This window comes from Pistacia vera, unplaced genomic scaffold (assembly GCF_008641045.1).
Source record: "Pistacia vera cultivar Batoury unplaced genomic scaffold, PisVer_v2 Contig525, whole genome shotgun sequence".
Lineage (NCBI taxonomy): Eukaryota > Viridiplantae > Streptophyta > Magnoliopsida > Sapindales > Anacardiaceae > Pistacia > Pistacia vera.
Window position 1 is genome coordinate 893866 of NW_022196363.1, and position 72089 is coordinate 965954.

The 72089-nt window shown below is 36.3% G+C and overlaps 7 protein-coding genes and 4 pseudogenes across 7 annotated transcripts; 6 read left to right on the forward strand and 5 right to left on the reverse strand.

Moving 5' to 3' along the window:
- Positions 1 to 5895: 5895 nt before the first annotated feature.
- On the forward strand, positions 5896 to 8303 carry LOC116107010 (calcium-transporting ATPase 12, plasma membrane-type-like). Its single transcript, XM_031393325.1, has one exon. The coding sequence runs from the start codon at positions 5959 to 5961 to the stop codon at positions 8275 to 8277; it is 2319 nt and encodes a 772-aa protein (XP_031249185.1). The 5' UTR covers positions 5896 to 5958; the 3' UTR covers positions 8278 to 8303.
- Positions 8304 to 9659: 1356 nt separating this feature from the next.
- Positions 9660 to 14961, forward strand: LOC116106974 (annotated as a pseudogene).
- A 71-nt stretch (positions 14962 to 15032) lies between these two features.
- LOC116106975 (pentatricopeptide repeat-containing protein At1g05600-like) lies at positions 15033 to 16607 on the reverse strand. Its single transcript, XM_031393286.1, has one exon. It carries the CDS (start codon positions 16605 to 16607, stop codon positions 15033 to 15035), a length of 1575 nt encoding a protein of 524 aa, XP_031249146.1.
- Positions 16608 to 23549: 6942 nt separating this feature from the next.
- Positions 23550 to 25359, forward strand: LOC116106976 (annotated as a pseudogene).
- A 10496-nt stretch (positions 25360 to 35855) lies between these two features.
- Positions 35856 to 36484, reverse strand: LOC116106977 (pentatricopeptide repeat-containing protein At1g05600-like). Its single transcript, XM_031393288.1, has 2 exons — positions 36121 to 36484; positions 35856 to 36034 (listed from the first exon to the last, which is right to left on the reverse strand). The coding sequence occupies exons 1-2, from the start codon at positions 36482 to 36484 to the stop codon at positions 35856 to 35858; spliced, it is 543 nt and encodes a 180-aa protein (XP_031249148.1).
- A 4368-nt stretch (positions 36485 to 40852) lies between these two features.
- Positions 40853 to 43545, forward strand: LOC116106978 (calcium-transporting ATPase 12, plasma membrane-type-like). The gene is made up of 2 exons (XM_031393289.1): positions 40853 to 43224; positions 43362 to 43545. The coding sequence occupies exons 1-2, from the start codon at positions 40853 to 40855 to the stop codon at positions 43543 to 43545; spliced, it is 2556 nt and encodes an 851-aa protein (XP_031249149.1).
- Positions 43546 to 43806: 261 nt separating this feature from the next.
- LOC116106979 lies at positions 43807 to 49442 on the forward strand (annotated as a pseudogene).
- A 1051-nt stretch (positions 49443 to 50493) lies between these two features.
- On the reverse strand, positions 50494 to 53630 carry LOC116106947 (pentatricopeptide repeat-containing protein At1g05600-like). The gene is made up of 2 exons (XM_031393255.1): positions 53224 to 53630; positions 50494 to 52987 (listed from the first exon to the last, which is right to left on the reverse strand). The coding sequence occupies exon 2, from the start codon at positions 52860 to 52862 to the stop codon at positions 51288 to 51290; it is 1575 nt and encodes a 524-aa protein (XP_031249115.1). The 5' UTR covers positions 52863 to 52987; positions 53224 to 53630; the 3' UTR covers positions 50494 to 51287.
- Positions 53631 to 55406: 1776 nt separating this feature from the next.
- LOC116106948 lies at positions 55407 to 56024 on the reverse strand (annotated as a pseudogene).
- Positions 56025 to 63645: 7621 nt separating this feature from the next.
- Positions 63646 to 66066, forward strand: LOC116106980 (calcium-transporting ATPase 12, plasma membrane-type-like). The gene has a single exon (XM_031393290.1). It carries the CDS (start codon positions 63646 to 63648, stop codon positions 66064 to 66066), a length of 2421 nt encoding a protein of 806 aa, XP_031249150.1.
- A 2145-nt stretch (positions 66067 to 68211) lies between these two features.
- Positions 68212 to 71326, reverse strand: LOC116107012 (pentatricopeptide repeat-containing protein At1g05600-like). The gene is made up of 2 exons (XM_031393326.1): positions 70920 to 71326; positions 68212 to 70683 (listed from the first exon to the last, which is right to left on the reverse strand). Exon 2 carries the CDS (start codon positions 70556 to 70558, stop codon positions 68984 to 68986), a length of 1575 nt encoding a protein of 524 aa, XP_031249186.1. The 5' UTR covers positions 70559 to 70683; positions 70920 to 71326; the 3' UTR covers positions 68212 to 68983.
- Positions 71327 to 72089: the final 763 nt, after the last annotated feature.

The following is a 72089-nucleotide window of genomic DNA, read 5'->3' on the forward strand; positions in this document are numbered from 1 at the left end:
TTTTTAATGATTTTTCTAAGATTAAACTTTTGAAAATCGTAAAAAATCAAATACTACGCATTTTGGGTCGAGGTCTGTTGTGTTGTGCTCCTAAAATCCCCATTTGAATTATGGTGCGCAGAGTTTGGGTGCACGTTTTTGGTGTCCAGTGACAACCTTGCTTTCGCGCATGGCTGAGGCGTTCGGCACACCGAGGGACGATTTTTTTAGAGATTGTCATTTTGATCTAATTGTTTTCATGGTGGTGGAGAAAACTACAAGGAACAAAACACAATAAGAACGAAGCAATTTGGACGAACGGATTATTTTTAATGATTTTTCGAAGATTAAAACTTTGGAAAATCGTAAAAAATCAAATACTACGCATTTTGGGTCGGAGTCTGTTGCGTTGTGCTCCTAAAATCTCTATTTGAATTATGGTGTGCAGAGTTTGGGTGCACGCTTTCGGTGTCCAGTGACAACCTTGCTTTTGCGCATGGCAAGGGCGTTCGGCACACCGAAGGATGATCTTTTCAGAGATTTTCATTTTGATCTAATTGTTTTCATAGTGGTGGAGAAAAATACAAGGAACAAAACGCAATAAGAACGAAGCAATTCGGACGAGCGGACTATTTTTAATGATTTTTCAAAGATTAAAAATTTGGAAAATCGTAAAAAATCAATACTACGCATTTTGGAGCGAGGTCTGTTGCGTTGTGCTCCTAAAATCCCCATTTGAATTGTGGTGTGTAGAGTTTGGGTGCACACTTTCGGTGTGCAACAACAACCCTGCTTTCGCGCATGACAGGGGCGTTTGGCATACTGAGAGACGATCTTTTTAGAGGTTTTCGTTTTGATCTGACTTTTTGTATGGCGGTGGAGAAAAATTCAAGGAAAAAAACGTAATAAGAACAGAGCGATTCGGATGAGCGGATATTTTTTAATGGTTTTTTGAAGATTAAAACTTTGGAAAATCGTAAAAAATCAAATACTACGTATTTTAGGACGGGGTCTGTTCTGTTGTGCTCCTAAAATCCGCATTTGAATTGTGGTGTGCAAATTTTGGGTGCACGATTTCGGTGTGCAGCGACAACCTTGCTTTCGCGCACGGTGGGGGCGTTCGACACACTGAGGGATGATCTTTTCGAAGGTTTTCGTTTTGATCTGATTTTCTGTATAGTGGTGGAGAAAAATGGAAGGAAGGAAATGCAATAAGAATAGAGCGATTCGGAAGAGTGAATTTTTTTTAATGATTTTTCGAAGATTAAAACTTTGAAAAATCGTAAAATATCAAATGCTACGTATTTTGGTCGGGGTCTATTGCGTTGTGCTTCTAAAATCCCCATTTGAATTGTGGTGTACAGAGTTTGGGTGCACACTTTCGGTGTGCAGCGACAATCTTGCTTTCGCGCATGGCAGGGGTGTTCGACACACCGAGGGACGATTTGTTCGGAGGTTTTCATTTTGATCTAATGCATGGTGGTGGAGAAAAATACAAGGAACGAAACGCAATAAGAACGGAGTGATTCGGACTAGCGGATTTTTTTTAATTATTTTTCGAAGATTAAAACTTTGAAAAATCGTAAAAAAATCAAATACTACGCATTTTGGGTCAAGGTCTGTTGCGTTGCACTCAAAATCCCCATTTGAATTTTGTGTGCATAGTTTGGATGCATGCTTTCGGTGTGTAGCGACAACCTTGCTTTCACGCATGGCAGGGGCGTTCGGCACACCGAGGGACGATCTTTTTGGAGCTTGTCGTTTTGATCTGATTTTTTTTTCATGATGGTGGAAAAACATGAATGGAACAAAACACAATAAGAAAGGAGCAATTTGGAGGAGCGGATTTTTTTTAATGATTTTTCGAAGATTAAAACTTTAGAAAATCGTAAAAAATCAAATACTACGCATTTTGGGTCAGAGTCTGTTGCATTGTGCTCCTAAAATCCCCATTTGAATTTTGGTGTGCAGAGTTTGGATGCACGCTTTCGGTGTGTAGCGACAACCTTGCTTTCGTGCACGATAGTGGCGTTTGGCACACCGAGGGACGATTTTTTCAGATGTTGTCGTTTTGATCTGATTTTTTGCATGGTGGTGGAGAAAAATGCAAGGAATGAAACGCAATAAGAACGGAGCGATTCGGACTAGCGGATTTTTTTTAATGATTTCTCGAAAATTAAAACTTTGGAAAATCGTAAAAAATCAAATACTACCCATTTTGGATCGGGGTCTGTTGCGTTGCGCGCCTAAAATCCCCATTTGAATTGTGGTATGCAGAGTGGGGTGTACACTTTCGGTGTGCAACGACAACTTTGCTTTCGTGCACAGTAAGGGCGTTCGACATATTCAGGGGCTATCTTTTCGGAGGTTGTCGTTTTGATCTAATTTTTTGCATGGTGATGGAGAAAAATGCAAGGAACAAAACACAGTAAGAACGGAGCAATTCGAACAAGCTGATTTTTTCTAATGATTTTTCGAAGATTAAAACTTTGGAAAATCCTAAAAAATTAAATACTACGCATTTTGGGTCGGGGTTTATTGCTTTGTGCTCTTGAAATCCCCATTTGAATTGTGGTGTGCAGAGTTTGGGTGCACGCTTTCGGTGTGCAGTGACAACCTTGCTTTCGCGCATTACAGGGGCGTTCGGCACACCGAGGGACGATCTTTTCAGAGGTTGTCATTTTGATCTGATTTTTCGCATGGTGGTGGGGAAAAATGCAAGGAACGAAACTCAATAAGAATGGAGTGATTCGAACGAGCGGATTTATTTTAATGATTTTTAAAAAATTAAAACTTTGGAGATGCTGGTTGTAGTGGTGGTGTCCAATTGGATTTTGGCCATGTAATCAACGAAGAATAGTGAAACCCTAACCCTAACGATGCAACGATTGGAGGGGTCAATGAGTCGAGAAACATGGGGTTTTTGGAGTATAGACTATGGGGAAGATGATGGAGGTGACAGGGGTTCAACGCCATCAAAAACAACCCAGATCAGGCAAAAACGGAGAGGGTGCACAGTCGTTGAGGGTGTTATTAAAATTAATTTTAAAGTAAACTGGTTAATTTTATAATTCAAAAAATTTGATAGTTAAAAAATAATTTATTAATTTATTTGTTAAGAGTATTATAATTATAACACTTTTTGTAACCTAAAAAATTATCAACAAAACTGTTAACAGATATTTTAAAGATGAGAATTTAGAATAAATATGGAGACTTAAGGCAAACCTCGTGAGAATATGTCATTTCTCGAAAATATATGCCGACCACATTGTGGTTCTGCAGCTTTTGCTTGTGTGAAATGTGAATATCCAACAGAACCGAGGAGAAAGTAACTGATTCCTATGACTTTGGCAGCAAGTGAATTGATATATCTACTTCATTAATATGAGAAATGGGGATTAAAGTATCCAATTTTGTATTAAAGCAAGGCATCCGTCTTTTGATTGTAAATTCCTTTTTACAAGTAAAAAAATTAAGATAAAAAATTAATTATATAATATATAATTTTCTTAATCTTGAAGAAAGTATATATTAAAATAAGTTACCATATCAAAGTTGAAGAGGACAAGTCTTCATAGTTTTTCACTTTCTTAATTGTATGTAAATGAAGAATAATATTATGTTTATAATTAAGTTATACAAACAGATAAAAAATAGATAATAGGATAATAATTTTTATTTGTTTGAATGATTTACTTGTAAATAAAATATTATTTTTATTATAAATGTCAAATTCAAAGAATTATGCAAGCATTATAATAAGTAAAAAAAAAAAAAAAAAAACACGTGATGTCAAATTCAAAATCAAAATGAATAGTGTTGGTTGACCATAGACCTAGGAGCCGCTTAAGGACAAGGTGGGGCCACTATTAGCACACAATATTGGTCGAAAATATGAAGCAAACAACATATTCACACGTGATGTTGACGAAATCCTAAATTTTTATCCATTATGGTTACCGTTAAAGTAATAGAAAATTATTTAATATAATAGTTAGAGGATATAGTGATCATTTTGTAGGAGGCAATGCATGTTAGCAAACATCACCTCCTACATTTTTGTCCTTTTTCGATGATTCTACCACCCAAAATCACATTTGTTATCACCATTTGAACCTTTATCTTTCCTTCTACAAAACCTTACCCTTCATCCCTCCTTATCACTTACCGATTATTGATCACGGCAAACACAACATGCGATTGTTTTTTGTCGATTTTTGATAGTTTTGAGCTGCGATAACCCCAACTACCACCACGATTTGACTCCTTGTCGCTCCCCTTACAAAACCCCCAACCTTCTCGGCCATGATAGCTCACTGTTTTTCGTCCACTACTTCACCAAAAAACGCGATGAACACTAACGTCTCGGTTGACGAATGACGACTAACAGTTGCTAGGGACAGAGGGGATTTATAGAGTTGGAAACTTGATTGCAGTGGTGGTGTCCAATTGGATTTTGACCGTCGGAATCGGCGAAGAATAGCAAAACCCTAACCCTAACGATGCTGATGATTGAAGGGGTCAATGAGTTGAGAAACATGGGGTTTTTGGAGTATAGACTATGGGGAAGATGATGGAGGTGTCAGGGGGTTCAACGCCTTCAGAAATAGCCCAGATCGGGCAAAAATTGAGAGGGTGCACAATCATTGAGGGTGGTCTTAAAATAAATTTTAAACTAAACTGGTTAATTTAATAATTCAAAGAACTTGATGGTTAAAAAGTAAGTTATTAATTTATTTGTCAAGAGCATTATAATTATAACACCCTCTTTAACTTAAAAATCACCAACGGTACTGTTACATTGTAGTTTCGCAGCTTTCGCTTGTGTGAAATGCGAATATCCAACAGAACCGAGGAGAAAGACAAGTAACTGATTCCTTTTGACTTTGGCAGCAAGTTGAATTGACATATCTACTTCATTAATATGAGAAATGGGGATTAAAGTATTCAATTTTGTATTAAAGCAAGGCATCCGTCTTTTGATTGTAAATTCCCTTTAACAAGTAAAAAAAATTAAGATAAAAAATTAATTATATCCAAAATATATACTTTACCTAATCTTAAAGAAAGTATATATTAAAATAAGTTACCGTATCAAAGTTGAAGACGACAAGTCTTCATAGTTCTTCATCTTCTTAATTGTATGTAAATAAAGAATAATATTATGTTTATGACTGAGTTATATTAACAGATAAAAAATAAATGATAAAATAGTGATTTTTGTTTGTTTGAATGACTTAATTGTAAACAAAATATTATTTTTATTATAAATGTCAAATTCAAAGAATTATGCAAGCATTATAATAAGTAAAAAAAAAGCAGTGAGACTTCATGGTTGAAGAAGAAGTCAAGAACAAACAAGTTAAAGAATGATCCAATAATCTTTCTAGCTCGTTATGTAAAAGTTATAAGATGTTGAATGAATTTAAAAAATTAGTTGAAGTTTTCACAAACTAAATCAGACACCCTGTTACTAGAAAAAAAAAAAAAAAGAAAAGGAGGAGAAAAGGTGGGCATGGTGTTTGTGTACAGTGTGGAATATGGATGCATGGGTTTGTACCCTCTGCTAGGGCTGTATCTTTTATTCTTTCTCTTAAAAAAAAAAAAAATAATAATAATAATAATATTGCCGACTGGTCCGACTCTTTCTTAATTAGGTTGTCTTCCTCTTTGACCAAGTCTTTCTTTCTCTCTCTTCAGTTTTTTTTTGTTATTTATACCACACTTCCCATGCATCTCTCCAACCAGTAACATCTCATTCTCAACCCAAATCCCCTACTGTCAGCTAGCTATACTACTTCTGTCTCTGCAACTGTTAGGTGTACGTACTTCCTCAGGACACCACCCGACTCATCCCTTTTGTGCGACATGGTGCTGCCAAATGGCTTGGAATATGCCTTGGCCAGCGGCAACAACCAAGATATTAGCCGGAGGTCTCAGTCTCAGCTACCGCCGAAAGGGTTTTTACGTTTCATTATGGAGGCTTTCAAAGACGCCACCGTAGTTTGCCTTCTCGTATGGTCTGCAGCGTCTCTTGGTTTTGGGATCAAAAAACACGGGTTGGAAGAAGGATGGTATGAAGGTGGAAGTATTTTTATAGCTCTCCTTTTGACAGTAACGGTTTTTGCGCTTAGCAATTTTATTATAGGCGCTGAATCCAACGAAGGAACTCCATTACAAGCTCGGGTTGACAAACGAAGCTCCTGCATTGGAAGAGTAGGTCTCGCAGCGGCTTTCTTGGTTTTTTTATATCTTTTGGTTCATTTTTTCACTCGGAAATCAAAAGATGTGAATGGAAAGAAGGAGTCCAATGGTAGCAAAACTGATTTCGATGATGTTTTGAGGTCAACTGCGTGCCTTGCTAAAGCTTCAGTCGCCATTTGGTTAGCTGGAAGTCCAAAAGGTTTACCATTGGTGGTAAATCTCACACTTGCTCATACCAGCAAACAAATGATGGGTGATAATGCAATCGTAAGGAAACTCTCGGCTTACGAGACAATGGGCTCAGCCACAGTTATTTGTACCGATGGACGGGGCATATTGACATCAAAGCAGATGAAAGTGACTGAATTTTGGTTTGATCAAGAATCAATCGAAGAAGACTACAATAATAAGATTCCCTCGACTCTTCGTGAACTACTCCACCAACAAGCTGTTTTGAAAACAACTGGTAGTCCAACCGAAGAAGCAATTCTTCAGTGGGCTGCTGAAGAATTGAGTATGAACTTGGAAGAAGTGAAGCAAAAATTCACCGCCGTTGGAACCTTCATCGCTGAGGAAAAAGAAAGTGCGGTTTCAGTTAGGAAAAAAGCTGATAATACTGTTCATGTACACTGTAAAGGAGATGCTGAGATGATCCTAGCTATGTGTTCACATTATTATAGGAAGGATGGGACCATAAACGCCATGGATGAAAATGAAAAGGGAAAAATGAAAAGTATAATAGATAGCATGGCAGCTGGTCGCCTTAGATGCATTGCTTTTGCGCACAAGCAAATTCAGGATGGAGCTACCCTTACGAAAGAAGATGACTTAACCTTGCTGGGAATTGTTGTCCTCAAGTATCCATGTCGACCAGGGATAAGAGCAGCCGTGGAAAGTTGCCGATCCGCCGAAGTGGGCATCAAAATGATCACTGAGGATAATGTTTTCTTAGCAAAAGCGATAGCCACCGATTGTGGAGTACTACAGTTGAGAGCCGAAGCGGAAAGTGATGAGGTGGTAGAAGGCATACAATTTCGTGACTATACAGATGAAGAGAGAATGCAAAAGGTCGATAAGATCCGGGTATTGGCAAGGGCTACTCCAGCTGACAAACTTCTGATGATAAAGTGTTTGAAAGATAAAAATCATGTGGTTGCAGTGACTGGAAATGGCACCAATGATGCCAATGCCCAAAAAGAAGCTCATATAGGATTTTTGATGGGCAACTGCGGGTCCGAGGATGCTATGAAAAGCTCAGATATCATCATATTGGATAATAACTTTGCAACCGTGGTTACTGTTCTAAGGTGGGGACGATGTGTTTATAACAATATCCAAAAATTCATTCAGTTTCAACTCACCCTTAATGTTGCAGCTCTAGTCATCGACTTTGTAGCAGTTCTAGTTGGCCGTGATGCGGTTCCTCTAACAGTAAGTCAACTTGTATGGGCGAACCTCATCATGGGCGCACTAATGGCTTTGGCGCTGGCTACTGAAAGGCCAACTGATGAGCTGATGAAGACGCCACCTAGGGGTTGTACTGAACCCCTTATAACAAACGTTGTGTGGAAGAATCTTCTATCTCAAGCTCTATACCAGATCCTAATCTTATTAATCCTACAATTTGCAGGCAAGTCCATCTTTAAAATGAGTCCTCAAGTAAAAGGTACAATGATTTTCAACACCTTTTGTCTTTGTCAGCTATTGAATGCGTTCAATGCAAGGCAGTTGGAGAGAATGAATGTTTTTAGAGGCATTCACAAGAACTGTTTCTTTCTTGGAATTGTGGGGATAACTATAATTCTTCAGTTTTTGATGGTGGAGTTGTTAATCAAGAAGGTTGCTTCTGGAGAGGGATTGAATTGGAGCCAATGGGTAACTTGTTTTGTATTGGCAGCTTTCACATTGCCAATTGGTTTGATTGTGAAGTTCATACCTGTTCGGGAGAAACCAGTACTCTTCGTCAGCCCGGATGGTGAATTGGATTTGGGTTTTATAAAAGGCATCAAACTCTTGTTCTGTCTTCTAAACTGGTTCTTTCTACTGAAAACTTTCTTATATGATGATGACGTATTTATCCAAACTAATTAACTTTGTAGAGGTCTTAAAGCTTGATGATGATGGGGTCTTTGTAATTATAATCATAAAGGGTCAACTTTTTTTCAAGTTATTCAGCTTTAACTGCTTTGAACGATTATGATCCACAAAGTGTTCTACCCATTTCAGCTTTTCTTGAGTTTCAAGTTGATTGAGATTCAACTTTGGATTGTTCTACCCCGATGGACTCTTGAACAAATAAGAATAGAAAAGAAATAAATGAAAAAGAACAAAGGTATATATTAAATGCTGAAATTGACCCATGAAGCTTATTTTAATTTACATCTTTTTCTTCTAGAAAACGTGTAGGACCTATAATATTTACGTTTTTAACAGGTAACTTTTATTTGTATGATACAAGGAAAGAATATTCTGAAGTTTCTTCAAATTTGAAGCATAGTTTTAATGATCAGAAATGGGGAGGGTTCAGATCCTTGTGGAGGCAATTGGCAAGAAATTAAGTGCACTAATCCGCGTCCAATCTCCATTTAATTTATTGGTCTTTTGAGTTTTTACATGTTAAAGCTAAAACGAGGTTGATTACTCTGCATTTTGAAGCTAAACACTGTCTATATCAGAACATTATCAGGCATGGGAGTGGAGGGCACTCTGTCTGCAGACATCAGAGATTTATCCGACCTTCAAACTCTGTATGTCTTCTATCTGCACATGAATTTTATTATACAATATGGCTTTTACATAGCATCTGAAACGATTAAAGTCAAACATACATAATAAGCCAATTTGTAGCGGGCAAATTTAGAGTTTCTTCTTATGAATGTCTTTAGTAAAGTGCAAATGACAATTGACAATGGTAGGAAGTTAGAAAAAATATGGTATTTATGTCACATCCGACCTCGTTAGAGCGAGATAATTGTTTCTTCGCATTGTTTCAGTAGAATGAATTTTATGTAGAACAATATGCCTTCCATTTTCACTTGTTTGATTATGAACTCTTCACTTACAGGGCTGACAGGACCTCTTCCAACATCCATTGGGAATTTGAAGAAACTAACCACCTTGTAAGGAAATATATTCTTCTCAAAGCATCAGATAACAACAGAATTCTGTCACAATCCTTATAAAAATCACGTTCTGTTTATTTTGCCTTTCAGAATTCTGGTTCGTCGCAGTTTTTCTGGACAAATTCCTGCATCTATTGGATCTCTACAGCAGTTGGTCTTCCTGTAAGAATTTTGACTCTTTAATGCTTTTTTTATACTACTGAAATTGCCAATAAAATGCAATCCTTTTGCATCTCGACCAATCCTGCTAAAAATGTATGAAAAAATATTGGATAGGGGTGTATTCTGGGCCCTATAAGTTTCCATAGTAAGCTTTTTTTATCTGAAGATTGAAGTTCTATGATTGTGCCAATGAGGTGAATTAACTGTACCTTCTCATTGCTACTCCAGATTGAAGTTCTATCTTTGGGCATTTTAGTTCTCTTTTTTAATTTGTTTAGCAATGATTTCTATATTCAATAATATTTTGAAATTCTGACCTTCATCTGGAGTCATCTAGGAAAAAATCAACTCTCAGGCTCAATCCCAGATCAACTTTTCAGTCCAAACATGACTCTGATACATCTGTAAGTTTCATAAGGTTTTTAATGTACTAGATCATGAAATATATAACTCCATCTCTAAGGTACAAAAATGCACATCTAATAGTCTATTCCATTTCAATTTTCACTCACTGGCAAGTTCCTTCCAGCCTTGGGCTTGTGCAAACTTTGGAGGTCCTGTGAGTGTCTAGATTCCATGTTTGTGTGAATTACTAATAAAGATAGCAGACAATGAGATTATATAGATTTCTTTTGTTCTGATAAGTTTCTGACTTTGAATACAGACGCCTTGATAGGAACTCATTGAGTGGGCATGTTCCTTGAAATCTCAACAATCTTTCAGATGTTACTGAGCTGTAAGCTGAAAATAATCCATGGACGATAAGCTTGCCTTAGGATTGTCATCATGTTCTTTTATATAACAATGAGTGTTTGATAACCCTTTTTTCCAGGTTGTTGTCCAACAACCTTACTGGCATGAACCTAACTTACTTGTGAGTAGAAAATGTTCACTTAACTCAATATCTTCAGTCATCACTGATACGAGGGTCAGTAAAGCATTTCTAAAACTTATTTACATGATATTATGAACTGCAGGGACATGAGTAACAATAGCTTCAATGCACCAGGTATTCCATTGTGGTTTTCAACTTTGCAGGCCTTAACAACATTTTTTGTGTTTCTGTTGTTTTCCTTTCTTTGTCATTCTCCACAGATGATGCAACACATATAGACCTCGAATCAACAACGCATTGAATTACCTGAAATATTTTGTTGATGTAAAGTCTTTTAATTCAATTTTTACCAAACACGATACGACTGTCTTGCTCAAAAACTACTCTAGAAGACTTTCCAACTTCCTATACATATCATTTTGAGTATTCAGAAAATGTCTTTCTATCATATCTTTCATTTAGTTAGACTCAAAGGAGAATAATCAACTATTTCATCTGACAGAATGATGTAGCAGACTTAGCTTCAAGGTCAAGTTCCTTCTGACTTGTTCAACCTTTCTCAACTACAGACTGTGTGAGTAGAGTAATGTTAGGTTCATAATCCAATTTCATAACCTTCTCTCATAACTCTCGACGTGACAACTTGCAATTGGTCAGCTCACAAATAGATAGGCAGAACCCATAACAAGTAGGTGGGACTCATTTTAGAGCTGTCACGTTTGGAGTTGTGAGATTGGGTTCTGGAACTAACATTACTGGTGTGAGTATCAACAAAACACATTCATCAGTACAGAAAATTTCATTTGATTTCCTCAGCTCCTAATGTTAAAAGAGTTCCCTAAGACATCTCCATATGATGGCAATATATCTTGATTTTATTGACACAATATGGTTACAGGGTTTTGAAAACAACCAGCTTAATGGCAGCTTGAATTTTGGCATCAGGCACAGCAACCAGCTGCAGTTCATCAATTTCAGAACAATTTAATTTCTATCTACACAGTTAGAACAGATGCATGCAGCATTGGCTTAGGGTAAGGCTTAATTTCTTTAGACTTCTAAAATATTTTCTCCTATAGTTTGTCAAAATACAGTTTAACATATCTGCATCTGTATTTCAATCTATCTGAGATTGGTTTGTTCCATCTGTTATTTTAAATGTCTCAAGTGGTTACCTAATGAAGATGTTCTACAAGTTGTGGCTAAGACAACAAAGTGCTCGATAATTTTACAGGCTTGCAGGTAATCCAATTTGCAGGACTCGGGGAGAAGGAAAAGATTGTACAGTTTTCCAACTGAGTTCCAATTGTTCAACACCACCAAAGAACTGTACTCCTGTTTCTTGTGGTTCAGATAAGATTTCCAGCCCCACCTGCCAATGTGCATACCCATATAGGGGAAGTCTAAACTTCGAAGCTCCTTCCTTTTCAAACTTGGAAATCTTCAGTTACTATAAATTCTTGGAAGATAATATGACAACTTTTTCAGTCTAATCAACTTCCTGTGGACTCGGTTTTCTTGAGTAGCCCACAAAAGGATTCATCAGACTACGTGACTATAAGCCTACTATTATTTCCATCCGGCCAAGACTGTTTCAATCGAACAGGAATTTCTACGACTGGATCTGTACTTAGCAACCAGACTTACAAATCTCCATCCTTTTTTGGGCCTTACGTCTTTATTGCTGATCGGTATCAGAACTTTGCAGGTGCTTCTGGTATTCAAATAGAACTAACATGATCATTACAATTCTGCTTTATTTGATATTTGATGCATCTGTGTGTGTGACATCTTTTAGGAGAACCTACAGGAACAGAGAATAAAGGACCAAACAAAAGAGGAAAAGGACCAAACAATACCGGATCAAACAAGTTAAGAAGCAATGGCATTATCATTGGAACAACAGCTGGTGGTTGTGCCTTTTTGATACTGTTAGTCCTTGCTGGGTCTCTTGCATATCGTTGGAAGAGGAGTGGAAAGAGTGAATCAAACGAAATGTGTTGGTACTTAAAAACATTTACACCACACTTCCGATTTTCCTGGTTGTACTTTGTTGATTATGTTGTACAAATGTAGAACTCCAGGACATGAACAAAAGCCATGGTGGCATTGCTGAACTGAAAGGAGCCACATGCTTCTCTTTTCAGGAGCTTTGCAACTACACAAACAATTTTTCTGAAGACAACGGCATAGGATCCGGGGGTTATGGAAAGGTTCCATTCTGTCTTATTACTAAACAATTATTTTTTGTTTGGTTGTTTGAAATATCAGAAGTTAAAATTGGCATCAATACATTGTAAAATTTTGATTCTGTCAACATCAATCTTTGCAGGTTTATAGGGGGAACTCTTCCCACTGGACAACTGATTGCCATAAAACGAGCTAAGCAAGGATGTTTACAAGGTGCACTAGAATTCAAAACTGAGATTGAGCTTCTATCAAGAGTCCATCATAAAAATGTTGTCCGCCTAGTGGGATTTCGCTTGGAACAAGATGAACAAATACTGATATATGAGTATATTTCAAATGGTTCTTTGAAGGATAGTCTGTCAGGTAGAACTCTATTTTATCATTCTTCAATAGCTTACTTTATATATATAAAGTAGTAATTTCCAGTGCATATAACAGTTCACATTAGTTTATCGCCAATTATTAGACCATGTTCCTTTCCTTGAAATACAATACACATGAAATTAAGCAATACGACAGTGCACCTGTTATAAAAGCGAGATGGTTCAACACTGTGCGAAGGCCACATTTAGAACCATGGAGAAGACTAGAGATACTTCTTGAATATGACCAGTCGTGGTTGTATCTAACTCGAATTCTCTCAATGACCTTGTCTTCAGAGTTCAGAGCCTCCATCTTCTCTAATACCCTCTGATTATTATTGTAGATGGTGCTCCTTGATATTATAGTGTTACTTTGTTTAATCACAAACTGTCTGAAAAATTTACTGCCTATATACGCAGGGAAGTCTGGAATCAATATGGACTGGATAACAAGACTCAAAATATCCCTTGATGCAGCTAAAGGCCTATCCTATCTTCACGAGCTCATGCACCCTTCCATTATACATAGGGATGTCAAATCAGCTAACGTACTTCTGGATGAGCGCTTCAAAGCAAAAGTTGCAGACTTTTGGTATCTCTAAACTTATGGATGACACTGAAAAGAGTTATGTCACTACTGAAGTTAAGGGGACAATGGTGAGTACCTCCATATTGACATGCTCTAGAAAGAATATTACTACACATAGCAAACTGAAAAAAAAAAAAATTTAAGGAAAGAGTACAGTATGTTCGAGTGCTATATCGTGTGACACAGTATTTAATTTGGGCTATTTGCGTGAGGAAAATATTGCACATGTTAGTATCCATTTTTATGAATCATTTAATGACAAAACAAAAGTAGCTCTCAATTTGGATCCTAAGTAAAATTGACCGAAAAGAGTGATGTTTATAGCTTCGGCGTGTTAATGTTGGAATTATTAACTGGAAGAGGACTGATACAATGAGAAAATCATATTGCAAGAGAGATTAAGGTAGCAATGGATAAGGAAAAAGATCTATACAACCGTTACGAATTTTTTGATCCAACCATTGGGTTGGATGCAGCACTCATAGGTTTTGAAAAGTTTGTGGATCTGGCAATGAAAATGTGTTGAAGAATCAGGAGTTGACAGGCCAAAAATGAATTATGTGGTGAAGAATCAGGAGTTGCCTGAAAAAACATTGTATCGTAACTGTGAAAATCAAGTATAGATTTTTCATAAAACTATAGCATCCATTGATGAAAATGTACAATATTTCTTCATTTTTGTTCTTTGATTCTGTTTCTCTTTCGATTCTTTCTTTTTCTTACTTCCAGCTAGTATAACAAAAAAATAAACTCATTTATGAATTCATTTATCACTTGGATCATGACAGAGTATATAACATGAAGGCTAGTAAATTAAGATACAAATAGAGGACTCTTGCAATTAATCCTAACAGTAGAAAACATATGAATTCATTTATCAATCAAGTCTATAAGACAAAATCTAGTGAAGAAGAGAGTATAGAATACATCGGCATGAAACCCTTGTGCTGCTTCCAAAACCAGACTTCCAAGATAACACCAACCCTAACATATAGCGTTCTACCATCTTCTTCAACACACACAGGAGAAGAAAGACACCCATAATTAGTCTACCTAAGCCTAACCCACCAGAACTCTCCTTTTTTCTTCACAGTATCCTTTTCCCGCAAGTTAAGAGGTAGCCATGATTCTGTTCTGGTGTAAACATATGGAGGCCATACAGTACAAGAATTTTATCGTTTGGTCAACAAGAAACCAAAGAATCCAACCTTTCTGCTTCTTTTAGATTATGACTGAAGAATATTGTTTTATCATCCTGGAATTGTACAATTCCAATTCAATAGCAATCCCAAATCTGTTTTTCTGGCTTCTACAGCTGATTTGCCCTCCAGTCATGGCTCTGATGCTTCTCCCACCTTTTATGATATCCTTCATTGCCACTAATTAAGGAGTGCTGCGCTTATCTAACCACACTGATAGGGATGATCCTCAAAGTTTCTGAATAAGTGTGACTTGAATCTTTCACAGATAGCGTACAAAATTTATCCTCTGGCCACTGCACAATCCAGATCATGAAATCTGTTTTTTGTTAATCTGATTCTTGCCCAATATATTTTCCATCGACCTCAAAAATGAAAAGCGTTTGCTCAATCTTGAGGATTTGAACTTGATGATCCTACAAAAGGTGTTTCAGCTGAAGCAGCATTTGCATCACCAACACTCAGCTGCTCAGAGGGATTATAGCAAATATTCATGTCAGCCATATTGCAGCATACAGATGCCACCAAGCAGCTCCAAACAGAAGGCTCTGGCAGCTTCCCCTGGCTGATCATCTCCTCCAACCATAGCATTGCTTCATATTGCCTGCCTATTGAGCAAAGACCTCTTATAAGCACATTGTAAGTGTGAACAGAAGGCCAATAAGATTTAATCAGCATCTTCTCCAAAATCTTACTCGCTTCAATAAAACTACCATCTCTACACAGCCCATCCACTAAAATGCCACATGTTTCCTCATTAGCAACACAGCCAACCTGTTTAGCCATCTTGTTCAAATATCCAACTGCAACTTTTGAATTTCCTGCATCACATAGGCCTTTCAACAAGATATTATACACTTTAACAGTGGGCACTAAAGTTCCTTTCACCATTTCCTCTTCAACCACCTTCACCGCTTCATCAACCATACCTTCTTTACACAGAGCAGCCAATTTTGCCTGATAAATCACCAGTGATGGCCAAAAGCCTTTACTTCGCATTTCGTCAAGCAGTTTATTACCCTCATCAATCCTACCTTCATTATATAGATCAATAGCCATTGCATTGTAACTAGCCAAACTGGGAATGCTGCCTCTGATCAAAGCTTCACTAATCAAACATTTAGTACTTCCTATATCTTCACCAGTATTACATGGACTAAGATCAATACGATGGCGACAACTCTTAGGAGCTTTAAGCCCCTTCCTTAAAATCTTTTCAAGAATCTCCACTGCCTCTTGAACTTTCCCTTTATCACATAAAGCAAATAAAAGAATCCTATATACCACAATATCCTCACCACTACCCTTCTGAGAGATTCTCCAAAACATAGAATACAACAAGTGCTGTGCCTCATGAAGTCTCTCATCATCACACAAACCCTTCATTAAGATACGATAACTTTCCCTATCAGGATAACAACCCTGATAATCCATCTCCTGAAAAATTTGCAATGCAAGATCAGATCGTTTACGTTGACATAATACATCCATTAGCAAATTCAGAGACTGAACTCGAGACTTCACTTCCCATCCGTAACAACTCTCCAAGAATATTTGATGAACGTCTTCAAGCTTAGACTCTTTCACCATTACCCTCAAAAGGGTATTAAAAGACAGAGTCCAATTCACACAATTGAATTGTGAAAGGTTCTTAAAAAGCGAAACAGCCTCATTCAACAATCCAGCTCTTGCATAAGTCTGTATAGCAGTGGCAAAAACATTATCCTTACACTCACAAGAATCTCCTTTCATCTGATTAATAACTTCTTTCATTTCCATGATTCGATTTGAACTTGCAAGAATGCCAATCATTGTAGCATAAACTGGACCATTGTGTTGATGACTGGGGTATCTCTCTAGGGCTTCATTGAAAATTCTGAGAGCTGTTGGTGGATTTTTCTGCTTCCTAATGATCTGAGACAGGTTATTAGGTGTTAAAAGCCTTGGCCATACTACACTCATTGTGATCCACTTCACTGGCAAGCTGCCACACAAACTAGTTTTCCAAATCAGTGGGTGCATTTCAATTTCTTCGAGACATTTCGTCGAACATGTGCTAAACCACGCTTAAATAATAACAAATTTCAAAAAAGAATTACTTAAATGCAATACATACTTTTATTAAACATTGACAATAGATTAAGATTTCTGAGAACCTGCTGAAGTTATTTTCTCAAAACCTGAAAGTTAAAATTGTATTTATCCCTTACTAGTATCTAGGAACCCATGTCTACTCACAAATCCCAAAATGCAATTTGGTGGATGCAGTAAGTTTTTCAAAAGGATATTTTTATGTTTGTATCACTGCTTCTGATTTCTCTGTTGCTAGTTTTTTTAACTGAAAGATTGATTACATTTCCTGCTTCTCCTTTTCCACAGGATCCCAATTATGTTAACTGAGAAGCAAGACTGAAGCTTTCGCAGGAAAGACTCAGTGCGCTTCATTGGTTTTAGGGTTTAGTCACAAGGGTTTTGGATGATGAAGCTTAAGGATGGGCGTTTGGTAATTTAGGACGGTATGATCAATGTTGTTACGCCCCAAAGGTTTGTAAATATACCAATTAAATCCCTTGGTGTCTGATGAAGGTTGAAAAACATAAATAAGGCTGAATAGTTTGAAATTTCACGGCTAATTACCCATTTTCATAAACAATTATCAGATTGCAATAATCCACTGCCTTGGCCAGAATTTATGGACTATGTAGCTGCTACATAATCCATAAATTGCATTTTGAACTATCGGTGTCTCGGTTATTATACAATTTTCTTTTTTTTTTTATAAACGTGGTAATTGGGTTACGGTGTATACATCTCAATTAACTTTTGAAGTTTATTAAACACTTTACAAATTCAATAAATCAAGTAATTCACAAATATGATGAATAATCACTCTATAAAATTTAAACCCTAAACCTTAGTGTAACCTATTTAAATAGTTAAAATCTTGTCATTCAATAGCACAAACCAAATGGTATGGAATGATAATAATAATATCGTGATTACAACCCATCTTTAAGTTTAGGAATCCGAAGTTCATACATGCTCTTGTTTCAAGTTTCAAGAACACGAAGCAATAGCTCAATGTGAAAGAAGTGTAGGATGAGGAGTATAACTGTATAAGTTAGAGATTTCAAAATCAAAATGATTATCGTCTGTTGACCATAGACGTAGGAGCCACGTAGGGACAAGGAGGGCCACTAATATTATCTGAAAATATATGTCCACTCTTTTGCAGATTTAAGTATAAAGTATCGTGATAAAAAAAAAAAAAAAAATGATACAAAAAATTTAATTTTTTGTCATTTTTTATTATATTATTTTATATATAAATTTTTATAAGATTTTTTTATATATCTAACATGAATAATACTATACTTACAAAGAAATTTAACAAAGATTTTCATATAAAATGATGTGGTAAAAAATAAATGAAAGAATAAATTTAATAAGTTTGATTTTTTATTTTATTTTTTTATTAATTTTTTATCACCTTCAATTTTTATAAGAATAGTATTATTGATCTAACATTATTGTTAAAATATTATACTATAATTCTAGTTTGTAAAGTCCGTGGTTTGAGCCGATTTGACAAATTTCTAAAGCTCTCCAGGATTTTCTACAAGTTTTGCATTTCCTATTATTGTTATTTATAAGAAGTCTAAAAGATATTACGTAAAAGCTCCTAATATCTGCCTGCCAGCTCCTGATATCTGGCTGCCATGCACTAAATTGAATACTTATATGTATACTAAAAAAAAAACGAGTGAATGACATGTTCCCCCCCAAAAAATACCCATTGACAAATTCATACCTACCAATTTTTTAAATACCTTTTTATGACCCAAAAGTTAGTAATTTTTGTTATGGGGAAGGGTAAAATGGTCAAAAGTTTGTTATTAATGAGGACAGAGTATTCAACAAACATTTGGCAATTCTTGTCATTTTTCGACTGATTCTAATGTCCAAAATCACTTTCTCGATTGCCCACAGAATCCTCATTTCCTCCTCTGCAAAGCCCAAGCCTCTATTTGTCGTCATCACTCAACATTTCCCACTACCACCTCAATTCACATGGCAGCCAGATTTTCGGTTGCTTTCAATGTTGGAAATCCAACCTAAAACTCACTAGTTGTTTGACAAACAACGGTGGAGCCGTGGAAGCCCTCCCTTGGTGACAATTCTGGGTCCGTCACTGTTCTAATTGTTGATGGAATATTTATGTAATGATTTTAATGATTGATTACTAGTAGATTTCTATTATTAATTTAGATATGTATTAATGCACTATGAATTTACGATATTTGAATGTACTCCATTTATAGTTTTTAAATTATATATTAGTAGTTGAAATTATTATAGAGATTTTCTTTTTTAAAATTTAGTGATAAAAAAGTTACCAAACAATTATTTAATATTATTTTAAATTAAAAAAAAAGTTTCAAAATCAAATAATAAATATTTTCACAAAATGTATCAAACAATTATTGTCTTAAAAACTTTTCTAAAAAATTATATCAAACAACTATTCAATATTTGATTAAACTCTAATATAATTTTTAGATATTTTATCAAACACATTTTAAAATTTAAATCCAATTCGATTTGATTCAACTTAACTTAATTTAAAATACTTTTTTAGAATAATATTTTTCAAAAAGAGTAACAAACAGGAAGGTTTTATGAAATTTCATCCCCAATTACCCATTTTCATAAACAATTATCAGATTGTAATAAATAATAGTCCACCGCCCTGGCCAGAATTTAAGGACTGTGTGTTTATAATTATATATAATGAAAGGAATGTTGACCTTTTCAAATACGCGTGACATGCCCCCAACCCCAAGAAACTAAATGGCCAGTTCCACTCACCCACCGGCGCCCACCATCTGTTTGTGAAAAAGACACAACAATGCAGCCAGAGCCCACCATTTTCCCCTCTGCATTTTTTTGTTTTAATTATTGAAATGGTGCAATTTTAGCCTGAATTTTTTTTGTGAAAAGTCTTGATTTTGTGGTTGTGGGATTTGGAATAGGGTGGTTTGGTCGGCTGTGGTGGTGGTTCGGGAGGTGGTTTGGAATAGGATGTGGTGGTAGTGTAGGATGGTTTGGAATGGGGGAGGAGGGCAGTTTGGTAATAGCATCATGTCAGAACCTATTACTTTAAGAATAAGAATCTGGAATGAATAAAATCATATGGTTGAATCTGGAATAAATGAAACCATGTTATCAACTTGCTGTTTCTCTAAAGTCTAAACCTCGGTGGGAACATGTCGTTTGCTCTAAAGTCTAAACCTTGGCAAGGTGTGTTTGTTTTAGTATTTTGACTTTTGAGTAGTATTTTTAGAATATTATTGGTAGGTAGAGTTGGGTGATGATTATGAGGTAGAATTTAAAAATTAACAAAAAACCTCATAGGTTTGCTAATTTAACTAGACAACCTAATATATAAATTTTTTGAAAAATGACAAAAACACCCCCCACCCACAGTGTTAGGTTCTGGCCACCACCGTCTGAATCTGGCGTTACGGTGTACGACCAGTCGAATCTGGTCGGTCGTGCTTTGATCTGGCTTTTTCTGACCAAATCTGTGCATTACCGGCTATTTCTGATCGGTAGTGCGCTGTTGTGACAGATTCTAGCCATCATTGACGGTGGTTGTCAGAATTTGGCAACTATGGGTAGGTAGGAGTGTTTTCGTTAATTTATAAAAAAATTTATTAGAATTGTTTTGTTAATTAATAAACTTAGAGAGTTTAAAAGAACTTCTTAATTTAAGATATTGTTTTGAAAATAGGAAAACAATCGCTCCAAAAGTATCTGGAATAGAGATAGAATACTGAAAAATGAGTAATGCTTCTTTTACATAATCTTTTATATTATTTTTATTATATCATGATGTGATATATGTTATATTCATATAAAATTTTAATTATTTTGAATTTTAATATTATAATAAAATTATTATTAGTATAATGTCAAGGAAATTACGTAAAGGGTGTGTAAAGGTGACCTTGACAGTGGGAAATAATGAAACAAACGCAGCTGGATAATTTGACGCTACTTGGGAAAGTTGGTTTCTCGATGAAGGAAAGAGTGAATGCAGGCGATGATTTTTGGTCTTTCTGTAATTTTGTACATGTACATCCCATATACCTCTCCAACCTGTAACATCTCAACCCAAATACCCTACTGTCAGCTAGCTATAATACTTCTGTTTGCAGCTGTTTGGTGTACGTACTTCCTCAAGAAAAAACTTGACAGTTGACACCACCCGACTCTTCCCTTTTGTCCGACAAACACTAACAGAAATGGTGCTGACAAATGGCTTGGGATATGTCCGGATGTTTGAACGAGATGAACTCGTGGCCTTGACCTCTGGTCTGCAGGAAACAAATCCCAGTACTGATGCAATCAGCAGCAACAACCAAGACATTAGCCGGAGGTCTCAGCTACCGCCGAAAGGGTTTTTACGTTTCATTATGGAGGCTTTCAAAGACGCCACCGTAGTTTGCCTTCTCGTATGGTCTGCAGCCTCTCTTGGTTTTGGGATCAAAAAACACGGGTTGGAAGAAGGTTGGTATGAAGGTGGAAGTATTTTATAGCTCTCCTTTTGATTGTAACGGTTTTTGCGCTTAGCAATTTTATTATAGGCGCTGAATCCAAGAAAGAACTTCATTACAAGCTCGGGTTGACAAACGAAGCTCCTGCATTAGAAGAGTAGGTCTCTCAGCGGCTTTCTTGGTTCTTTTACATCTTTTGGTTCATTTTTTCCCTGAGAAATCAAAAGATGTGAATGGAAAGAAGGAGTCAAATGGTAGTAAAACTGATTTCGATGATGTTTTAAGGTCAACTGCGTGCCTTGCTAAAGCTTCAGTGGCCATTTGGTTAGCCGGAAGTCCAAAAGGTTTACCATTGGTGGTAAATCTCACGCTTGCTGGTACCATGAAACAAATGATGGGTGATAATGCAATCGTAAGGAAACTCTCGGCTTACGAGACAATGAGCTCAGCCACAGTTATTTGTACCGATGGACGGGCATATTGACATCAAAGCAGATGAAAGTGACTGAATTTTGGCTTGATCAAGAATCAATCGAAGAAGACTACAATACTAAAATTCCCTGACTCTTCGTGAACTACTCCACCAACAAGCTGTTTTGAAAACAACTGGTAGTCCAACCTGTTATGCAACGGAAACATAAACTCTAACGTTAGCTTATTGAATATAATAATACAAGTAGTAAAGCATAAATAAATTGCCAAAATTAAATACAAAAAATAATAGTCCACCGCCCTGGCCAGAATTTAAGGACTGTGTGTTTATAATTATATAAATGAAAGGAATGTTGACCTTTTCAAATACGCGTGACATGCCCCCAACCCCAAGAAACTAAGTGGCCATTTCCACTCACCCACCGGCGCCCACCATCTGTTTGTGAAAAAGACACAACAAATGCAGCCAGAGCCCACCATTTTCCCCTCTGCATTTTTTTTTTTAATTATTGAAATGGTGCAATTTTAGCCTGAATTTTTTGTGAAAAGTCTTGATTTTGTGGTTGTGGGATTTGGAATGGGGTGGTTTGGCTGGCTGTGGTGGTGGTTTGGGAGGTGGTTTGGAATAGGATGTGGTGGTGGTGTAGGATGGTTTGGAATGGGGGAGGAGGGTGGTTTGGTAATAGCATCATGTCAGAACCTATTACTTTAAGGGTAAGAATAAAAATCTGGAATGAATAAAATCATATGGTTGAATTTGGAATAAATAAAACCATGTTATCAGCTTGCCGTTTCTTTAAAGTCTAAACCTCGGTGGGAACATGTCGTTTGCTCTAAAGTCTAAACCTCGGCAAGGTGTGTTTGTTTTAGTATTTTGACTTTTGAGTAGTATTTTTGGAATATTATTGATAGATAGAGTTGGGTGATGATTGTGAGGTAGAATTTAAAAATTAACAAAAAACCTCATAGGTTTGCTAATTTAACTAAACAACTTAATATATAAATTTTTTGAAAAATGACAAAAACACCCACACCCACCCACAATGTTAGGTTCTGGCCACCACCGTCTGAATCTGGCGTTACAGTGTACGACCGGTTGAATCTGATCGATCGTGCTCTGATCTGGCTTTTTCTGGCCAAATCCGTGCATTATCGACCATTTCTGATCGGTAGTGCGCTGTTGTGACAGATTCTAACCACCACTGACGGTGGCTGTCAGAATCTGGCAACTATGGGTGGATAAGGGTGTTTTCATTAATTTATAAATTTTTTTATTTGAGTATTTTTGTTAATTAATAAACTTAGAGGGTTTAAAAGAGTTTTTTAATTAAAGATATTGTTTTGAAAATCGTTCCAAAAGTATTTGGAATAGAGATAGAATACTGGAAAATGAGTAATGCTTCTTTTACACAATCTTTTATACTATTTTTATTATATCATGATGCATATAAATTTTTAATTATTTTAAATTTTTATATTATAATAAAATTATTATTATAAAATGTCAAAGGAAATTATGGAAAAGATGGTGTAGAGGTGACATTGACAGTGGGAAATAATGAAACAAACGCAGTTGGATAATTTGACGCTACCTGGGAAAGTTGGTTTCTCGCTGAATGAAAGAGTGAATGCAGGCGATGATTTTTGGGAAACAGAAAAAGTAATCTATATACTAAAAAAATACTATACTTACTTGCGGACTCTTTCTTCCTATCTCTTTAGTCTTTCTGTAATTTTGTACATGTACATACCATATACCTCTCCAACCAGTAACATCTCAACCCAAATACCCTACTGTCAGCCAGCTATAATACTTCTGTTTGCAGCTGTTAGGTGTACGTACTTCCTCAGGAAAAACTTGACAGTTGACACCACCCGACTCTTCCCTTTTGTGCGACAAACACTAACAGAAATGGTGCTGACAAATGGCTTGGAATATGTCCGGATGTTTGAACGAGATGAAATCGTGGCCTTGACCTCTGGTCTGCAGGAAACAAATCCCAGTACTGATGGAATCAGCGGCAACAACCAAGACATTAGCCGGAGGTCTCAGCTACCGGCAAAAGGGTTTTTACGTTTCATTATGGAGGCTTTCAAAGACGCCACCGTAGTTTGCCTTCTCGTATGGTCAGCGGCGTCTCTCAGTTTTGGGATAAAAAAAAAAGGTATGGATGGCTTGCGATTGGCAGAGTAAACGGATAGGGTATAATAGGGGTTTTGGTGAGAGGGCTGAGGGGAGGAAGATGGTGGTGTTGAGGAAGGCCAATAATGTCGGGTACATGCCAAAAAGGATGGAAATGGCTGTTGTGTGGTGGAGTTGGGTTGCGAGATTCATAAAAAATTAGTTAAATCGAGAGCTATCAAGGTTGAGAAATGATAAAATGATGATTTCGGTCGATTTTGGTGAGAAAATCGATTGGAACCAAAATTGACTGAAATCAACTCCAAACCATTGGCGGTAGAAGAGGGCTAGAGATGATTTATGTGAATGTCAAATTTTGGGATTGAATTGAGGGTGAGTAATTTGAGATATGTAAATGATTATTTTAGTATTTTATTGTTAAAAGAGATTCAATGTGTTAATTTAGCAGTATAAACTAGAATATATAAAATTAGAGGTACAAACTTGCTATTTTGTTAAACTTTGGGTGAGAATATATGAAAAAGTTTATAATAAATTTAGGTTTTTTTAGCTTTTTTTTGGGACCCCTTGGCTTAGATAAGAAATTATAAACCATTTTTATTTTTGTAAGATATTAAAAAAAAAAAAAATTTATAAAAAATTTGGGTCCCCCTTTTTTTTTCGGCCCCAGACAGGTGTCTCACCTGCCTACGCCTTAAAGCCGGCCCTGGTTGGTATGAAGGTGGAAGTATTTTTATAGCTCTCCTTTTGATTGTAACGGTTTTTGCGCTTAGCAATTTTATTATAGGCGCTGAATTCAACGAAAGAACTTCATTACAATCTCGGGTTGACAAACAAAGCTCCTGCATTAGAAGAGTAGGTCTCTCAGCGGCTTTCTTGGTTCTTTTACACCTTTTGGTTCATTTTTTCCCTGGGAAATCAAAAGATGTGAATGGAAAGAAGGAGTCAAATGGTAGTAAAACTGATTTCGATGATGTTTTGAGGTCAACTGCGTGCCTTGCTAAAGCTTCAGTCGCCATTTGGTTAGCCGGAAGTCCAAAAGGTTTACCATTGGTGGTAAATCTCACGCTTGCTCATACCATGAAACAAATGATGGGTGATAATGCAATCGTAAGGAAACTCTCGGCTTACGAGACAATGAGCTCAGCCACAGTTATTTGTACCGATGGACGGGGCATATTGACATCAAAGCAGATGAAAGTGACTGAATTTTGGTTTGCTCAAGAATCAATCGAAGAAGACTACAATAATAAAATTCCCTCGACTCTTCGTGAAATACTCCACCAACAAGCTGTTTTGAAAACAACTGGTAGTCCAACCGAAGAAGCAATTCTTCAGTGGGCTGCTGAAGAATTGAGTATGAACTTGGAAGAAGTGAAGCAAAAATTCACCGCCGTTTGGAACCTTCATCGCTGAGGAAAAAGAAAGTGCGGTTTCAGTTAGGAAAAAAGCTGATAATACTGTTCATGTACACTGTAAAGGAGATGCTAAGATGATCCTAGCTATGTGTTCACATTATTATAGGAAGGATGGGACCATAAACGCCATGGATGTAAATTTAAGGACTGTGTGTTTATAATTATATATAATGAAAGGAATGTTGACCTTTTCAAATACGCGTGACATGCCCCCAACCCCAAGAAACTAAATGGCCATTTCCACTCACCCACCGGCGCCCACCATCTGTTTGTGAAAAAGACACAACAAATTCGGCCAGAGCCCACCATTTTCCCCTCTGCATTTTTTTGTTTTTAATTATTGAAATGGTGCAATTTTAGCCTGAATTTTTTTGTGAAAAGTCTTGATTTTGTGGTTGTGGGATTTGGAATGGGGTGGTTTGGCCGGCTGTGGTGGTGGTTTTGGAGGTGGTTTGGAATAGGATGTGGTGGTAGTGTAGGATGGTTTGGAATGGGGGGGGAGGGCAGTTTGGTAATAGCATCATATCAGAACCTAATACTTTAAGGGTAAGAATAAGAATCTGGAATGAAAAAAATCATATGGTTGAATTTGGAATAAATAAAACCATGTTATCAGCTTGCCGTTTCTCTAAAGTCTAAACCTCGGTGGGAACATGTCGTTTGCTCTAAAGTCTAAACCTCGGCAAGGTGTGTTTGTTTTAGTATTTTGACTTTTGAGTAGTATTTTTGGAATATTATTGATAGATAGAGTTGGGTGATGATTGTGAGGTAGAATTTAAAAATTAACAAAAAACCTCATAGGTTTACTAATTTAACTAAACAACTTAATATATAAATTTTTTAAAAAATGACAAAAACACCCACACCCACCCACAGTGTTAGGTTCTGGCCACCACCGTCTGAATCTGGCGTTACAGTGTACGACCGGTTGAATCTGGTCAGTCGTGCTCTGATCTGGCTTTTTCTGGCCAAATCCGTGCATTATCGACCATTTTTGATCGGTAGTGCGCTGTTGTGACAGATTCTAACCACCACTGACGGTGGCTGTCAGAATCTGGCAACTATGGGTGGATAGGGGTGTTTTCATTAATTTATAAATTTTTTTATTTGAGTATTTTTGTTAATTAATAAACTTAGAGGGTTTAAAAGAGTTTTTTAATTAAAGATATTGTTTTGAAAATAGGAAAACAATCGTTCCAAAAGTATCTGGAATAGATATAGAATACTGGAAAATGAGTAATGCTTCTTTTACACAATGTTTTATACTATTTTTATTATATCATGATGCATATAAATTTTTAATTATTTTAAATTTTAATATTATAATAAAATTATTATTATAAAATGTCAAAGGAAATTATGGAAAAGATGGTGTAGAGGTGACATTGACAGTGGGAAATAATGAAACAAACGCAGTTGGATAATTTGACGCTACCTGGGAAAGTTGGTTTCTCGCTGAATGAAAGAGTGAATGCAGGCGATGATTTTTGGGAAACAGAAAAAGTAATCTATATACTAAAAAAATACTATACTTACTTGCGGACTCTTTCTTCCTATCTCTTTAGTCTTTCTGTAATTTTGTACATGTACATACCATATACCTCTCCAACCAGTAACATCTCAACCCAAATACCCTACTGTCAGCCAGCTATAATACTTCTGTTTGCAGCTGTTAGGTGTACGTACTTCCTCAGGAAAAACTTGACAGTTGACACCACCCGACTCTTCCCTTTTGTGCGACAAACACTAACAGAAATGGTGCTGACAAATGGCTTGGTATATGTCCGGATGTTTGAACGAGATGAACTCGTGGCCTTGACCTCTGGTCTGCAGGAAACAAATCCCAGTACTGATGGAATCAGCGGCAACAACCAAGACATTAGCCGGAGGTCTCAGCTACCGGCAAAAGGGTTTTTACGTTTCATTATGGAGGCTTTCAAAGACGCCACCGTAGTTTGCCTTCTCGTATGGTCAGCGGCGTCTCTCAGTTTTGGGATAAAAAAAAAAGGTATGGATGGCTTGCGATTGGCAGAGTAAACGGATAGGGTATAATAGGGGTTTTGGTGAGAGGGCTGAGGGGAGGAAGATGGTGGTGTTGAGGAAGGCCAATAATGTCGGGTACATGCCAAAAAGGTTGGAAATGGCTGTTGTGTGGTGGAGTTGGGTTGCGAGATTCATAAAAAATTAGTTAAATCGAGAGCTATCAAGGTTGAGAAATGATAAAATGATGATTTCGGTCGATTTTGGTGAGAAAATCGATTGGAACCAAAATTGACTGAAATCAACTCCAAACCATTGGCGGTAGAAGAGGGCTAGAGATGATTTATGTGAATGTCAAATTTTGGGATTGAATTGAGGGTGAGTAATTTGAGATATGTAAATGATTATTTTAGTATTTTATTGTTAAAAGAGATTCAATGTGTTAATTTAGCAGTATAAACTAGAATATATAAAATTAGAGGTACAAACTTGCTATTTTGTTAAACTTTGGGTGAGAATATATGAAAAAGTTTATAATAAATTTAGGTTTTTTTAGCTTTTTTTTGGGACCCCTTGGCTTAGATAAGAAATTATAAACCATTTTTATTTTTGTAAGATATTAAAAAAAAAAAAAAATTTATAAAAAATTTGGGTCCCCCTTTTTTTTTCGGCCCCAGACAGGTGTCTCACCTGCCTACGCCTTAAAGCCGGCCCTGGTTGGTATGAAGGTGGAAGTATTTTTATAGCTCTCCTTTTGATTGTAACGGTTTTTGCGCTTAGCAATTTTATTATAGGCGCTGAATTCAACGAAAGAACTTCATTACAATCTCGGGTTGACAAACAAAGCTCCTGCATTAGAAGAGTAGGTCTCTCAGCGGCTTTCTTGGTTCTTTTACACCTTTTGGTTCATTTTTTCCCTGGGAAATCAAAAGATGTGAATGGAAAGAAGGAGTCAAATGGTAGTAAAACTGATTTCGATGATGTTTTGAGGTCAACTGCGTGCCTTGCTAAAGCTTCAGTCGCCATTTGGTTCGCCGGAAGTCCAAAAGGTTTACCATTGGTGGTAAATCTCACGCTTGCTCATACCATGAAACAAATGATGGGTGATAATGCAATCGTAAGGAAACTCTCGGCTTACGAGACAATGCGCTCAGCCACAGTTATTTGTACCGATGGACGGGGCATATTGACATCAAAGCAGATGAAAGTGACTGAATTTTGGCGTGATCAAGAATCAATCGAAGAAGACTACAATAACAAAATTCCCTCGACTCTTCGTGAACTACACCAATAAGCTGTTTTGAAAACAACTGGTAGTCCAACCGAAGAAGCAATTCTTCAGTGGGCTGCTGAAGAATTGAGTATGAACTTGGAAGAAGTAAAGCAAAAATTCACCGCCGTTGGAACCTTCATCGCTGAGGAAAAAGAAAGTGCGGTTTCAGTTAGGAAAAAAGCTGATAATACTGTTCATGTACACTGTAAAGGAGATGCTGAGATGATCCTAGCTATGTGTTCACATTATTATAGGAAGGATGGGACCATAAACACCATGGATGTTTCCTTAGCAAAATGATCACTGAGGACAATGTTTCCTTAGCAAAAGTGATAGCCACCGATTGTGGAGTACCACAGTTGAGAGCCGAAGCGGAAAGTGATGAGGTGGTAGAAGGCATACAATTTCGTGACTATACGGATGAAGAGAGAATGCAAAAGGTTGATAAGATCCGGGTATTGGCAAGGGCTACTCCAGCTGACAAATTTCTGATGGTAAAGTGTTTGAAAGATAAAAATCATGTGGTTGCAGTGACTGGAAATGGCGCCTATGATGCCAATGCCCTAAAAGAAGCTCATACAGGATTTTTGATGGGCAACTGCGGGTCCGAGGATGCCAAGGAAAGCTCAGATATCATCATACTGTACAACTGTGGTTACTGTTCTAAGGTGGGGATTCCCCGATCTCGGCCCGTAGCCCGTTTGGGGAATCCCATAATAAAGCCCGTTCCCCAAACGGTGAATTGGGGGATTCCCTGTTTGGGGGTTTTGTATCCTTATTACCATTTTCTCCAAATTATAATATACTATTAAAAAAGAAATTAAATCTATAATGATTTATTGATTTATTATAATCAATCAAAATACCAAATGATATATTACACATATATAACATATATATTATGTATTAACATATGATTATAGATAATAGAATATTATGTATAATGTATAACCCTCATACTTTATATAGTTACCCACCATCAAGTGTATTAATTTTCTAGTTGATTATAATCATATGATAATGTTAAGTCCACACTCTAATCTCACAACTTTTTCTCATAATCTTCGATACGACAATTCACAATTAGTTGGTCAAAGGGGGTCCATAGAAATAGGTGAAACATATTTGTAAACTGTCGCATCGGGGGTTATCAAAGATGGTTGTGAGATTGGGTTGTAGACCTAAAATTACTATAATCGAATTGGTGAATAATAAAGATAGGCTAACAAACTTTTCTCACAAACACAATGTGGTATCTCGCAATTAATCATCTCACAATTGGATAGGTGAGATCTATTGTGAGTTGATCAATTATCAGCTATCACTAGGGGTGGATCCAGCCATGACCCACCCTCAATTTTTTTTTTTTCAAATACTAATATGTATAATTTCTAGATTTGGCCCACCCTAACAAAAATATTAATGGATAAAAATATTTATATAAAATTAATTTTTATTTTTACCCCCCAACAGATGTTTCTGGATTTATTATTGGCTATCACGTTATATTTGTGAGAAAAAAATAGTAAAAATGGTTTGCGAATATAATAATATCGTGAATACAATCCAATCTTCAAGTTTAGGAATCTGAAGTTCCTAAATGCTCTTGTTTCAACTTTCAAGAACATGAAGCAATAGCTCAATGTGAAAGAGGTCTAGGATGAGCAGGCCACCGCCGAAAGTCTCTGAAAGTCCCTATCAGCAGCTGACCGTGACCAAGAGGTTTCGATATCTTCTTTTTTAGGGACTCCAGTGAAGCCTCCTGGAGTCTCTTACTGAGTCTCGTTCTTTTTTAGGGACTCTAGTGATTTTTCGGCGGCAGCCCATGGTGGTTGGCCGCTGTCGGCGGTGGCAGTTGGGTGGCAGTCCTGGTTTGTAAATTATTTTAAATAAGGGCATTATTATCCAAAATTTTAATTAAACAGGGGTAAAATTGAAATAGGATATTAATGTAAATTTGTTTCAAAGTAGGGGTATTATTGTCCAAATTTTTTATTAATAAAAGATAAAATTGTAACAAAAAAAGATAACCTTGGTAATCTCAGAATACCTAAGAAAATGGAGGTAATCAGATTACCTCCGATATTACCAATAGTAACCACTATTGGTATTTGAAGATTATCGGTATCTTATATTACTTGACAACCAAACATGGTAATCAAGTAATATAAGATGACATTACCCCAGTAATCCCATATAACCCCCAACCAAACGCCCCCTAATTCTAGTTTGTAAAGTCGATGGTTTTAACCTGCTTGACAAATTTCTAGAGCTCTCCAGGATTTTCTACAAGTTTTCCATTTCCTATTATTTACTTATTTATAAGAAGTCTAAAAGATGTTACGTAAAAGCTCCTAATATCTGCCTACCAGCTCTTGATATCTGCCTGCCATGCACTAAATTGAATACTTATATGTATACTAAAAAAAAGAGTGAATGACATGTTCCCCCCAAAAAATACCCATTGACAAATTCATACCCACCAACTTTTTAAATAACTTTTTAGTAGACCTGGCAAAACGGGTCCAGACCCGCGGGTCTACCTTATACCCTGGAAAAAAATATAGGGTACGGGTCCTTGAAATTGAACCTATTTTTTTTACCTGTACTCGACCCAACCCGTATTGTCAATGAGTTAGACGGGTAAACCCGTGGGTGCCCACGGGTACCTGTTTATTATTTTAAGAAAAATAGAAAATTTTTAGATCCCTAATATCCTAAAATTCTATCACTATTAGTTCGACTCTCCTCCCTCCCGCCTCTCATCTTATCCCACAGACGTAACGCAACTCTCTTCTCTCACAGTCGTCATCTCCTCTCTCACAGTCTCACATCGTCACACCATCACTAACTATCCTCCCTCCCACACAAACGTAACTCTCCTCTCTCACATCGTCATCGTCATCGTCATCGTCATCGTCGCCGTCAACATCTCCTCTCTCACACTGTCACCGACGCCATCTCCACTCTTCATTACTTTTCATTTTGAGTCCATCACACCTCTACCATTGCAAATCTGTGAATTTTTACCAAAGATTGTACTGTTATTCATTTTTTACATCTGGGTTTTTCTTATTCCGTCAATTGCTATCTGGGTTTTGCTATTACTTTAGAATCATGTGCACACTTTTTTGACCCTTACATGAGCTTTTCATTCCAGTATACAGCTGTTAGTGAGCCCTAAAAAGATTCAAAAGTCTTGACATCTGTGTACCTAGTTTGTTGATGGTTTATCCGAGGATATCACTCCTTCTCTCGATGATCTGTCCGAGAAAGAGATGGGTGTTCTTGATGATTGGGAGAAGAAGTTTGAAGCTAGTTAAGTACCCAGTTGTTGGTCGTGTTGCTTGTTGTTGGTCGTGTTGCTTCTTAAAGTTATGTGGGTGTTGGGTGGGAATGATTGTGTATGATCTGAACTTGCTGGTATAGCGAATAATTGGATTAATAAAATAAATGGGGGTTGTGTGAATTTGGCTTTATTGTTCTTTTTATTTTGTTTGGTTTGCAGTTGTGCGCTCTGGCCATAGTTTGCCCCATTTTGTTTGTAGGATGATTAATTTAATTCTTGCAATGAGTTTGGGATCCTTGTTGGTCTCTTTGGTTTACTAAGATGCCTCTGATTCTTAGTATTGGTAGGAACTGTGTGGATGCATGAATGAATAAAAATAAAGGACGATGGAGTGAATTTGGGATTTTTGTGCACTTTCAAAAGTTATTCCTAGGGTGAATGCTTATGTCTATGTATCTGAAGCTTGATTCTGCTGATCTCTTGGGAGGAGCTTTAGTTTCTAGGATGTGTGGTTTTGTTGACTTCATGTGTATATAGCTGTTAGGAGTGAATTTTGAGGGTGTAACTGTCATAATTGAAAATTATTGGGGGTGAAACAAAAAAATTAAAACCTAGAGAGAGAAAAAAAGGGCACCCGTGGGTCCACCCGTACCTGCATAGGGTAGGGTATGGGTCCAAAATATCGGACCCGTATATCTTGACCCGTATTGGGCCCGTACTCTTGGGACTCGTACCCGTGATAACCCGACCCCAATCTGACCCACCCGCCCGTTTTGCCAGGTCTACTTTTTAGGACCTAAAGGTTAGTAATTTTTGTTGTGGGAAAGAGTAAAATGGTCAAAAGTTTGTTATTAATAAAGGCAGAATGGTCATATAACGGAAGCAACCAAAAATCAAGCAAATCCCTCAGATCAAGCAGAGAAAGTGGAAACAGATTCTTAGCCTAAAATCAGGGGTGTGACAACAATCAAATATTGCATTTATTTCTCTGTAATAGCTAGCATTTATTCTAGGATTCTTACTTAGAATAGCTTTTAAAAATTTGTATTTATTCTGTGATATATGATTGTAACTGTAGTGTGTAAAATTCTGAAAGTTGAGCAGTAATACAATTGTAAGAATTCTCAAACTTCATCATGGTATCAAGAGAGTCACCCTCCCACGAGAACTCGATCCCCACCTCTGAAAACACCCACAATCTGATCTCCAACCCACCACCTTCCACAGTTATTCCCCTCATTGCACTCAACGTTATTGCTCAAATAAATGAAAAACTCACACCCTCAACATTCCCTCAATGGCATGCCCAGTTCAAAGCTCTCCTCATTGGATATAATCTACTTGATTACGTCACTGGTGATAAACCGTGCCCTCCTCCGACTAATCCCTTCCACACCATCCACAAAAAACCCACTGGGTGAGACAAGATAAGCTTATCCTCAGTGCCATTTTGGCATCCACAACACCCACAATCACTCCGTTCATTTCTGCTGCCAAAATGTCCAAAGAAGCATGGCATAAACTACAAACTATGTATGCAAGCAAATCTCGTACTCCATGCAACTCAAGGAGGAGCTTACAATGATCCAAAAAGGAAATCAAATGGTTCAAGAATACTTGCAAACTATAAAGGTCCTTGCCGACGAAATTTCCCTTATTGATCACCCTATTTCAGAGGATGATTTAACTCTATATATCCTCAATGACTGGGAAGCGATTTTCGCAAAATCGCTGCACCGATTCGTGTAAGGGAGAAGCCATTATCGTTCGAGGAGCTCCATGATCTTCTCATGAAAATTTGTCTTCTCACTCACATTCACACACAACTCAAGCCACACAAACCGAAATTGCGCATGATGACCAACAAATTGAACCAACCCTGCAAAACCCTAACCGAACCCACCCAATGACCACACGGTCCATGAACAACATTCACAAACCTAAACAGTTCAATTTCGTGACCAAACATCCTCTTCCATCAACCATTGAACCTACTTGTGTGGGACAAGCACTCCGTGAACCTCACTGGAGACAAGCTATGTCCGAAGAACTTATTGCACTGATGTGTCATGGAACATGGGAATTGGTTTCCCCACCTAAGAATTGTAACCCTGTGGGGTGTAAATGGGTGTTTAGGGTGAAAAGAAAATCAAATGGGTCAGTTGATTGCTTTGAAGCAAGGCTTGTTGCAAAAGGGTTTAATCAACGTGAAGGGATATGCTACAAAGAAACATTTAGTCCGGTTGTAAAAACTGCCGCTGTTAGAACTGTTTTGACAATAGCTGTAATGAAGGGGTGGTCCTTGAGACAATTAGATATTAATAATGAATTTCTGCATAGCCAGTTAACTGAGACAGTATACATGGTCCAATCGTTGGGGTTTAAAGATGCTACCAAACCAAATCATGTGTGTAGGCTACGAAAGCCTATTTATGGTCTAAAACAAGCCCCAATAGCCTAGTATACAGCTCTTAAATTGGCCATAATAGGTCTTGGATTTCAGAATTCCAAAGCCGATTCATCACTTTTCATCTATAGCCAGAACTCTGTTACATGCTATTTATTAGTATATATGGATGATTTGGTTATAATTGGCAATGATACAAAATTTGTGGCTGAGATTATTGCACAACTTGGAAATCGTTTTTCTTTAAAAGACATGGGGTAGCTCCATTTTTTCATGGGAATGGAGGTAATTCCAACAAAAACTGGAATTTTCCTATCTCAACACAAGTATATCCGGGACCTCTTGTCTAAAACAAACATGTCTGGTGCAAAGGATGCCTCAACCCCCTTGTCAACAAGTATAGCTTTGAAATTGATGGATGGAACATCTTTCACAAACAGCATTGAGTTTAGAAGTGTCATTGGTGCACTTCAATACCTATCCCTCACCCGCCTGGATATCTCCTTTGCAATGAATAAACTTTCACAGTTAATGCACAAACCAACAGTGACTCATTGGACAACTGAAAAGCGATTACTTCGCTACATAAAGCAAACCATTTTTCATGGACTTCATATCAGAAAAAGATCAAGCTTTGAACTCACAACATACTCTAATGTGGATTGGGCGGGAAACTTTGATGATCGAACCTCACCTCCACTTTAGAATATATAAGCTTTCTTGGTGCAAACCCAATTTCTTGGAGTTCAAAGGAGCAAAAGGCAGTAGTACGATCATCCACTGAAGCCGAATACAGAGCCTTAGCAAATGCAGCTTCAGAAAATGTGTGGTTACTTTCCCTATTCAAAGAACTCGATCTTCCAATGCCCAACAAACCTAAACTGCTATGTGATAATTTGGGGGCCACACACCTTAGTTTCAATCCCGTGCAGCACCAAAAAATGAAACACATTCAGATTGATTTTCATTTTGTGCGGGACATGGTCCAATGTGGAATTCTCAATGTTCACCATGTGAACACACAAGACCAGTTAGCCGACCTTCTGACAAAAGCACTTTCACGTCAAAGAATAGAAATGCTGAGAAGCAAGATAGGCTTAGCTGATGGCAGCTCTATCTTGTAGGGGGGTATAACGGAAGCAACCAAAAATCAAGCAAATCCCTCAGATCAACTAGAGAAAGTGGAAACAGATTCTTAGCCTAAAATCAAGGGTGTGATAGCAATCAAATATTGCATTTATTTCTCCGCAACAGCTAGCATTTATTATAGGATTCTTACTTAGAATAGCTTTTGAAAATTTGTATTTATTCTGTGATATACGACTGTAACTGTAGTGTGTAAAATTCTAAAAGTTGAGCAGTAATACAATTGTGAGAATTCTCAAACTTCATCAGGTCAACAAACATTTGGCGGTTCTTGCCCTTTTTCGGCTGATCCCAACATCCAAAATCACTCTCAAGATCGCCCATAGAATCCCCATCACCTCCTCTGCAAAGCCCAAGCCTCTATTTGTCGTCATCACTCAATATTTCCCACCACCACCTCAATTCACATGGCAACCGGATTTTCGGTCTTTTTCGGTGTTGGAAATCCAACCTGAAACTCACCACCTCCTCCATCCTCTTCCTTGAGCCTCTCTCACCCTTAATTCGTTCACCCCGAGCCTGGTGCATCTGCCAATCACCACCTGAGTTTTTGCGCGATTTCTCATCTTTCCGGCCTTTTTGCATCACCAACACTTCGCTGCTCAAAGGGCTTATAACAAATATTCATGTCAGCCATATTGCAGCATACAGATGCCACCAAGCAGCTCCAAACAGGAGGCTCTGGCTGCTTCCCCTGGCTGATCATCTCCTCCAACCATAGCATTGCTTCATATTGCCTGCCTATTGAGCAAAGACCTCTTATAAGCACATTGTAAGTGCGAACAGAAGGCCAATAAGATTTAATCAGCATCTTCTCAAAATCTTACTCGCTTCAATAAAACTACCATCTCTACACAGCCCATCCACTAAAATGCCATATGTTTCCTCATTAGCAACACAGCCAACCTGTTTAGCCATCTTGTTCAAATATCCAACTGCAACTTTTGAATTTCCTGCATCACATAGGCCTTTCAACAAGATATTATACACTTTAACAGTGGGCACTAAAGTTCCTTTCACCATTTCCTCTTCAACCACCTTCACCGCTTCATCAACCATACCTTCTTTACACAAAGCAGCCAATTTTGCCTTATAAATCACCAGCGATGGCCAAAAGCCTTTACTTTGCATTTCGTCAAGCAATTTATAACGCTCACCAATCCTACCTTCATTATATAGATCATCAGCCATTACATTGTAACTAGCCAAACTGGGAATGCTGCCTCTGATCAAAGCTTTCACTAATCAAACACTTAGTACTTCCTATTCCCTTTGAGCTAAAATTGGTTTAGGAAGTGAAAAAAACCATCCTATTCCCTTTTTCCCACTAGTAAGAGATCAGCATCTACTTCATTCCAGCTTCTTCATCTACTTCATTTCAGCTTCTTCTTGTTATTGATTTTGTGACTATCTAGCTCTTCTGTGTACACACAACAACGTTTCAATATTTACTTACAAGTGTATCCACCTATAATTTTCGGATTTTATTGTGGTTGGAGCTTTTAATTGGGACATATTTAGTCAAAAAAAAAAGTGGCGTTTTTAAGAAGCCATATCTTGCTATATGACTTCCCAAGTATGGAGTAGTTTTTTTTTTTTTTTTTTCCTGACAGTTGTTCTCTCAGTTTCATTATTAGTGCTTTTGTCTCAATTTAGCTCCACTGATTCCTCCTCCCATCAAAATCGATACCTATGTAACTCCACTTGTGCTATTCCATTTTTTCATAATGATCTATTTGTTTGGCAATTAGGAACTGGTTTTACCAGTCTTAGTTTTGTGTGTTATTCTGCAGTCACAGCTTTAGTATTCAGCTCCCTTTGCACTAATTTCAGTAGGGATAAATTTTTATAACTGTTTTTTCCATCAAATTTGTTGTGTCTGTTTTGTTGATGTACATTGTTGCATAAATTAGGGGTGGGAAAAACCGTTAAAAAAAATTGAATTTTTGATTCGGTTTTGATCCCATTTTTTTCCACCCCTAGCATAAATGACCTGTCTGCTGTTTATACATGTTTTAGGGCGTACCCTTCCCCTCTGTGTCTACTAGGCTTAACAAACCCAGACGTGGGGATTTTTAGTAGTTAAGTTTAATTAATCCCCTCTGTGTCTACGATTCGATACGAGTTGTCAACGATACGTATCGGTTTATATCTTTAAAAATATCAATACGATTTTATTAATTTGGGCTGAAGGGCCAATAAAATTTTCGGGTTGGATCTAGATCGCCCAACCTGGTTCACTAAAACCTATCTAAATTTACCGATTTTACGTGAAAAAAGTGAAGAGGAAGATATAGTGCCTATTTTACATGATAATAATAATACAAGTGGAGATTTATATATTGATATTGATCTTAGAAATGATATGAATGGTTGAGAGAAATGATATAAATTCTTAATTTTCTGATTAATTTTGATTATGAATATCATAATTTAAAACTAATAATATCATAAAATTCGTTAATTAATTTTGAGGGTATATTAATTTTTATTAATATTTTAAATTATATTTTATTAATGACACACTATTCATAAAATTATATTTTGAGTAATATTATACCTATAAAGAAATTTTATAAAGATCTCTATACAAAGTGATATGGTAAAAAATAAATGAAAGAGTGAATTTAATAAATTTGACTTTTTATTTTATTTTTTATTATCTTATTTTGTATGAAAATCTTTGTAAGATTTATTTATAGGTATATTATTATTGATTACGTTTTTAATTCATGATATGATATGTTACCTGATTTGATAATCGTTCGTGATTGAGTTTTCAAAATCAAAATGAGTCTCGTCTGAACGTAGGAGAAGTAATTGATTTCTAGTTGCATTAATTGATACATTTACTTTTATTCCAATAATTAGGTATCGGGTCCGCACAGGGTATAAAAATAATTTATATATATATATATAAGTTTTAACGTAAATATTATTTTTATATAGGTAGATGATTGTGTTAACATAAAATTAATAATTATATCTTTATAATTATTAATATTAATTAATATTATAAAGATTAATTATTTAAACTTAAAATTTATATTGAGTTTATTTTCAGGTTTGATATTGACTGTTTTTTATCTTTATATATATTTTTTTTAAAAATGGTTAGATTTTTTGAATGTCTATATAATGCATTTAATGTAGCTGATGGAGGTGTTTTTGTTAATTTTTAAACCTTTTTTCTAGGGTGTGTAATTAAATTAATAAACTTAAGAGGTCTAAAAATAATTAAATATAATATAATAGTATCTCCTAAATAATAAAATAAATAGTTATTTTGAGAATATGATTGGAAACATGGTAGAAAATAATGAAATAAAACGAACCCTAAATTTTTCATAAAAATCTAAAGAATACCCTTATTTAATTTAATAAATATAAAATAGGTCAAAATACATTTTCACACCCTAGGTTTAGTGAAACCTGTGGTGGGAAAAGTAGAGTTTTATGAAATTTCACTGCTAATTACCCATTTTCATAAATAATTATTAGATTGTAATAATCCACCGCCCCAGCCAGAATTTATTTGTCGATGGATAAAATATTATATATGTAGCAGCTTCTAAAGAAATTGTATTTTGAACTCTCAAATATCAATGTTTTGGCTATTATACAATTTTTTTTTTTTTTCTGGATACTCGGGATGGTTGGAATACCGTGCTTACACCTCAATTAATCTCTAAAATCCATTGAATATCCTACAAATTCAATAAACCAAATAAGTCACAAATGTGTTTTATAAGACTCGAATACAACACCTTAAGATAACGTGTCTAAATAATTAAAGTCTTGTTATTCGATGACATATAAACCAAGTGGTTTATTATATAATATTTGTAAATTATAAGTCATATTTTACTTGAGAAAATGTAATTAGTGATAAAATTTCATAAAACTTTACATTTTTCCACACCAGATTTGGAGAATCTAAGAATAAATTGAACTTGAAATTTTGTCAAACCTCATCAAAATATGTCGTTTCCTCGAAAATATACGCCGACTACATTATTTTATACAAGTCAAAAAATTAAGGTAAAATTTAAGATTTTGTCAAACCTCATGAAAATATGTCGTTTCCTCGAAAATATACGCCGACTACATTATTTTATACAAGTAAAAAAATTAAGATAAAATAATACTTTATGTTAATTAATTATATTCTGTTGTAAAAACATCGGCGGCCATCCATTCCCTTTATTTGAGGCCGTGAAAGTAGGGGGGTGTATTGTCTATAATTATAAATACAGCCCATCCGTTTTATTTAATCCATACTTTCCATCTCAAAGCAATCCAATATTTTGATATAGTAATAAACATTCCTCACATCTCTCAATTCTCTCACTTTATTCTGTTTGCTTTATCTTTTCCGAATTATTACTAAATAGCACCACAAAAATTATAACATATTCAAATATATATTCTTTACTTAATGTTAAATGTTGATGCTTAGTTTTGACACTAACGACTCGCACGTACAAAGTGTTAAGCGGACTTAAAAATCATACGTGATAAGGAAATATGAAATGAAACAATGAATGAGAAGCGATATTTAAAATGGTTTGGATGCTCAAAAGTAAATTCTACGTCAATTGCTATTGTATTAATAGATGAATAAAATCAGATTGCATACAGTGAGCCGAGTTATAATCTAGAGATAATACAAAAAGAGAGAGAATGTGTAAGTTATTTTAGACTAAGATTAGCCAATCTTGTAGATGAGAGGAATGTCCTCTATTTATAGTGGTAGAGTTCAAGGTAATGATTACAAGTTTGCAGGTGAGTAGGTACCGTACAAATCCTTCTTTGCATCCTATTGATTATCTATATGAAAAATATCTTCAAATTGCACAAAGTTTGGATAGGTGGATAATCACTAACCACTTGTAAGCTTGATACTCACCTAATATACTGACAGAAACAATACCCCTTACGTTACTGTACGACGTGATAACATTTGGACGACATAAAACTTTCTTGAACCCTATTTGATTATTTCTAACGAGAGTCCATATCAACGCTTTTCAGATATATCATTAAAGAAAATATATATGAAAATAAGTTACAATATCAAAGTTGAAGACGACAAGTCTCCATAGTCCTTCACCTTCTTAATTTTATGGCCGACTAACTAGTAAAGAAGTTTTGTCAGCCGTCAGGAAAAGATTATCATAAATGTCAAATTCAAAGAATTACGCAGCCGTTTATTATAAGTCAAAAAAGAGCCGTTTATTAATTAAATTAGGTGGAAATGTGCTTAGCAGGGGATTATACCCTCTGCCAGGGCTGTATTTTTTATTCTTTCTCTTAAAAAAATAATAATAATATTGCCGACTAGTCCGACTCTTTCTTAATTAGTTTGTCTTCCTCTTTCACCAATTCTTTCTTTCTCTCTTCAGTTTTTTAATTTATACCCTGCATCTCTCCAACCAGTAACATCTCATTCTCAACCCAAATCCCCTACTGTCAGCTAGCTATACTACTTCTGTCTCTGCAACTGTTAGGTGTACGTACTTCCTCAGGACACCACCTGACTCATTCCTTTTGTGCGACATGCTGCTGCCAAATGACTTGGAAAATGCCTTGGCCAGCTGCAACAACCAAGATACTAGCCGGAGGTCTCAGTCTCAGCTACCGCCAAAAGGCTTTTTACGTTTCATTATGGAGGCTTTCAAAGACGCCACCGTAGTTTGCCTTCTCGTATGGTCTGCAGCGTCTCTCGGTTTTGGGATAAAAAAACACGGGTTGGAAGATGGTTGGTATGAAGGTGGAACTATTTTTATAGCTCTCCTTTTGATTGTAACGGTTTTTGCGCTGAGCAATTTTATTATAGGCGCTGAATCCAACGAACGAACTCCATTACAAGCTCGGGTTGACAAACGAAGCTCCTGCATTGGAAGAGTAGGTCTCTCAGCGGCTTTCTTGGTTCTTTTATATCTTTTGGTTCATTTTTTCACTGGGAAAACAAAAGATCATGAGAATGGAAAGAAGGAGTCAAATGGTAGTAAAACTGATTTCGATGATGTTTGGAGGTCAATTGCTTGCCTTGCTAAAGCTTCAGTTGCCATTTGGTTAGCCGCAATTCCAAAAGGTTTACCACTGGTGGTAAATCTCACACTTGATCGTACCATGAAAAGAATGATGGGTGATAAGGCAATCGTAAGGAAACTTTCGGCTTACGAGACAACGGGCTCAGCCACAGTTATTTGTACCGATGAACGGAGCATATTGACATCAAGGCAGATGAAAGTGACTAAATTTTGGCTTGGACAAGAATCCATCGAAGAAGAGTTTTGCAGTAAAATTCCCTCGACTCTTCGTGAACTACTCCACCAACAGGCTGTTTTGAACACAACTGGTAGTCCAACCGATGAAGCAATTCTTCTGTGGGCTGTCGAAAAATTGAGTATGAACGAGGAAGAAGTTATGCAAAAATTCACCGCCGTTGAAACCTTCATCGCTGAGGAAAAAAAAAGTGCGGTTTCAGTGAGGAAAAAAGCTGATAATATTGTCCATGTACACTGTAAAGGAGATGCTGAGATGATCCTAGCTATGTGTTCACATTATTATAGGAAGGATGGGATCATAAACGCCATGGATGAAAATGAAAAGGGAAAAATAAAAAATATAATAGATAGCATGGCAACTAGTCGCCTTAGATGCATTGCTTTTGCGCACACTCAAATTCGGGATGGAACTACCCTTACGAAAGAAGATGACTTAACCTTGCTGGGAATTGTTGTTCTGAAGGATCCATGTCAACCAGGGATAAGAGCAGCCGTGGAAAGTTGCCGATCCGCCGAAGTGGGCATCAAAATGATCACTGAGGACAATGTTTTCTTAGCAAAAGCGATAGCCACCGATTGTGGAGTACTACAGTTGAGAGCCGAAGCGGAAAGTGATGAGGTGGTAGAAGGCATACAATTTCGTGACTATACGGATGAAGAGAGAAAGCAAAAGGTTGATAAGATCCGGGTATTGGCAAGGGCTACTCCAGCTGACAAACTTCTGATGATAAAGTGTTTGAAAGATAAAAATCATGTGGTTGCAGTGACTGGAAATGGCACCAATGATGCCGATGCCCAAAAAGAAGCTCATATAGGATTTTTGATGGGCAACTGCGGGTCCGAGGATGCTAGGGAAAGCTCAGATATCATCATATTGGATAATAACTTTGCAACCGTGGTTACTGTTCTAAGGTGGGGACGATGTGTTTATAACAACATCCAAAAATTCATTCAGTTTCAACTCACCCTTAATGTTGCAGCTCTAGTCATCGACTTTGTAGCAGTTCTAGTTTCCCGTGATGCGGTTCCTCTAACAGTAAGTCAACTTGTATGGGTGAACCTCATCATGGGCCCACTAATGGCATTGGCGCTAGCTACTGAAAGGCCAACTGATGATCTGATGAAGACGCCACCTAGGGGTTGTACTGAACCCCTTATAACAAACGTTGTGTGGAGGAATCTTCTATCTCAAGCTCTATACCAGATCCTAATCTTATTAATCTTAAATTTTGCAGGCAAGTCCATCTTTAAAATGAGTCCTCAAGTAAAAGGTACAATGATTTTCAACACCTTTTGTCTTTGTCAGCTATTGAATGCGTTCAATGCAAGGAAGTTGGAGAGCAAGAATGTTTTTAGAGGCATTCACAAGAACTGCTTCTTTCTTGGAATTGTGGGAATAACTATACTTCTTCAGTTTTTGATGGTGGAGTTGTTGATCAAGAAGGATGCTTCTAGAGAGGGATTGAATTGTAGCCAATGGTTAACTTGTTTTGTATTGGCAGCCTTCACATTGCCAATTGGTTTGATTGTGAAGTTCATACCTGTTCGGGAGAAACCAGTACTCTTCGTCAACCCGGATGGTGAACTGGATTTGGGTTTTATAAAAGGCATCAAACTCTTGTTCTGTCTTCTAAACTGGTTCTTTCCAATTGATTGTAATAATTAGTATATTTGCTTTCATACAGAAGCTAGGTATTTGAGTTTTAGCAGCAGGTGTGTTCTATGATTACTTTTGAGTTAGAGATTCTACTGAAAACCTTCTTATATGATGACAGGGTCTTTATCCAAGTAATTAACTTTGTAAAGGTCTTAAAGCTTGATGATGATGGGGTCTTTGTAATTATGAATAAAGCGTCAACTTTCTTTTCTTCAAGTTATTCAGCTTTAACTGCTTTGAAAGATTATCATCCACAAAGTGTTCTACCCATTTCAGCTTTTCTTGAGTTTAAAGTTGACTGAGATTCAACTTTGGATTGTTCTACCCCGATGGACTCTTGAACAAATAAGAATAGAAAAGAAATAAATGAAAAAGAACAAAGGTATATATTAAATGCTGATTTTGACCCATGATGCTTATTTTAATTTACATCTTTTTCTCCTAGAAAACGTGTGGGACCTATAATTTTTTACGCTTTTAACAGGTAACTTTTATTTGTATGATAAAAGCAAAGAATATTCTGAAGTTTCTTCAAATTTGAAGCATAGTTTTAATGATCAGAAATGGGTTCAAGAATCCAACTATTTCTACTGTCAGTTTACCTTCGGTGTTTGATCATAGCAGCCTATACTGTTGATAATGATGGTAAGTATTATACTTTGATTAGTTAATAACAATTACAAGTAAGAATTGATCTTAATATATATTGATTAGTTATGTTTCTGGCGAACGCGTGCTTACAATTTTCAATATTTGGTGATTGACTGGATTCTGATGCAGTTGCTGTTCTAAAATATTATGATGATGTCTGGAAAAACACACCCCCAAATTGGGAGGGTTCAGATCCTTGTGGAGGCAATTGGCAAGGAATTAAGTGCACTAATCCGCGTGCGATCTCCATTTAATTTATTGGTCTTTTGAGTTTTTACATGTTAAAGCTAAAACAAGGTCTGCAGACATCAGAGTTTTATCCGACCTTCAAACTCTGTATGTCTTCTATCTGCACATGAATTTTTATTATACAATATGGCTTTTACATAATAAGCCAATATATAGCAGGCAAATTTAGATTTTCTTCTTATGAATGTCTTTAGTAAAGTGCAAATGACAATTGACAATGGTAGGAAGTTAGAAAAATATGCCTTCCATTTTCACTTGTTTGATCATGAACTCTTCACTTACAGGGCTGACAGGACCTCTTCCAACATCCATTGGGAATTTGAAGAAACTAACCACCTTGTAAAGGAAATATATTCTTCTCAAACCATCAGATAACAACAAAATTCTGTCACAATCCTTATAAAAATCATGTTCTGTTTATTTTACCTTTCAGAATTCTAGTTGGTTGCAGTTTTTCTGGACAAATTCCTGCATCTATTGGATCTCTACAGCGGTTGGTCTACCTGTAAGAATTTTGACTCTTTAATGCTTTTTTTATACTACTGAAATTGCCAATAAAATGCAATCCCTTTGCATCTCGACCAATCATGCTAAAAATGTATGAAAAATATTGGATAGGGGCGTATTCTGGGTCCTATAAGTTTCCATAGTAAGCTTTTTTTTCTCTGAAGATTGAAGTTCTATGTTTGTGCCACGGAGGTGAATTACTGTACCTTCTCATTGCTACTCCAGATTGAAGTTCTATCTTTGGGCTTTTTAGTTCTCTTTTTTAATTTGTTTAGCAATGATTTCTATATTCAATATCGCTTTGAATTCTGACCTTCATCCGGAGTCATCTAGGAAAAAATCGACTCTCAGGCTCAATCCCAGATCAACTTTTCAGTCCAAACATGACTCTGATACATCTGTAAGTTTCATAAGGTTTTTAACTCCATCTCTATGGTACAAAAATGCACATCTAATAGTCTATTCCATTTCAATTTTCTCACTTTCTGATAGGTAAGGTTGCAAAGTTCCTTTTATATCAGGAAAATTGTTAATTTAAGCCTTACCTTCTGTTGATTCTCATTCATTTTTCCCCTCTCAATTTTATCATCATTGGGATAGGCTACTCTATGGCAAACCAACTCACTGGCAAGATTCCTTCCAGGCTTGGGCTTGTGCAAACTTTGGAGGTCCTGTGAGTGTCTAGATTCCATGTTTGTGTGAATTACTAATAAAGATAGCGGACAATGAGATTATATAGATTTCTTTTGTTCTGATAAGTTTCTGACTTTGAATAGAGACGCCTTGATAGGAACTCATTGAATGGGCATGTTCCTTGAAATCTCAACAATCTTTCAGATGTTACTGAGCTGTAAGCTGAAAATAATCCATGGACGATAAGCTTGGCTTAGGATTGTCATCATATTCTTATATATAACAATGAGTGTTTGATAACCCTTTTTTCCAGGTTGTTGTCCAACAATAATTTGACTGGTCCCATGCCCAACCTTACTGGCATGAACCTAACTTGTGAGTAGAAAATGTTTAGTAACTCTATATCTTCAGTCATCACTGATATGAGGGTCAGTAAAGCTTTTCCAAAACTTATTTATATGATATTATGAACTGTAGGGACAGGAGTGTTGGAGTTTTCGACTACTTCGATATTAATGAGTTACGCAGATGTATTCGGAGGTTCCACTGAGTATGATAGCAACATAGGATAATTCATTCATTGTAAACAAGCAAGGTGAGAAAGTATTACAATAATATTGACTCAGCTAAACGTAGTCTATATTGAGTGAACCAAAGTAAATCACACGTATTATTTTCTCTCTTTACTATCTGTGATTTGTTTGTCTGTTATTTTGGTTTTGTACATTCTCTATTTCGTTCAATGAGTAACAATAGTTTCAATGCACAGATGATGCAACACATATAGACCTCGAATCAACAACGCATTGAATTATCTGAAGTATTTTGTTGATGTAAAGTCTTCTAATTCAATTTTTACCAAACACGATACGATTGTCTTGCTCAAAAACTACTCTAGAAGACTTTCCAACTTCCTATATATATCATTTTGAGTCTTCAGAAAATGTCTTTCTATCATATATTTCCTTTAGTTAGACTCTAAGGAGAATAATCAACTATTTCATCTGACAGAATGATGTAGCAGACTCAACTTCAAGGTCAAGTTCCTTCTGACTTGTTTAGTCTTTCTCAACTACAGATTGTGTGAGTAGAGTAATGCTAGGTCTACAACTCAATCTCATAACCTTTTCTCACAACTCCTGACGTGACAACTTACAATTAATCAGCTCGCAAATAGGTAGGCAGGACCCATAGCAAGTAGGCAGGACCCATTTGAGAGTTGTCACGTTTGGGGTTGTGAGATTGGGTTCTGGAACTAGCATTACTGGTGTGAGGATCAACATAACACATCATCAGTACAGAAAATTTCATTTGATTTCCTCAGCTCCTAATGTTAAAAGAGTTCCCTAAGACATCTCCATATGATGGCAATAGATCTTGATTTTATTGACACAATATGGTTACAGGGTTTTGAAAACAACCAGCTTAATGGCAGCTTGAATATTGGCATCAGGCACAGCAACCAGCTGCAGTTCATCAATTTGCAGAACAATTTAATATCTATTTACACAGTTAGAACCATAGTTGTTAGTATCCTACGATACCCAATACGTATCATATGATATGATTCGATACAGGTTGCCAACGATACATATCAGAGAGTGTATCCTAAACCTTTCGATACGTTGATATGTATCCTACGATACGATACGTATCCGTTCGTATCCTTAAAAATATCGATATGGATCGATACGACTTTATTAATTTGGGCCAAAGGCCCAAAGAAAAATTCGGGTCGAAACCGGGTCACCCAACCCGATTCACTAAAACTTGTCTAAATTTACCTATTTTATATGGAGTAAGTGAAGGGGAATACGTGTTATCCATTTTACATGATAATAATAATATAAGTGGAGATATTATTGATCTTGGAAATGATATGAATGGTTGAGAGAAAATAATATAAATTTTTAATTTTACGATTAATTTTGATTATGTAATATCATAATTTAAAGCCTATAATACCATAAAATTCTTTAATTAATCTTGGGAATTATATTAATTTTTTTTAAATTTTGATTATTTTATTAGTTTTTTTTGAAAAAGACAGTATCCTACGATACGATACGATACGCGATACACGATTCAAAAAATTAGGTTTTCGATATACGATACGATACTCGATTTGACAACCATGGTTAAAACAGACGCAAGCAGCATTGGCTTAACGTAAGGCTTAATTTCTTTAGACTTCAAAAATATTTTCTCCTATGGTTTGTCAAAATACAGTTTAACATATCTGCATCTGTATTTCAATCTATCTGAGATTGGTTTGTTCCATCTGTTATTTTAAATGTCTCAAGTGGTTACCTAATGAAGATGTTCTACAAGTTGTGGCTAAGACAACAAAGTGCTCGATAATTTTACAGGCTTGCAGGCAATCCAATTTGCAGGACTTGGGGAGAAGAGAAGATTGTACAGTTTTCCAACTGAGTTCCAATTGTTCAACACCACCAAAGAACTGTACACCTGTTTCTTGTGGTTCAGATAAGATTTGCAGCCCCACCTGCCAATGTGCATAGGGGAAGTCTAATCAATCGAACAGGAATTTCTACGACTGGATCTCTACTTAACAGCCAGACTTACAAATCTCCATCCTTTTTTGGGCCTTACGTCTTTATTGCTGATCGGTATCAGAACTTTGCAGGTACTTCTGGTATTCAAATAGAAGTAACATGATCATTACAATTCTGCTTTATTTGATATTTGATGCATCTGTGTGTGTGACATCTTTTAGGAGAACCTACAGGAAAAGAGAATAAAGGACCAAACAACAGAGGAAAAGGACCAAACAATACCGGATCAAACAAGTTAAGAAGCAATGGCATTATCATTGGAACAACAGCTGGTGGTTGTGCCTTTTTGATACTGTTAGTCCTTGCTGGGTCTCTTGCATATCGTTGGAAGAGGAGTGGAAAGAGTGAATCAAACGAAATGTGTTGGTACTTAAAAACATTTACACCACACTTCCGATTTTCCTGGTTGTACTTTGTTGATTATGTTGTACAAATGTAGAACTCCAGGACCTGAACAAAAGCCATGGTGGCATTCCTGAACTGAAAGGAGCCAGATGCTTCTCTTTTCAGGAGCTTTGCAACTACACAAACAATTTTTCTGAAGACAACGGCATAGGATCCCGGGGTTATGGAAAGGTTCCATTCTGTCTTATTACCAAACAATTATTTTTTGTTTGGTTGTTTGAAATATCAGAAGTTAAAATTGGCATCAATACATTGTAAAATTTTGATTCTGTCAACATCAATCTTTGCAGGTTTATAGGGGGAACTCTTCCCACTGGACAACTGATTGCCATAAAACGAGCTAAGCAAGGATGTTTACAAGGTGCACTAGAATTCAAAACTGAGATTGAGCTTCTATCAAGAGTCCATCATAAAAATGTTGTCCACCTATTGTGACGCAGCGAGCTAGCATGATAAACAAGACTAGCACACGATTATACCTTTAGAACTGATAACACAAGTCTCAATCTAGAAACTTAAACCGGAAGTAAAAACTGAATAATTTATTAAACAACATCCAAAAAAAAAAATAAGTTTATATAGGGTGACAATCAACCCTAATAAGACTCCTAATAACAAAAGGAAACAAAAACTAAATTAATTAAAACAAGAAAACCCGAAATAAAATAGGAAAAAAACGCATAAAACACTAAAACAGCCTCGAAACACGCCAAAACGGTGGGTTTTGACCTCGATAACAACCTTCGACCAGCTAAATCAGTCCCATGTTGACGGGCTCGAAATAAGTTTTCCAACAGTATTTTACGGGCCCTATAACTCTTCTCGAATCAAAAGTTATAGCCGTTTGAATAAGACATGCTCATTCAAAACTTTTAAGCTTCACGCATGGACTTCTGACGATCAGCTGCATTTAGAACCTTTGGGCTTTACACATAGACTTTTGACGTTCAGTCTTCTCCATGAATTCATCCGCTAGACGTTCTACGTCATATTGGGATTTTGCTTGGAACAAGATGAACAGATACTTATATATGAGTATATTTCAAAAGATTCTTTGAAGGAAGTCTATTTTATCATTCTTCAATAGCTTACTTTATATATGACGTAGTAAGTTCCAGTGCATATAAGGGTTCACATTAGTTTATCGCCAATTATTAGACCATGTTCCTTTCCTTGAAATACAATACAAATGAAATTAAAAGCGACATGGTTCAACACCGTGCGTAGAAGGCCAGATTTAGAACCATGGAGAAGGCTAGAGATACTTCTTGAATATGACCAGCCGTGGTTGTATCTAACTCGGCTTCTCTCAACGACCATGTCTTCAAAGTTCAGAGCCTCCATCCTCTCTAATACCCTCTGATTATTATTGTAAATGGTGCTCATTGATATTATAGTGTTACTTTGTTTAATCACAAACTGTCTGAAAAATTACTGAAAAAAGAAATTTAAGGAAAGAGTACAATATGTTCAAGTGCTATATCGTGTGACATAGTATTTAATTTGGGCTATTTGCGTGAGGGAAATATTGCACATGTCAGTATCCATTGTTATGAATCATTTAATGACAAAAACAAAAGTAGCTCTCAATTTGGATACTAAGTATTTACATGATGCAAAAATTGAACGAAAAGAGTGATGTTTATAGCTTCGGTGTGCTAATGTTGGAATTATTAATTGGAAGAGGACCAATACAAGGAGAAAATCATATTGCAAGAGAGATAAAGGTAGCAATGGATAAGGAAAAAGATCTAGTCAACATTTACGAATTTCTTGATTCAACCATTGGGTTGGATGCAACACTCACAGGTTTTGAAAAGTTTGTGGATCTGGCAATGAAAATGTGTTGAAGAATCAGGAGTTGACAGGCCAAAAATGAATTATGTGGTGAAGAAGATTGAGAAAATTTTGCAGCATTCTGATCCCAATTCCAATGCAGAATCAGCATCTAATTTAGTATGACTTAACAGTCTCATACTGTACTAGGACTCAAGAAGATCGTGGCTCTAAGCCGTTTACCTGAAAAGACACTGTATCGTAACTGCGAAAATCAAGATTTTTCATAAAATTATAGTATCCATTGATGAAAATTTACAATATTTCTTTATTTTTGTTCTTTGATTCTGTCTCTCTTTCCATTCTTTCTTTTTCTTACTTCATTCCAGCTAGTATAACAAAAAAATAAACTCATTTATGAATTCATTTATCACTTGGATCATGACAGAGTATATAACATGAAGGCTAGTAAATTAAGATATAAATAGAGGACTCTCGCAATTAATCCTAACAGTAGCAACTTATGAATTCATTTATCAATCAAGTCTATAAGACAAAATCTAGTGAAGAAGAGAGTATAGAATACATCGGCATGAAACCCTTGTGCTGCTTCCAAAACCAGACTTCCAAGATAACACCAACCCTAACATATAGCGTTCTACCATCTTCTTCAACACACACAGGAGAAGAAAGACACCCATAATTAGTCTACCTAAGCCTAACCCACCAGAACTCTCCTTTTTTCTTCACAGTATCCTTTTCCCACAAGTTAAGAGGTAACCATGTTTCTGTTCTGGTGTAAACATATGGGGGCCTTACCGTACAAGAATTTTATCATTTGGTCAACAAAAAACCAAAGAATCCAACCTTTCTGCTTCTTTTAGATTATGACTGAAGAATATTGTTTTATCATCCTGGAATTGTACAATTGCAATTCAATAGCAATCCCAAATCTGTTTTTCTGGCTTCTACAGCTGATTTGGCCTCTAGTCATGGCTCTGATGCTTCTCCCACCTTTTAAGATGTCCTTCATTGCCGCTAATTAAGGAGTGCTTCGCTCATCTAACCACACTGACAGGGATGATCCTCGAACTTTCTGAATAAGTGCGACTTGAATCTTTCACAGATAGCGTACAAAATTTATCCTCTGGCCACTGCACAATCCAGATCATGAAATCTGTTTTTTCAGTTAATCTGATTCTTGCCCAATATATTTCCCATCCACCTCAAAAATGAAAAGCTTTTGCTCAATCTTGAGGATTTGAACTTGCTGATCCTACAAAAGGTGTTTCAGCTGAAGCCGCATTTGCGTCACCAACACTTAGCTGCCCAAAGGGCTTATTGCAAATATTCATGTCAGCCATATTGCAGCATACAGATGCCACCAAGCAGCTCCAAACAGAAGGCTCTGGCAGCTTCCCCTGGCTGATCATCTCCTCCAACCATAGCATTGCTTCATATTGCCTGCCTATTGAGCAAAGACCTCTTATAAGCACATTGTAAGTGTGAACAGAAGGCCAATAAGATTTAATCAGCATCTTCTCCAAAATCTTACTCGCTTCAATAAAACTACCATCTCTACACAGCCCATCCACTAAAATGCCATATGTTTCCTCATTAGCAACACAGCCAACCTGTTTAGCCATCTTGTTCAAATATCCAACTGCAACTTTTGAATTTCCTGCATCACATAGGCCTTTCAACAAGATATTATACACTTTAACAGTGGGCACTAAAGTTCCTTTCACCATTTCCTCTTCAACCACCTTCACCGCTTCATCAACCATACCTTCTTTACACAGAGCAGCCAATTTTGCCTGATAAATCACCAGTGATGGCCAAAAGCCTTTACTTCGCATTTCGTCAAGCAGTTTATTACCCTCATCAATCCTACCTTCATTATATAGATCAATAGCCATTGCATTGTAACTAGCCAAACTGGGAATGCTGCCTCTGATCAAAGCTTCACTAATCAAACATTTAGTACTTCCTATATCTTCACCAGTATTACATGGACTAAGATCAATACGATGGCGACAACTCTTAGGAGCTTTAAGCCCCTTCCTTAAAATCTTTTCAAGAATCTCCACTGCCTCTTGAACTTTCCCTTTATCACATAAAGCAAATAAGAGAATCCTATATACCACAATATCCTCACCACTACCCTTCTGAGAGATTCTCCAAAACATAGAATACAACAAGTGCTGTGCCTCATGAAGTCTCTCATCATCACACAAACCCTTCATTAAGATACGATAACTTTCCCTATCAGGATAACAACCCTGATAATCCATCTCCTGAAAAATTTGCAATGCAAGATCAGATCGTTTACGTTGACATAATACATCCATTAGCAAATTCAGAGACTGAACTCGAGACTTCACTTCCCATCCGTAACAACTCTCCAAGAATATTTGATGAACATCTTCAAGCTTAGACTCTTTCACCATTACCCTCAAAAGGGTATTAAAAGACAGAGTCCAATTCACACAATTGAATTGTGAAAGGTTCTTAAAAAGCGAAACAGCCTCATTCAACAATCCAGCTCTTGCATAAGTCTGTATAGCAGTGGCAAAAACTTTATCCTTACACTCACAAGAATCCTCTTTCATCTGATTAATAACTTCTTTCATTTCCATGATTCGATTCGAACTTGCAAGAATGCCAATCATTGTAGCATAAACTGGACCATTGTGTTGATAACTGGGGTATCTCTCTAGGGCTTCATTGAAAATTCTAAGAGCTGTTAGTGGATTCTTCTGCTTCCTAATGATCTGAGAAAGGTTATTAGGTGTTAAAAGCCTTGGCCATACTACACTCATTTTGATCCACTTCACTGGCAAGTTGCCACACAAACTAGTGTTTCAAATCAGTAGGTGCATTTCAATTTCTTCGAGACATTTCGTCGAACATGTGCTAAACCACGCTTTTCTCTACCATTAATTTTCTGAACCAAAAAATAATAACAAATTGCAAAAGAATTACTTAAATGTAAAAATTTTAAGCCATTCTAAACAGAAAATAATAGAAAAAATACATACTATTATCAAACATTGACACTAGACCAAGATTTCTGACAGTTTTGAGTGAATAATCAAAAGAACCCAGAAGGTAAAATAAAGTTTGTGAATGGTTAATACTCTCAAAAAGGGAACATTCGAACTTACGGAGAGGAGTACGTACCTTGTTTCTTCATATCTGGGCTTTTGCGAGCATGCCACTTCCGTCTATGAAAATTTTTAATGTATAATTTTGGCTGGTTCCAAACACAACCGACAGCGTGCCCATATGCATGCATCAAGAGTTATAATGCTGTCTCAAAGACAGTAAGACATAATTATGAAGCAAACTATCAAGGACTCTGGCTATTGCGAAAACAAAATTTAAAGAGGCAAAGAGATGCAACAAGAAGACTCTGGCAACCATCTGGGATTGGATGGCAAACTACAACTAGTTCTAACAAGGCATAGCAAAAGAAGCAATCCTGCCACAATCGGCTGAAAGCAACAGATTCGGCATTTGGGGTAATTATAGATGCATCAATGCATCAACAGAAAAACAAGTGACAGTAAGAAACCAAAACGAATTCATTAAACTTTATAGATTCAGGATCTCAAACACAAAATATTCAAAATCCAAATTAAACTTTTAAATTTTATATTGGTGTAATTACATAAATGCCCTAAAAGATTCCTTAATTCTATTGCTATCCACGATTTTCAGAAAGTATTACAAATCAATAATGTTAGGTCCACAATTCAATCTTACAACCTTCAACGTGACAGTTTGTAATTGGTTAGCTTGCAAATGGGCAAACGTGACCCATAGCAAGCGAGTGGAACTCATTTACAAGTTGATCAATTACGAGTTATCACGTTAGGGATTATGAAAAAAGATTGTGAGATTGAGTTGTAGGCCTAACATTATTCATTATAAATACTTATAAAAACTGTATTTCATTATATATAATACTACGTATACAAACTCATCTATGATAAAATAAATCCAACATGCACGTTGTTACATTAGTTTGTACAAAATAAAGTATATAGGAACCCATGTTTGCGCACAAATCTCACAATGCAATCTGGTGGATGCAGTAAGTTTCAAAAGGATATTTTTATGTTTGTATTACTGCTGTTGTTAGTTTTCTTAACTGAAAGATTGATTACATTTCCTGTTTCTCTTTTTATACAGGATCCCAATTATGTTGTTGCACCTGGAAATTCAAAATAATACTTGTTTTATGGCAACCTGTTCATTCACCTTGGGTCACGTGGTGGATCTGGCCAGAAAAGGTCAGATCGGTGAACTTCCGACCATTTATGATCAACAGGTAGGCCGTTGTACAGATTCCGGCTACTACCGACGGTGGTTATCGAATCTGGCAAGTATGGGTGGGGGGTGTTTTTGATAATTTTTAAATTTTATTTTTAGGGTGTATTTGATGAAATTAATAACCTTATGGGGTTTAAAAGTAATTAAAAAAATAGGGTAATATTTCTAGAATAATGTGCCAAACATTATTTGGAGAATAGGATTGAGAATAGGGATAAAATAATAAGCCAAACATGGCGATTAATATTCGATACATTAGAAAATATGTTTTTTTTTTTTTTTATATCCATCGGTAAATATAATGTATCAACATAATTTAAGAGTTTATGTTTAAAATAGCTTGTACCTGCTGCAAATGAAGGCTCATCTAGTTCATATTAGTAATCGATGCAATGTCTGTCAAGGCTTACAACCCAGAAATGTCGAGGGACGATGGCCCTTAAGCAAAATCATATCTATTCTTCATGGGAATGAACTGTTAGTACTGAATCACATAACAAAATCAAATTGGAAAGTTTCATAAGAGGCGATGAGACAAGTTAATCGACCTGTTTGTGAGACGTGGAAGCAAATTCAGGGCGTCATAATAACAAGAAAAAGAGAAGAAATGTGGTCATCTATTGAACTCTGTAATTCCTATCTTAAATAACAGTTAAGAGAACGTACAAGCATGAATACTGCTGTTAGATTGATGTAGGGGTGTAAAGGAGTTGAACCGAGCTTTGGGCTAATCGAGCTTTGCTCGTTTGCTATAATGTTGAGCTCCAGCTCGACGTTGAAAATTCGAGTTCGAGCTCAAGCTCACAAAAAAAAAAAAAAAACTCTCCAATTCTCCACTTTGCCACTTTTCCATTCGGCTTTTTGAGCCGAAATCTGATGAGCTCGAACTTGGCTCGACACTGCAGCCAAGCAGAGCGGAGCCGCTCAATTGACACCTCTATTGATGAACTATTCTTAAATCCTTAGTAATAATTCAAGTGCTGATCCGTTTCTCACAGTTTCACTCAGGCTACTTACAGGAAGTCAGCTTTAGCATCCGTGCGCGGACAATAACAGTTTGATGAATCTCTCAGCTCGTAGAGCAACAAAATCATGAATCTTGCTAGCAATGACTTGGATCATTGAATGGCAGCACCCAAGGAAGTACAAACTACAAGAACATACTTCTACTGCTCAGAATAAATTTGTTTCTTCAACTCCTGCCAAACCCGAGGGCCTTCCGGATGCTGATTTACATATCGCTCCATGAATCTGTTATTCGAGAGTTCAATGAGAATTTTCAAAGAAAACATAGATTCCACCTTTCCTTGTTCTGTAAGCCAATTATACATCAAAAGCCTAAGCTTGATCCTCTGCATTGCATAGTTTAGATATGATGGGAATGACAATAAACATGATATGGGATAACCCAAATCATGCAAAAGAAAATCGATTTTTGCTTCAATGACCTTCTTTTTATGGCTAAGAATACGAGGGGACACTAATCATTTCAGAAGCATCCTTTCGATCTAAGCCAGCATTCACAATACAATCAAATCTCTGCTGAAGCTCCTCTCCTCTGCCTCGCATAGCCTCGACTGTTCTTTCCATTTCACTTGATTCTGTATTAATCCAGATCCCACGTCCTCCAAGAACTTAGCCTTCAACATTAGACATCTCTCTCCCTCTTGCACTCAGTAATCATTCAACTTTTGAACCTCTAACTAGATTTTTCAGAGTGTTGGGATTCCCCTGGATGTATTCACAAAGTTGCGTCTCCCCAACATTCAAGAAGGGAAAAATGCTACTAGTTTTCTTTAAAGTACATGTACCCAGCAACATGGAATTGAACGAAATAGAGAAGCAACAGGAACAAAATAATAATAGTAAAACAAAACAAACAGTAAACAAAGAAATTATACGCGCGATTTACCCTGGTTCACCCAATGTGAGCTACGTCCAGCTAAGTCAATATTATTGAAATATGCCTCGCCTCTCTCGTTTACAATGAATGAATTGCTCTCACACTCATAACAAGAGAAAAGAATGTTTATATACTAGGTTTAAGAGATTAAACCTAGTTTTACAAGAATTCCTATTCCTAAGCCCAACCCAAAAAGGAATTAATAACTTAAAAGGAATCCTACAGCGGTTATACATGGAAAAGCCCAAAACCGCCTACGGGCTCGGGGGCGCTGCCCCTGCGACCCCGCCCGCTCACCGGGGAGCGGGGCACCCGTCCGCTGATCGGGCAGTGGGACCCCCGAGTGCGTCTCCGTTACCCATTAATGCTGAAGTAGTCGACAACTCCAACAGGAATGAGATCAGAAAATCTTACCAATCTCATCCATCTCCATGTCAATCTTGAAAAAGAACTTAAAGCATTCCTTCAAATTTGTGAAAAAGCTTCCCACTGGAATTTGTGGGAACTGCAGAAACGTCAAAAAAACTTCATCCAGAGTAGATCCAAATTTTAATAAAAGCCCTATCAAAGTAAGTGCTCTGTCCCCCGAACCCTCCAAGAGTAGTCCTGGATGTTGCTGGATTAATGTACCTAACTGCTCCTCACTCAAACCCATCTCGCTAAATAAGCTTAAAAGCCTAAGAATCACTACCAAAGTCCTACTAACTGCTGAAATTCTAACTTTATGTTCAATATTTGCATTCACAACCCCTCTTTTTGTTCCATAAAGTCCAGAGTTTTGAGCAATGTAAACAGACCCAGATGGCCAAAATGGTGTCTTTGATACGGAAATGAAGTTTTCAACTAAAGTTATAGAAACCCATTTGAGAATAGATGTTGTTCCAAGTTTCTGCAAATGGGTCATAACTACTGTGACCAAATATACATAAAAAGCAACAAAAGGAGAAATTAAGCTGGATGAAAATGAATATGCAGTATCTGACCTTGGAGTTTATTTGTTGGGTTTAGCGTTAACTGAGAAGAAAGATTGAAGCTTTCGTTGGAAGTTCAGTGCCCTTCGTGGGTGTAGGGTTTAGTGACAAGGGGTAAGATGTGCGTTTGGTAATATAGGACAGTATGATAAATATTGTCACGCCCCAAAGGTTTGTAAATATTTCAATTAAATCCCTTGATGAAGTTTGAAAAACATAAATAAGGCTGAATTACATATTTCCACACTAGGTTTGGCGAATTTATTTCCCACTCCAAGTTTCACTAAACGTAGGGTGGGAAAATGTATGTCGGCCCATAAATTAAATCCTAGAGGTAAAGGTTATAAATTTTGCAAAATAAATCCATGAAATAAAAACAAAAAATTACATAATCTCTTGATTACATACAGGCATACAGCCCAATTATTCTAAACACCTCATTTCTCAAAAATCTAAAGAATACCCTTATTTAGTTTAATAAATATAACATTATTATTTCACTTAAAATTCATATAATTTAAGTAAATAACTAGTAATTTAACAGAGGAGTTGTCAGCAATATTTTCAAAAGTATAGAGGCGCTTAAAATTTATAAGCTTAGTGGGGATTAGGGAATTAGCCATCATGTTTTTGTGTGGAAAAGAAGAATTAATTGACCCTCCCAAGATATTACTTAATTAGTAATATTAGGTTCGCAACTCAATCTCACAATCCTCGACATGACAACTCGTAAATGGGCAAACAAGACCTATAGCAAGCACCTGGAACCCATTTGCGAACTTACCAATTACGAGCTGTTATGTTGAGAATTGTGAGATTGAGTTGTGGAACTAGTATTACTCTTACTTAATAGAAGCCTTCTTTTGAGGTTTCTTTGGATAAAAAAAAAATTCCCAACAGTTAGTGAGCATTAGAGTTTACATTATTATGAATAAAGTATATTAACTAACATACCCTCTTACCCTTTTTTTTAACAACTAAAACTTAACAGTAGGAGAAATTTTGTTGTTCTAGAAATTTTTGAAGGATTTTTGTTATTTAATCATCCTTTAGGGGTTTTGGGAGAGTATCAAGACTATTCATAAGGACCATAAAGTTTTGAAGTTACATTTGATTAATAACTTTTGCACAGTTTAAACAGACCCTAAAAGTTGGAAAATGTATCATTAATATCCTTTTACCTTAACTCCATTTTATATGTTGTGTTAATGTTAGATGGGTAAAATATTAATTTTGGCTTTAAGGGTAAAATAATAACTTCTTATAAGAAAGTGTTTTGTAAACCTATTGGCAATATAACTTTGTTAGGCAAAGGGGTATGAGTGATGAAGGTTTTAAACTTGGCGGTTTTATTAAAGGAAAAAGGTTATCATTGATACATTTTTCAAATTTTGAGGGTTTGTTACAATCAGATCTGGAAATAAATTTGTGAACATTGAGGGTAGCTTATACATTCTCCCATTATATATTGATAAGGAAGTTCGCAATAAAAAGTGTGCTTAGTCAAGTAGTGGGATGTGCTAAGAAATAAACTACTTTAAGCCTTGGGCCGTCCCTCCTTTAAATTGATGGCGATGTAAGACTTTATAACCCGCCAAAATATTTTTTATTTTTTATTTTTTTACAGGAGGTATCAGCGCTAATTTACAAGTATCTCAACTAATTCTCTAGGATCTTGAAGTTAACGACTGGATAAACTCCTCAATGGTCATCCCTATTAATGTCTGTGGAAACTCGAACTCAAGAATTCATGAAACCTCTTTTTGTTTTTCTACTGCTGAAGTTATTTTCTCAAACCTGGAAGTTAAAATTGTATTTATCTCTTAGTATCATTAATCACTTCAGGGATGAGCTTACAGAAATTGATCAAAACTATGGATGGATTGACAATATCCACTATGATATAGGAACCCATGTCTACTCGCAAATCTCACAATGCTTTGAGGTGGATGCAGTAAGTTTCATCAGGACATTTTTGTGTTTGTATCACTGGTTCTGATTTCTCTGCTGTTAGTTTATTAACTGAAAGATTGATTACATTTCCTGTTTCTCATTTTCCACAGGATTCCAATTATGTTGTTGCACCTGGAAATTCAAAAAGAATACTTGTTTTATGGCAACTTGTTCATTCACCTTGGGTGAAGGTGAACACAAGTGGCAGTGTTTCAAGAAGCTGATATTGCAGAAACTGAAGGTTGGTCAAATCTCCAGACAGAGTCTCTACGCGTGTGGTTAATGGTATTAAGAAGAAACATATTGATGCTCCCGCACAAACTCAAACATCGTTGGAATATATTTCTCCAACGTACAGAGTCTATGAATATTGAATGTTCTCCAACATCGTTCAGGGTTTTGGTAATTTCTCGTTTACTACCAAGAAGTTGTTGCTAGTATCAAGCAAAAATGTCTGGCCCTTAAGCAAAATCATATCTATTCTTCATGGGAATTGATAGTACACATTTACAAAAGGCATAGAAGGAGCACACCAAATGCATAGAAGAAGCACACAGCGTGCGGGTTGCAAGTGGGAGGGCAGTTATCCACGTGGCATTGGCATGAATTCGGTGTGGACAAGAAACATTTTAGAGGGAAATTGTAAAGGAGGTTCTCAGCTCCTCGAAATGCTGGGTTAGTTTTACTTTCATGGGTGAATTCCTTATTGTTTCCAATTGAATTGTTGTTCGATCTTTACCTATCAATATAGAGGAATATTCCAATTTATTGCTTCTCAATCGTTATTGATTTGTTTTGAATCTGTTGGAGTGATCTGTGAGTAGTTTACATCAGGTTCGTCAGGAATGAACTGTTAGTTCGAATCAGATAACAAAATCAAATCGGAAAGTTTCATAAGAGGCGATGAGACAAGTTAATCGACCTGTTTGTGAGGCGTGGAAGCGAAATTAGGGCGTCATAATGATGAGAGAAAGAGAAGAAATGTGGTCATCTATTGAACTCTCTAATACCTATTTTAAATAACAGTTAAGAGAATGTACAAGCAACTGCTGCTAGATTGATGAGATGTTTCTTAAATCCTTAGTAATAATTCAAAGTACTGATCCTCTGCATTGAATAGTTTAAATATGATGGGAATGGCAATAAAGATGATATGGGATAACCAAAATCATGCACAAGAAAATCGATTTTCGCTTCAATGACATTCTTTTTCTGGCTAAGAATTTCAGCGGACACTCTAAACATTTCAGAAACATCCTTTCTATCTAAGCCAGCATTCACAATACAATCAAATCTCTCCTGAAGCTCCTCTCCTCTGCCTCGAAAAGCCTTGACTGTTCTTTCTGTTACACATGGATTCTGTATTAATCCCACGTCCTCCAAGAACTTAGTCTTCACCATTACAGATCTTTCTCTGTCTCGTGACCTCGGTAATCGTTCAACTTTTGAACCCCTAACTACATTTTTCAGATTGTTGGGATTCCCCTGGATGTATTCACAAAGTCGTTCTTCCCAACATTCAACAAGTGAAAAATGCTACTAGTTCTATTTAAAGTACATGTACCCAGAAACATGGAATGAGATCGGAAAATCATACAAATCTCATCCATCTCCATATCAATCTCGTAAAAGAACATAAAGCATTCCTTCAAATTTGTAAAAAAATCTTCCCACTGGAATTTGTGAGGACTGCAGTAAAGTCAAACGAACTTCCTCCAGAGTTGACCCAAATTTTAATAAAAGTTCTATCAGAGTAAGTGCTTCATCCCCTGAACCCAAATTTATGTATCTAATATTTTTTTTGTTGGGTTTAGCTTTAACTGAGAAGAAAGACTGAAGCTTTCGCAGGAAGACTCAGTGCGCTTCATGGGTTTAGGGATTAGTCACAAGGGTAGGGTTTTGGATGATGAAGCTTAAAGATGGGCGTTGGGTGATTTTGGACGGTATGATAATTGATAATGATATTCACGCCCCAAAGGTTTGTAAATATACCAATTAAATCCCCTGATGAAGGTTGAAAAACTTAAATAAGGCTGAACATTTTTAATTAACCTTCATGAAATTGACACGTAAAAACTCAAAAGATCAAGAAGTTAAATTTTTCATAAAAATCTAAAGAATACCCTTATTTAATTTAACAAATATAAAATAGGTCGAAATACATTTTCACACCCTAGGTTTAGTGAAATCTGGGGTGAGAAAAGTAGAGTTTTGTGAAATTTCATCGCTAATTACTCATTTTCATAAATAACAATCAGATTTTTATAATCCACCGCCCTGGCCAGAATTTTTTTGTCAATGGATAAAGTATTATATATGTAACGGCTTATATAAATATGTATTATGAGACTCGAGTACAAGACCTTAGGATAATCTACTTAGATGGTTAAAGTCTTGTCATCCAACGTCATATAAACCAAGTGGTTTATTATAAAATATTTGTAAATTACAAGTCATAATTTACTTGAGAAAATGTAATTAGCGATGAAATATCATAAAACTTTACATTTTTCCACACTAGGTTTGGAGAACCTAGAATAAATGCAACTTATTTTGCCAAACCTCATGAAAATATGCCGTTTCCTCAAAAATATATGCCGATTACACTGTAGTTTTGCAGCTTTTGCTTGTGTGAAATGTGAATATCCAACAGAACCAAGGAGACAGTAATTGATTCCAATGACTTTGGCAGCAAGTTGAATTGATATATCTACTTCATTAATATGAGAATGGGGATTAAAGTATTCAATTTTGCACCAAAGCAAGGCATCCTCCGGCTTTTGACTCTGATCAATTCCTTTTTACAAGTCAAAAAATTAAGATAAAATAATATAATTAGGAAATTGTCATGTGACACTTTATGTTAATTAATTATATTCTGTTGTAAAAAGATTGGCGGCCATCCATCCCCTTATTTGAGGCGGTGAAGACGACAAGTCTCCATAGTCCTTCACCACCTTAATTTTACGACCAACTAACTAGTAAAGAAGTTTCGTCAGCCGTCAGGCAAAGATTATTATAAATGTCAAATTCAAAGAATTATGCAGCCGATTATTATAAGTCAAAAAAGAATGATAGAATATTTTGTTTTATTAAAGAATGATCCAGAGGTTCACACTACCTTCCTCTTTATGTAAAGGTTATTTTATTCAAAATTTAAACGTATAATTGCCCACAAAAGTGTATGATAAAATATTTTGTTTACGCTTATAATTAAAATATGTCTATATATACCGAAATTAATTCTCCAAAACATGAAAAACACAAAATTTCCTACAAACCCATGCATGGAAAAGGAGGGGAAGTTTAACCTTTAAGGGATTGGTCTGATGGTTAAAAAAGTTTGTTGAATTCTTTAAGTTTTTTGGGTCAAATCTTAGGGTTATTAACCAAAATAATATGATTTTTTAGACTTAGAGAGTATTTAATAGATTTCAAAAATTAATTAAGGTGTACACAACAAAAATTGTATTAACTAAATACTACTCCTGTCATATTTGACCGTTATGTTGGTGGGGTCTACATTTGCAATTTTTTATTTTGCTTCTTTCTTTCTTTCTTGCTTTCTTCTTGTTCCTCTTTATTTCTTCAGTCTCTCTCCCTTAACCACCGTGACAAGTCTCTCTTTCACCTGTCATCTGCCCTTCTTTCTTCTTTATTTCTTTCTCCTTCTTTTTTATTTCTTCAGTCCCTCTTCATCCAAACACCAATCACCGCTGCAATGAGCAAGTAGATTTTGATGACCAAAAGGTCGCAGAAGATGGCGAAAATAGAGAGGGGTTGAGTCAACCGTAATAGGGTATTATAGACGACATGATGACTGCATGGGATAACATAACGATTAAACTATAGACAATACATATGACCATATCGTAATTGTTAATGGAGTATATATGTACAAATGATTCTAATGGTTAATGATTAATAGTTTTGTTATATATGTATTAATACGGTGTTTTTAAACAGTTGGATTAGTACTTGAAATTAATGTAAGTTTTTTTTTTTTAATATTTAGTGGTTACAAAATTACCAATCAAATATTTAATATTATTAAAATGTAAATTGATAAATTGTTATGTTATAATAATAAATTATTTTAATAAAATACACCAAAACATTATATTAATAAATCATTTATAAAAAATATACTAAACAAATATTCAACAATTTACTCAACACAAATAATAAAATCAAAATACTTTAGTGAACACATTTTATTCAAATCATATTACGTAATAATAACTCAACTCAACTTTCCAATACTAATTAAAAATTCTATCCAAAATATCAAAACAAATTTATACCACACTTCCCATGTATCTCTCCAACCAGTAACTTCTCCACCCAAGTACCCTAGTAACCCTACTGTCAGCTAGCTATACTACTTCTGTCTCTGCAACTTTCCTCAGGACACAACCCGACTCATCCCTTTTGTGCGACATGGTGCTGCCAAATGGCTTGGAATGTGCCTTGGCCTCCGTTCTGCAGGGAACAAATCCCAGTACTAATGGAATCAGCGGCAACAACCAAGATATTAGCCGGAGGTCTCAGTCTCAGCTACCGGCAAAAGGGTTTTTACGTTTCATTATGGAGGCTTTCAAAGACGCCACCGTAGTTTGCCTTTTCGTATGGTCTGCAGCGTCTCTCGGTTTTGGGATCAAAAAACACGGGTTGGAAGATGGTTGGTATGAAGGTGGAAGTATTTTTATAGCCCTCCTTTTGATTGTAACGGTTTTTGCGCTTAGCAATTTTATTATAGGCGCTGAATCCAACGAAAGAACTCCATTACAAGCTCGGGTTGACAAACGAAGCTCCTGCATTGGAAGAGTAGGTCTCTCAGCGGCTTTCTTGGTTCTTTTACATCTTTTGGTTCATTTTTTCACTGGGAAAACAAAAGATCATGAGAATGGTAGTAAAACTGATTTCGATGATGTTTTGAGGTCAATTGCGTGCCTTGCCAAAGCTTCAGTTGCCGTTTGGTTAGCCGCAAGTCCAAAAGGTATACCATTGGTGGTAAATCTCACACTTGCTCATACCATGAAACAAATGATGGGTGATAAGGCAATCGTAAGGAAACTTTCGGCTTACGAGACAACGGGCTCAGCCACAGTTATTTGTACCGATGAACGGGGCATATTGACATCAAGGCAGATGAAAGTGACTAAATTTTGGCTTGACCAAGAATCCATCGAAGAAGAGTTCTGTAATAAAATTCCCTCGACTCTTCGTGAACTACTCCACCAACAGGCTGTTTTGAACACAACTGGTGGTCCAACCGAAGAAGCAATTCGTCTGTGGGCTGTTAAAGAATTGAGTATGAACTTGGAAGAAGTGATGCAAAAATTCACCGCCGTTGAAACCTTCATCGCTGAGAAAGGAAAAAGTGCGGTTTCAGTTAGGAAAAATGCTGATAATACTGTTCATGTGCACTGTAAAGGAGATGCTGAGATGATCCTAGCTATGTGTTCACGTTATTACAGGAAGGATGGGATCATAAACGCCATGGATGAAAATGAAAAGAGAAAAATGAAAAATGTAATAGATAGCATGGCAACTAGTCGCCTTAGATGCATTGCTTTTGCGCACAAGCAAATTCGGGATGGAACTACCCTCACGAAAGAAGATGACTTAACCTTGCTGGGAATTATTGTTCTCAAGGATCCATGTCCACCAGGGATAAGAGCAGCCGTGGAAAGTTGCCGATCCGCCGAAGTGGGCATCAAAATGATCACTGAGGACAATGTTTTCTTAGCAAAAGCGATAGCCACCGATTGTGGAGTACTACAGTTGAGAGCCGAAGCGGAAAGTGATGAGGTGGTAGAAGGCATACAATTTTGTGACTATAAGGATGAAGAGAGAATGCAAAAGGTTGATAAGATCCGGGTATTGGCAAGGGCTACTCCAGCTGACAAACTTCTAATGGTAAAGTGCTTGAAAGATAAAAATCATGTGGTTGCAGTGACTGGAAATGGCACCGATGATGCCAATGCCCTAAAAGAAGCTCATACCGGATTTTTGATGGGCAACTGCCGATCCGAGGATGCCAAGGAAAGCTCAGATATCATCATATTGGATAATAACTTTACAACTGTGGTTACTGTTCTAAGGTGGGGACGATGTGTTTATAACAACATCCAAAAATTCATTCAGTTTCAACTCACCCTTAATGTTGCAGCTCTAGTCATCGACTTTGTAGCAGTTCTAGTTGCCCGTGATGCGGTTCCTCTAACAGTAAGTCAACTTGTATGGGCGAACCTCATCATGGGCGCACTAATGGCTTTGGCGCTGGCTACTGAAAGGCCAACTGATGAGCTGATGAAGACGCCACCTAGGGGTTGTACTGAACCCCTTATAACAAACGTTGTGTGGAGGAATCTTCTATCTCAAGCTCTATACCAGATCCTAATCTTATTAAGCTTACAATTTGCGGGCAAGTCCATCTTTAAAATGAGTCCTCAAGTAAAAGGTACAATGATTTTCAACACCTTTTGTCTTTGTCAGCTATTGAATGCGTTCAATGCAAGGAAGTTGGAGGGCAAGAATGTTTTTATAGGCATTCACAAGAACTGCTTCTTTCTTGGAATTTTGGGAATAACTATACTTCTTCAGTTTTTGATGGTGGAGTTGTTGATCAAGAAGGATGCTTCTACAGAGGGATTGAATTGGAGCCAATGGTTAACTAGTTTTGTATTGGCAGCCTTCACATTGCCAATTGGTTTGATTGTGAAGTTCATACCTGTTCGGGAGAAACCAGTACTCTTCGTCAACCCGCATGGTGAATTGGATTTGGGTTTTATAAAAGGAATCAAACTCTTGTTCTGTCTTCTAAACTGGTTCTTTCCAATTGATTGTAACAATTAGTGTACTTGCTTTTGTAAGAAACTTATCTACAATCTAAATAGAAATACAAAGAATACAATATTCTTAGACTATAAATCAAGAATTAAGGATTACCTCCAGCCATTGAAACGAATTCACGAAGCTGTATTTTGGATCTTCTAAGCTCTCAAGACACTCTAATATTGATGGTGTATTTTTTTTTTTAGTTGAGTTCTTGAGCTTAGGGATCAAAACATTATATATAGTCAAGCTTCCATCAAGCTTTTAATGGCATTGGTTAATGGCTGCCATAAATCTCAATCAATGGTTAAACAAAAACGTTTGAAAAACTGAAGCAACAAATGTGGACTATTAATCTTTAAAACTGATTTATATTTAATGAAAATCAACGTTACATGAGTAACGTAAGTTTTACATTTTCCCACTTGGTCCACATTTTTAACCATTATTTCATTAAGAAACAAATACACTAATCATGGCGATAAGTCCTCAAAAAACGAGTATTATTTTCCATTTATTACAATGTATTCGATTTCTTAAGTCTACTTTAAATATGATAACCTTACTTAATGAATAAACCCTATATTTATTCTTGGTCCTACAGATGAATTTTCTCAAATAAAATTAAGGTGCACATGAATATGAGAACACATCACAGTAAACAAGAGTTTTATTCAAACATTGTATATACAACTATATAGTGGAATCAAATCCCATTTTTTCTGCATGATCCTTGAATTTCAATGGTGGCATGCCTTTGGTCAAAGGATCAGTGATCATTAATTCAGTACTTATGTGCTCAATGACCACTTTCTTTTCCTTAATACTCATTCAAAACTTTTAAGCTTTACGCATGGGCTTCTGACGTTTAGTCTTCTCCATGAATTCATCCGCTAGATGTTGTCATGTTGAGATTTTGCTTGGAACAAGATGAACAAATACTGATATATGAGTATATTTCAAAAGATTCTTTGAAGGAAGTCTATTTTATCATTCTTCAATAGCTTACTTTATATATAATGTAGTAATTTCCAGTGCATATAAGGGTTCACATTAGTTTCTCGCCAATTATTAGACCATGTTCCTTTACTTGAAATACAATACAAATGAAATTAAGCAATACGACAATGCACCTGTTATAAAAGCGACATGGTTCAACACCGTGCGTAGAAGGCCAGATTTAGAACCATGGCGAAGACTAGAGATACTTCTTGAATATGACCAGCCGTGGTTGTATCTAACTCAGGCTTCTCTCAATGATCATGTCTTGAGAGTTCAGAGCCTCCATCCTCTCTAATACCCTCTGATTATTATTGTAGATGGTGCTCATTGATATTATAGTGTTACTTTGTTTAATCACAAACTGTCTAAAAAATTATTGAAAAAAGAAATTTAAGGAAAGAGTACAGTATGTCCGAGTGCTATATCGTGTGACATAGTATTTAATTTGGCCTATTTGCGAGAGGAAAATATTGCACATGTCAGTATCCACTGTTATGAATCATTTAATGACAAAAACAAAAGTAGCTCTCAATTTGGATCCTAAGTATTTACATGACGCAAAAATTGACCGAAAAGAGTGATGTTTATAGCTTTGACATGCTAATGTTGGAATTATTAACTGGAAGAGGACCATTACAACGAGAAAATCATATTGCAAGAGAGATAAAGGTAGCAATGGATAAGGAAAAAGATCTACTCAACATTTTCGAATTTCTTGATCCAACCATTGGGTTGGATGTAACACTCACAAGTTTTGAAAAGTTTGAAAATGTGTTGAAGAATCAGGAGTTGACAGGCCAAAAATGAATTATGTGGTGAAGAAGATTGAGAAAATTTTGCAGCATTCTGATCCCAATTCCAATGCAGAATCAGCATCTAATTTATTATGACTCATAGTCTCATACTGTACGACGACTCAAGAAGGTCGTGGCTCTATGCAATTTGCCTGAAAAGACGGTGTATCGTAACTGTGAAAATCAATATTTTTCATAAAATTATGGTATCCATTGATGAAAATGTACAATATTTCTTTATTTTTGTTCTTTGATTCTGTTTTCTCTTTCCATTCTTTCTTTTTCTTTATAACAAAAAAATAAACTCATTTATGAATTCATTTCTCACTTGGATCATGACAGAGTATATAACATGAAGGCTAGTAAATTAAGATATAAATAGAGGACTCTTGCAATTAATCCTAACAGTAGACAACATATGAATTCATTTATCAATCAAGTCTATAAGACAAAATCTAGTGAAGAAGAGAGTATAGAATACATCGGCATGAAACCCTTGTGCTGCTTCCAAAACCAGACTTCCAAGATAACACCAACCCTAACATATAGCGTTCTACCATCTTCTTCAACACACACAGAAGAAGAAAGACACCCATAATTAGTCTACCTAAGCCTAACCCACCAGAACTCTCCTTTTTTCTTCACAGTATCCTTTTTCCGCAAGTTAAGAAGTAACCATGTTTCTGTTCTGGTGTAAACATATGGAGGCCTTACTGTACAATAATTTTATCATTTGGTCAACAAAAAACCAAAGAATCCAACCTTTCTGCTTCTTTTAGATTATGACTGAAGAATATTGTTTTATCATCCTGGAATTGTACAATTCCAACTCAATAGCAATCCCAAATCTGTTTTTCTGGCTTCTGCAGCTGATTTGGCCTCTAGTCATGGCTCTGATGCTTCTCCCACCTTTTAAGGTATCCTTCATTGCCGCTAATTAAGGAGTGCTTCGCTCATCTAACCACACTGATAGGGATGATCCTCGAAGTTTCTGAATAAGTGTGACTTGAATCTTTCACAGATATCGTACAAAATTTATCCTCTGGCCACTGCACAATCCAGATCATGAAATCTGTTTTTTCAGTTAATCTGATTCTTGCCCAATATATTTCCCATCCACCTCAAAAATGAAAAGCTTTTGCTCAATCTTGAGGATTTGAACTTGATGATCCAACAAAAGGTGTTTCAGCTGAAGCCGCATTTGCGTCACCAACACTTAGCTGCTCAAAGGGCTTATTGCAAATATTCATGTCAGCCATATTGCAGCATACAGATGCCACCAAGCAGCTCCAAACAGAAGGCTCTGGCAGCTTCCCCTGGCTGATCATCTCCTCCAACCATAGCATTGCTTCATATTGCCTGCCTATTGAGCAAAGACCTCTTATAAGCACATTGTAAGTGTGAACAGAAGGCCAATAAGATTTAATCAGCATCTTCTCCAAAATCTTACTCGCTTCAATAAAACTACCATCTCTACACAGCCCATCCACTAAAATGCCATATGTTTCCTCATTAGCAACACAGCCAACCTGTTTAGCCATCTTGTTCAAATATCCAACTGCAACTTTTGAATTTCCTGCATCACATAGGCCTTTCAACAAGATATTATACACTTTAACAGTGGGCACTAAAGTTCCTTTCACCATTTCCTCTTCAACCACCTTCACCGCTTCATCAACCATACCTTCTTTACACAGAGCAGCCAATTTTGCCTGATAAATCACCAGTGATGGCCAAAAGCCTTTACTTCGCATTTCGTCAAGCAGTTTATTACCCTCATCAATCCTACCTTCATTATATAGATCAATAGCCATTGCATTGTAACTAGCCAAACTGGGAATGCTGCCTCTGATCAAAGCTTCACTAATCAAACATTTAGTACTTCCTATATCTTCACCAGTATTACATGGACTAAGATCAATACGATGGCGACAACTCTTAGGAGCTTTAAGCCCCTTCCTTAAAATCTTTTCAAGAATCTCCACTGCCTCTTGAACTTTCCCTTTATCACATAAAGCAAATAAGAGAATCCTATATACCACAATATCCTCACCACTACCCTTCTGAGAGATTCTCCAAAACATAGAATACAACAAGTGCTGTGCCTCATGAAGTCTCTCATCATCACACAAACCCTTCATTAAGATACGATAACTTTCCCTATCAGGATAACAACCCTGATAATCCATCTCCTGAAAAATTTGCAATGCAAGATCAGATCGTTTACGTTGACATAATACATCCATTAGCAAATTCAGAGACTGAACTCGAGACTTCACTTCCCATCCGTAACAACTCTCCAAGAATATTTGATGAACATCTTCAAGCTTAGACTCTTTCACCATTACCCTCAAAAGGGTATTAAAAGACAGAGTCCAATTCACACAATTGAATTGTGAAAGGTTCTTAAAAAGCGAAACAGCCTCATTCAACAATCCAGCTCTTGCATAAGTCTGTATAGCAGTGGCAAAAACTTTATCCTTACACTCACAAGAATCCTCTTTCATCTGATTAATAACTTCTTTCATTTCCATGATTTGATTCGAACTTGCAAGAATGCCAATCATTGTAGCATAAACTGGACCATTGTGTTGATAACTGGGGTATCTCTCTAGGGCTTCATTGAAAATTCTGAGAGCTGTTAGTGGATTCTTCTGCTTCCTAATGATCTGAGAAAGGTTATTAGGTGTTAAAAGCCTTGGCCATACTACACTCATTGTGATCCACTTCACTGGCAAGCTGCCGCACAAACTAGTATTTCAAATCAGTGGGAACATTTCAATTTCTTCGAGACATTTCGTCGAACATGTGCCAAACCACGCTTCTCTCTACCATTAATTTTCTGAACCAAAAAATAATAACAAATTGCAAAAGAATTACTTAAATGTAAAAATTTTAAACCATTCTAAATAGAAAATGATAGAAAAAATACATACTTTTATCAAACATTGACACGAGATGAAGATTTCTGACAGTTTTGAGAGAATAATCAAAAGAACCCAGAAGGTAAAATAAAGTTTGTGAATGGTTAATACTCTCAAAAAGGGAACATTCGAACTTACGGAGAGGAGTACGTACCTTGTTTCTTCATATCTGGGCTTTTGCGAGCATGCCACTTCCGTCTATGAAAATTTTTAATATATAATTTTGGCTGGTTCCAAACACAACCGAGAGCATGCCCATATGCATGCATCAAGAGTTATAATGCTGTCTCAAAGACAGTAAGACATAATTATGAAGCAAACTATCAAGGACTCTGGCTATTGCGAAAACAAAATTTAAAGAGGCAAAGAGATGCAACAAGAAGACTCTGGCAACCATCTGGGATTGGATGGCAAACTACAACTAGTTCTAACAAGGCATAGCAAAAGAAGCAATCCTGCCACAATCGGCTGAAAGCAACAGATTCGGCATTTGGGGTAATTATAGATGCATCAATGCATCAACAGAAAAACAAGTGACAGTAAGAAACCAAAACGAATTCATTAAACTTTATAGATTCAGGATCTCAAACACAAAATATTCAAAATCCAAATTAAACTTTTAAATTTTATATTGGTGTAATTACATAAATGCCCTAAAAGATTCCTTAATTCTATTGCTATCCACGATTTTAAGAAAGTATTACAAATCAATAATGTTAGGTCAACAACTCAATCTTACAACCTTCAACGTGACAGTTTGTAATTGGTTAGCTTGCAAATGGGCAAGCGTGACCCATAGCAAGCGAGTGAGACTCATTTACAAGTTGATCAATTATAAGTTACTACGTCAGAGATTATGAGAAAAGATTGTGAGATTAAGTTATAGGCTTAACATTATTCATTATAGATACTTATAAAAACTGTATTTCATTATGAATAATACTACGTATACAAACTCATCTATACAAACTAACTTATTTTAATGTGATTAAATGATTTTAAATTAGAAATAAATTAAACAATTAAAGTCGAAGATATGTCCAACATGCACGTTGTTACATTAGTTTGTACAAAATAGTTTGTATAATAAATTTATATATATAATAACATTACTCTTTTATCAATTAATGGGTTTTTAATACTTTTCCAAAATACGTCAACAAATGAAGTGATGTTTTAGAGAGTGATAAATAATAATACTTGAGATTATTGTCACCTTGCTTTCATTTATATTGGTTCAAGATTAATTAATTAGGTCGATCACCATTATGATAAAGTTATTAACGAATTAAGACATCATTGATACAAGGCATTATGATAAAGT

Bases quoted from the DNA above. Each gene is read 5' to 3' on its own strand.
- LOC116107012 (XM_031393326.1), bottom strand. From the start codon at position 70,558: ATGAGTGTAGTATGGCCAAGGCTTTTAACACCTAATAACCTTTCTCAG.
- LOC116106978 (XM_031393289.1), top strand. From the start codon at position 40,853: ATGCTGCTGCCAAATGACTTGGAAAATGCCTTGGCCAGCTGCAACAAC. The intron at 43,225-43,361 runs GTTCTTTCCAAT...ATATGATGACAG, and splicing joins TTGTTCTGTCTTCTAAACTG to GGTCTTTATCCAAGTAATTA.
- LOC116106947 (XM_031393255.1), bottom strand. From the start codon at position 52,862: ATGAGTGTAGTATGGCCAAGGCTTTTAACACCTAATAACCTTTCTCAG.
- LOC116107010 (XM_031393325.1), top strand. From the start codon at position 5,959: ATGGAGGCTTTCAAAGACGCCACCGTAGTTTGCCTTCTCGTATGGTCT.
- LOC116106980 (XM_031393290.1), top strand. From the start codon at position 63,646: ATGGTGCTGCCAAATGGCTTGGAATGTGCCTTGGCCTCCGTTCTGCAG.
- LOC116106975 (XM_031393286.1), bottom strand. From the start codon at position 16,607: ATGAGTGTAGTATGGCCAAGGCTTTTAACACCTAATAACCTGTCTCAG.
- LOC116106977 (XM_031393288.1), bottom strand. From the start codon at position 36,484: ATGGCTGATGATCTATATAATGAAGGTAGGATTGGTGAGCGTTATAAA. The intron at 36,035-36,120 runs GTAAGATTTTGA...TTTGCTCAATAG, and splicing joins TGGTAGTTTTATTGAAGCGA to GCAGGCAATATGAAGCAATG.